Here is a 60,948-nt window from a genome sequence, read left to right on the forward strand (position 1 = left end):
GTTGCTGATGACTTAACATTTGGCCTTCCCGAGGACTGTACCTACCTTTTTAAATAACTTTCAGTTGGTCCCCCCCCCCCCCCCCTAAGACCTTTGATGCTGTCTTGTAATAACTGACATACAGAAAAGGGATTAGGCTCATAAGTTTGTTCTGCATGAGAGAAACTGGGAGGAAGGGGTGAGGTAGAGTTAGAGGGAGGCAGGCATACAGTTTTTTAGAGGAACTTATTGAAATGGGCCCACCCCTCAGTAGTGAGTAGGATGGAATGGAGATGGTTACCTGTTTGGAACTCATGAGAAATGGGCAGGGAGGAGGGGAAGCATAATTTTTATTGGTTGTGTGGGTAAAATAGATATTTTGAGATTCTTAAAATTCTCATCAGAACTAACCAGTAGAGAAGGTTGATTAAGAAAGAGAAGGATGATTTCAGTAGAGAATTAGACTTGAAGATTTGAAGGCTTGTCTCTTTTTTGGGGAGAGTTGGGGGTGGTGGATGTACGATCTACTAAAGAAAAATATATTAGAGGTATAAAGCACACCTGCATTCTATCCAGGACTGAATCAGACTAAAATGCAACTGGGAAATAGTTAACAAAAATAAAAATACAATAAAACATAGAAAAACATTACTTTTCCCCTCCTTAATTTATAAGAGACCTGCTTCCCCTCCTCCCTGCCCATTTCCATCCTGATTAAGTAAGCCCTCTTTTCTTCCTCTATTCAGTGAGGGCTGTTAGTGTTCATAGGTTCTGATTATAGAGATAGAGATAAGTAGCATCTTAAAAATTATATTCAACTGCCCCGTCTCTTAGATTTTATGTTTATAGGTAGAGAATTGAGGTAAAGAAAGGTAATAGTTACAAGGTCACCATGACTGCAGAATGTAGAACCTGTTAACTATTTTCAAAGGCAATAGTGGCCAGGAGGGCTGGGTTTCAAATCTTGGCTAGACCAAACCTTTTATACTTACTAGCCCGGGGACTTCTCTGGATGATGAAAGAGTGTCCTCTCCAAACCTCAGGTATCTATATCTTTAAAGTGTTAGAAATAATGCTTGCATGTGAGGAATGGTCTTGGCAAAATACAGCTGAAAGAACACTCTGTAATCATAGGACAATGGTTTAAAATTCAGCCTCTGTGCAAGCCACATCATCTCTTTGGGACCCAGTTTCTTTATCTGTAAAACAAAAGGTGGTTATGGAGTGGGATTGTACTAGATAAACTATGAGGTCTCAGAAATGTAGGCTTTTTTTGGGGGGTGGGGTGGTAATGCTACTAAGAACATCACAGGCCTCAGAGGAGAAATTTTGGAAGAAGTGTTTTTTGGCAAGCAGGGTGACTTTCCTGGCCATTTCTCAGTTGAAGAGAAAAAATATGGAAAGCTTCTGGACCTAGTGGGAGCAGGGCCTAGGCTTATAGAAGGCAGGGGCAGGCCTTGAAGCTCTTGGTAGAATTATTCCTCTGGTATGGGGATTGATCATAATTAAGTAAGGTTCTTCTAAATAGAACTTCAACAGCAATCTAGTTTCCTTTTTTAGTGCCTGGCACATAGTAGGCAATCAATAAATATTGACTGATACGGAAATGGACTTGGAGAAAAGAAAAGGACTTAATTGCCCGAAGTTACACCAGTGGTAAGTGGAAAACCTTGGTTGTGAAAACACATCTTTTGCTTCTCCAGATGGGAGTGCCATTTTAAATGGGCCAAACAATCACTTAAAACTCATTTTTCTTGTTGGTCCTTTGGTTATTGGACTTTCCTTGACCTATTTAGGGTTTTCTTGGTAATGATACTGGAGTGGCTTGCCATTTCCTTTTCCAGATCATTTTACACACATGAGGATAGTGAGGCAAACAGGGTGAAATGACTTGCCCAGGGTCACAGAGCTATTTATTTAGTGTCTGTGGCCAGATTTAAAGATGTCTTCTTGACTCCAAGCCCAGGGCTCTATCCACTGCGCCACCTAGCTGCTCAAATTAGTGCTTTCTTTTCCTCACTTTGCCAGCCAAGTGAATTTAACTTTCCTAGCCTATTTCCTCTGCAAAATGCAGATTAAAGTAACTCAAAGGAATTCCTCCCATCTTTGACTTGTGCTTCCATGTCCCTTCCAAACTAGACCTGCTTCCCTTTCCTCTTTGAACCTACTACCCTCTTTGAGGGTAAGGACTCTGCCTTTTTAATATTTACATTCCTAGTAATTAGGTTAGAGCCTGGATCTAAAGTTTTTTTATCCATTTGTTCACGGCTATGTGATCCAAACCCAGATGACCTCTTAGTGCCAGATTGCCTGGATCTATAAAACCAGAGACAAGTACAACAGAATATCTTGAGAATGGACTCAGAAGTATGCCATGTGATACTACCTTACAGTCAGAATAACCTGCATTATAGCTGGAATAAACTTTAAATTACTTTTCCCCTATCAGACCTCATCTTTTTAAATTTTTTTTTTTTTTTGTTATAAGACTTAAGTTCTGCCAGCTTTGGACAATAATTGCTTTTAGAAACTGTAGTTACAAGGAACAATTGCCCCAAGATTCAGAATTTTTTTAAAATTTTATTTTGAATATTTTCTCCTAGTCACATGTTTCATGTTCTCTCTCTCTCCCCCCAACCCCCCTAATCCCGCACAATTCCACTGGGTTTTACATGTATCATTAAGACCTAATTCCATATTATTGATATTTGGACTAGAGTTACCATTTAGTGTCTACATCCCCAATCATATCCCCATCAGCCCATGTGTTCAAGCAATTGTTTTTCTTCTGTGTTTTTCCTCCCACAGCTCTTCCTCAGATTCAGAATTTTTTTTTAATTTTTTTTATTTTATTTTTTAACCCTTAACTTCTGTGTATTGGCTCCTAGGTGGAAGAATGGTAAGGGTGGGCAATGGGGGTCAAGTGACTTGCCCAGGGTCACACAGCTGGGAAGTGTCTGAGGCCTGATTTGAACCTAGGACCTCCTGTCTCTAGGCCTGACTCTCAATCCACTGAGCTACCCAGCTGCCCCAGATTCAGAATTTTTTAACAAATGGAGCATGTGTATTCTGTGGCCAACGTCTTCACTCTTAACTTGGTTATGAGACTAAAACCCCTTTCCTCACTGCTCTAACAGATGCTAAGGGATTTAGTTCTTTAAATACTTTTTCTTTCAATCCTGTATTTGTCCAGCCCTAGTAATGCTTCATATTCTACTCTTGTCTTCCTTGTACTATCATAACTACTACTCACTTAACTTGTGCTGTGCCCCCAGGTATGAAAGCCTTGATTTTTCTTTTGTTTTCCTCCTAGTAAGAACTTCCTCATCCCATCCTCCACCCATATCCCCTCTCCCCCTTGTCTTCACCCCTCTAGAAATGTAGGTCCCTTGAGGGCAGGGGGCTCCTTTTTGTTTTGCATCCTCCACATTCCCCCTCTCTTTTTCATTCATTCTTTCTGGAGCTCAGATACAAAATTCACATCCTGGGACTTGTCTTTTCACCTAGCTTTGCCCCTCCCCCTTTAGTGATGGCTTCCTTAGGAAGTCCCCTTCCCCTTATATTGATGTCTTTCACTAAAGAACAACCCAAAACCACATTTTAAACTAGACATTTTCATAGCACCTCTTTCTGCATGCTGGTTGGTGGGTCTCTAGTTTTTCAAGGTATGGAAAACAAGGACTGGGATGAGGCTTGGAAGTTAGCAAGACAAGTAGAGAGGAGAAATGGATCAATGACTGCCTTCCACTGGAAAGTTCCAAGTCTGGGGTTGGGGTGGTATGAGAAGGGTTTTGCCTTATGCTAATGGGACACTGATTTGCAAATTAATCAATCCTAAGGTGCTGGCTTGGTGGATTGTTGATTGAAATCCTGGAGTAGATTTGTTGGAAAGGGTTAAAGTAGCCTTGGGGTTCAGTTGTGATTCATATTTAGATCAATAGTGTTTTAACAGCCCCTTTCCATCCTTACTTACTGTTCAGGCTTGGCATCCTTTGAGTTTTCTAGTTGGGTGCCCAATTATATTTAACCCTAACACTTGGAAATAGAATACACTATATCCTAGAAAGCTACTGAAAATTCTGAGGGAGGATATAAAGACTCAGAATTGGAAAAAAGGATTAGAGCATTCTAATTCATCCCAGTTTTGCTTAGGAGGAAACTGAGTTGCAGAAAAGTGAAGTGCTCAAGGTCATCAGTGTGTCATCAGTGCTTGAAACAACCAAACCAACTGGCTTTTGACCTTTAATCATCTTTTTGTTTTACCCTACGGACTTAACTATTTCCCAGGTCAAAGGGCAAAAGGGAAAGCTGATGTGCCTGGGAATGGTGCCCTCTGTCTTTATGACATGTGTTTAGGTTTTTGTTCAGGTATGATTGTGGACTTTGTAAATATTTAAAAAAGGGTTTAAATGTGGGCTATCCATTATCTGCAGGGACTAAGCAGGGTAATATTGTAGGAAGACTCTGTAAAATTTGGAATCTGGTGATCTGAGATCCAGATCTTAGTCTTGCTCAGCTTTTAGCATTGTTAGATGAGTAAGTTTAATCAACAAGTATTTATTAGATTTTTTTTTTTTGTGGGAGGCACTGTTTTAAGCGCTAGGGATAGAAATAGAAGCTGGAGGGATGAAAGAATGTAAAGACTCATTGGGGGCATGATGGTAAAGAGTGGGCTGCTCTGGGTCCTTTCTCAAAATGAAGGTTCTGGTAGAAACTGGCCACTTGGAGAGGTGGCCCCAAGGGTAGAGGGAAAAGGCAACTGACAAAGTGATATGAGTATTGGGGAAGAAACATTTATTAAGTACGTAGTAAGTGTCAGGCACTGTGCCTAAGCTTTACAAATTTTACTTCAGAGGATCAAGAAAACCTGAATTCAGATATGTCTCTGATAACTCCTGTGGAGATGAGTTATTTTGTATTCTAGTCAAATTTTTCATGGGCAGATCAGTGGATCGAATGGTCTGCATAGCTCTGGGCTGGAGTCTGTATGATCTAAGTTCAAATCCAACCTTAGATACTAGTTGAGTGTTCCTGGCTAAGTCACTTAACCTATTTGCCTTAGTTTCCTAATTTGTCAAATGAGCTGGAGAGGGAAATGGCAAACCATTCCAGGATCTTTGCCAAGAAAACCCCAAAGGGGATCACAAAGAGTCAGGTATGACTGAAAAACTACTAAACATTTTTTTACATTTTTAATCTAAAATGTTGAAAGGTATTATAGAGGCTATTGAGTCTAATCCTCTGATTTTGTGGAAGAGAAAATTGAATCTCTGATCTAAAGTGACCTGTGGGTTATTGTTAAGTTCTTTTTTCATTCTGGTCTGACTCTCCATGTCCCCATTGGGGGTTTTCTTGGCAGAGATCCTGGAGTGGTTTTTTCCACTTCCTTCTGCTCATTTTATGGATGGAGAAATTGAGGCAGTTAAGTGACTTGCCTAGAGCCACACAGAGGGGTAGTAGCATCTTAAGGGCAGATTTGAATGGGGGAAGATATGTCTTCTGACTCTTAAGACTAGCATTCTATCCATTATGCCACCTAGCTACCTCCACCTGTGGGTTAAGGGAATCTGACTTTAAAGTCCAGTACTCTCTGCCCACCAGATCATATTTTGCGTCTATCATTCACGGTTTTTAAAAGCCCATTTTCCAGTTCTATCCTACTTTTACATGTTTTGGGCAGATTACTTCTCTTCTCAGTCTCAAGGTTCTTCTCCCTCCAATATTGTGTTCTTAAGCATCTGTCTAGCTCTCAAATGTAAAAGATAAGTTTATATCATTTGCATTAAGTTTTGGGATTTCCTTAATCCATATTCCATCCTATGAAATGGCCTTTCAGCTCTACCAATTCTTTTTTTCCTTAAACCTTTACCTTCTGTTTTAGAATCAATACTTGTGTATTGGTTCCAAGGCAGAAGAGCAGTAAGGACTAGGCAATGGGGGTCAATTGACTTGTCCAGGTGTCACACAGCTAGGAAGTATCTGAGGCCAGATTTGAATCTAGACCTCCCATCTCTAAGCCTGGCTCTCAATCCATTGAGCCACCTAGCTGCCCCCAGCTCTGCCAATTCTTGAAATAATTTTTGATTACTTAATTCTTACATGGTCTTGGTTAGTGCTGTGGGTGGATAGGGATATGCAAAGAATAAGACATGGTCAAGGAATCATAGAATTAGGTTAGTTAGAATTATAGAGGTCTAGAAAGAAGAGAGTTTCATTGTGAGCTTGATAAGGACAAGAGAGATTTCACTGAGGTATTGAGAGTTGAACTGGGCTCTTGGCTGTCATGGATACAAGTGGGCAAAGATGCTATATAGTTAAGATAAGGGAACTGAATAGAAGTGGGAGCAATTGTGTGTTGACCAATCTAACTAGAATTGATTAGTTGGTTGGGCAGTTGAACATCACTTAGGTTAGTAAGTCTCTAAAAACCAGGAAATTGAAGCATGAAGAAAGAAAAGAGACTGGCCTAGGACTATAGTTATGCTTATTTTCCTTTGTACCAGTTCATGTAAACAAATTCTTATACATTTGGCCTCATTGTTCAGACAGCAATATTTTTCTTAAATTTTACAGTATTAATCCAATAAATGAATAAATGAGTATGGTAAAATCTGGCCAACTATGTTGCAAGGTACAGTAATTTTTCATTACATTTACAAGCTACAATTGGATTGGTCATTCCCTATTTAATTGATATCTACTTTGTTTTCAGCTGTTAGGGATTATAAAAAGTGCTTCTATTATGATTGTGAGGCCTTAAAAAAAAGTCAATGACCTCTTTGGACTAGCAGTACCAGGATCTCTGAGTCAGAGCATTTGGACACTTTGATAAGTCTTCCTTTCTTAAATAGTTGGTGCAATTCACTAGCTCTTTCAACAATTTGTTGATCAGTTGTGACTTTATTTATGACACCATTTGGGGTTTTCAGCAAGACAGATACTGGAATAGTTAGCCATTTCCTTCTCCATCTCCTCTTACAGATGAGGAAACTAGGCAAAGAGTGTTAAGTGACTTGCCTAGGGTCACATAGCTAGTAAGTGTCTGAGGTCATATTTGAAATCAGATCTTCCTGACTGCAGGTGAGCACTCTACCCACTGTGCCACTTAGCTGCCCTACCAACAATATGGTGATCTTTCTATGATCTAATGTTTATTTTACTTGCCATCTATTATAGGGAAGGGATATGGAAAAATTGTAGTAAATTGTAAAGAAGATAAGATAGCATTTGAACTAATAAGAGATGGTGGGACAGCTAAATAGGACATTTTGGATAGAACACTAGTTCTGGAGTTGGGAGTTCCCAGGATTCAAATCTGACCTCAAGACACTTAACTGTGTGGTGCTGGACAAGTAATTCACTCAAGCCTAACTGCCTAGCTCTTGCTCTTCTGTCTTAAGAGTGGATAATAAGGGGCAGCTGGGTACCTCAGTGGATGAGAGTCAGGCCTAGAGAAAGGAGGTCCTAGGTTCAAATCTGGCCTCAGACACTTCCCAGCTGTGTGACCCTGGGCAAGTCACTTGACTCCCATTGCCCACCCTTACCACTCTTCCACCTATGAGCCAGTGCACAGAAATTAAGGGTTTAAAAAAAGATATTAAAAAAAAGAAGAAAAAGAGTGGATAATAAGACAGAAGGTATGAGTTTAAAAAAATTAGTTCAAATCTGGTCCCAGATACTTCCTAACTGTGTTCTAGACAAGTCACTTAACTCTCATTGCCTAGCCCTTGCTGCTTTTCTGACTTGGAACCAAAACCTACTATCAATAAGACAGAAGGTAAGGGTTAAAAAAAAAGGATGGTGGAGGTGAGGAAGGAAATGCACTCAGCAATAGAGATGGCCTATGAGAAGACTCCAATAGAAGGTATAACAGTTAGATGTTTAGTCCACTTGGATCCATAATGGGTATGGGGTGTCTAGAAGGGCAGACAAACCTAAAGCCATGCTGTGTTTGAGAGTTTTAAATGATTTATTTTATCCTGGAGGCAGTGGGGAGCCACAGGTGAGCTTTCAGCAGAGTGGGGCATGGTTAATTTTGTGACAAGGTGATTTTGGACCCTTCTTTGAAAGAAAGATAGGACTGGGATGAGACTATAAAAGCAGGAATATTAGGCCATTGTACTAATCCATGGAAGGCAGTCCGGGACATAGCTTACTTGGCATTTGGCTGGGTATAGGTGAAAGAGTCTTCAAGATTGGGATCCTCTATGGTGACAGGGTCCTAACAGAAAAGAAGTTGGAAAGAGTTAGGTTGAGAAGACAAAGAAAACAAACATTAGACCTAATGAATTGAGATGCCCATGACATTCAGAAGATATCTCAACACATAGTTGTCCAAGAATTTAGAGGCTGTGCTATTTCAGTGACTTAGACAGAGAATATAGTTGAATGATGGTTTTGTATTTTTCTATCTCCCTAATTATCTAAAATATATGTTCTCTCTATATGACTACGAGGAAGTAGGTGGCAAAGTGATTAGGTAGCAGGGTATGGAGTGAGGAAGACCTGAGTTTATGTCCAACCTCAGACACTGTGATACCTAACAATTCATTTAACCTCTGTCTCAGTTTGCATCTGCAAAATGGGGTTAATAATAGCACCTACCTCCCAGGGCTATTGTGAGGTTCAAATGAGATTAATATTTGTAAAATAGTTTGCAAGCCTTAAGGTACAAAATAAATACTAGCCTTTAGGCATCATACATACAAGTTTTCCCTTTAAAATGTAAGTAAAATTTAATCAAGATTGCTTCAGTTTTTTTGTCTTCCTTCTCACATAGCAGGGTTACTTGACCCCTCTGGACTTAAAATGCTTATTAATCATTGAAAACAAAAAGACCACCAGATCTGGGGCCAGGAATCCTAGATTTTAATCTTAGTTCTGCCACAATGGCAGCTAATCTGAATCTTAAATGAATGTGAAAATCCTTCAGATACTTAGGATAATTCAATTTCATGATTTAATTGAGTATATGTGTGGGCTTCCTAAACTAATGTAGGTTGTAAGTCAGTCTTGCTTTTTTATATTGCTTAATTACTTATGTCCTGGAAATCCTATGGGAGATATCACCCATGGGCTTGAATTTTATTAGTGCCATTCGATATCCCCAATCCCATCCATTCTTATCCCTTGGTACATTCTCCTTTCAAAGGGGATACTAAAGTGGTTTTTCCCCAGTTTACATTTAGCTTCTGGAATTATAGCTGTAAGGGATCATTTGATCCAAATCACTTTATTGTAGAGAGCTGAAATAACTTGCCTACCCCCTTGTACATGTAAGCTAGTAATAGACAGAATGGAATGAATAAAAATATTACATTGGGCACTTTCTGTGTCCTAGAGATAGTGCTAAGTCTTGGGGATAAAAATACAGAAACTAATAAATTTCCCACCCTGGAGTTTGCTTTCTATAATAGGCTATAGGTAGTGTGGGAAGGTTAGTTTGTTCTTGGAAATCAAAGAATGGTAAATAAAGTCAGTTGATTGACATGCTCATTCCTGTAGGATTTATTTGATTTGTGAATCCAAAGATGGAAAATGGGAGGTGGCTAAACTCTGGTCCACAGGTTGTAACAGGGAGTAGGGCCAGGAAATGTTTGAATAGAGCTGCCTTCTGACTTAGCAGTCAGGACCCCAGGTTGGCAGTTATGGAGCTGACAGAGCCCCCCAGGAGGAATGGGTAAGGCCTGGTGCCCCTATTGTTGCTCTTCCTCCAGTGATGACTTTCCTTCTACTTTTCCTCCCAAGAGAATTTTTTATAATATGCTTTTGGGTTCTCCTTTGGGTCCACTTTCCATTCCTTTTTGGGATCAATTCGTTTTGTGATTTAATAAGGACACTTTTTTTTTTTTTTAACATTTACAGAATACTTTCCTCACAATCAACCTAGATGAAGAGATTAGTCCTTTGACTGAACCTTCAAATCTTTACATAAAGCTTTCTCTTAATCTTTCTGGTTTAAGTTATTTTTCAAGTAGTTATTGGTATCTTGGAAGGTAGACTGGAGTCTTGTTTCCCTGCCAGGGTTCAGAGGGGGCAGGTTACGGGTGCCTGCTTTTAGTTTAACCTCAAAGGCACTTTTTACAATAGACTTGGAAGGGCAAGGCTGTGGGGAAAGCAGCAAAATCAACTTGAGAATGATCTTTTTAAAAAAATTAATTTTACTAAGACTTTCACAATTTTTAATTTCTGTCTGGTACAAAGTAAAGCTTTATGGCAGCTGTTGGAAAGTGCATAGGTGAGTTGGATATTGAATTGGGGAAAGAAATATGATTTCTTGTCCTTATTTAGGCCAAAACCACTTCTACCTGTCTAATCTAAGGAGTTTAGTAGAAGGGGCAAGGGAGGGAAAAGGAGGGAAGAGGGGAGAGATGGACTGTGATGTCCAGCTGACTTCTGAAGCAAGGAGCAGCAGGGGGAAGGTATTAGGGCTGCTCATACAGAGGGCCCGGCATGCATTCCTGAGCCAGTTCACATAGGTGATGATGCCATGAGCAACTTAGAAAGTTCCTGAGTGTTGGAGATGCCAATATAGTTGTTATGGATGGATGACTTGACTTCCTGAAGAAAAATTTTGCTCATTAATGGTGTGATCTGATTTTGGAAGACCAGAATGTTGAAAGATAATTTCCTCAGGAATTGTCACTTAAAAGTTGAACCCAGATACCTTCTGTAGTAGACATAGTTGGCTACAAATGAATTACTGGACAGATTGCTGTTTATGCTTCTTGTGATGTTAAATCTTTAATGATTGCTTCCAAGTCAGTGGGAATGTTAGTGGGCTGAATCAGATGATCACAGATGTCCTGGTTCCTGTGAAAGGGTGACTCTAGGACACAGATGTGCAGAGATCTTGGAAACATTCTCCTTGACCATAGAAATTTTGAGTTCTTTGAGTTTTCTTAAGCATGGTTGTTGAATCTCCAGGTCCCTTTTAGCTTCTTTTTTCCTCTTTTTTTTGGTGGGGGTGCATATAGAGATGATTCATTGGAATTACAACAATGTCCTGGTGAAAGGTTTAAAAATTTGTTTTTTTAACATACAATCATTATTGATCCCTGATGTCCTTCAAAGCTAGGAAGATAGAAGTCTGGATTCTTTATACTCTGCTCAGAATATAAGTAATGCTATTTCTATGGCTCTGAGTCTGGTATGTGTGTGTGTGTGTGTGTGTATGTGTGTGTGTGTGTGTCTTATTGACTGTCTAATTTTCATTTATTGTTTCTTAGCCTAGGAACAGATGTATTGCTTCTCAGGATCTGTAGGGTTCTTAGAAACAGCTCAAGAAAGGTTTGTTTTTTTTTCCCCATGGTTGAAGACTTTTTTTTTTTTCCTTTTCCATTTTATTTACAAATTTTTCAAGTTCTAAGGCTCTCAAGAAAAGAACATGACATTGGTAGCCAGAGGCACTGGTCCAAATTCTAAATAAAATAATCATTAGTTTTGTAAAAAATAATACTTAGTTTTGTGAAGTTAGATAAGTTAATCTATTGGACCTCAATTTTTATGTCCGTAAAGAAATGGTCTTAAAGCAAACTTATTCATCCCATAGGCTGTGTACCTGGTAGAAGACTATCATTTGTCTGTTTAAGCCCAGTGAAGTTCCCCTTTGGAGGAAGAACTGGTTGTTTTGGAGAGAAAACCTTTGTCCTAAGAGAGCCATATTTTTGGATGGGAAATTCTCACATAAGAGTTAACTCTTCCCAGATAATCCCATCTACTTATTTATGCAGAGTTTGTTCACCTTGAACAAAACTCAGAGACTTTCCATTCTGTTGAGTCACAGAGTTCTACTAATGGACATTTATGTTACATTTTTAAAAGTTGTCTTTTATATATACATAATTTCATGAATTCCATTTACAGAGTTCAGAAATTCCAAATGGTTTAGCCATGGTCCACCTAGCTCTTAAGGATCTTCATGTCTTTGTCTATGATTTTATGAAAACCCAATTTATTTTTTCATTTTTTTATTGTCGTGCAAAGCACACTTTCATATTGGTCAACCAAAACCCCCAAATAAAACCCAAATACGATGATGTGAAAGATGACTCTTAACAGTTCTTTCTCTATAAGGTGGATAGCATTCCCCATCATAAGTTTTCACCGATAATCATCGTCCAATATTGCTGTTATTGTGTACATTGAAGAACCCAATTTATTATGATGGAAATTGTGCTGGATTTAGACATTCAAATAATTTAAATCCTATTATTTTAGTCATCACTTCTTCCTTCCTAAGTTTGTAGGTTTTTTTTGGATAAGGGAGAGAGATTTGTTCCAGTTAAGCTAGAGATCCAGCAATGAGAAGAAACATGTCATCCTTTATATATAGGGGGCTGCTGTCAAGGAGCATAAGTATTTTTCATTCCAGAGTTCCAGCGAGACCTTTCTGAAGTCATTTGCTTTCTCTATATCCCTTGACACATTCCCATTGCATTTATGTGGATCTTTTCCAGCTTCTGAAGCCAGCGTTTCTTAAAAGAACTTAGCTCTCCTGATAGCTCCTTTTCCCAGAATCATATTGTACTGCATACACACACACACACACACACACACACACACACACACACACAAATAAAACTCTTGCCTTCTCTTCTGTCTTAGAATAAATACTAAATATTGGCTTCAAGGCAGAAGAGTGACAAGGTCTAGGCAATTGTGGTTAAATGACTTGTCCAGTGTCAGACAGCTAGGGAGTGTCTGAGGTCAAATTTGAAGCTGGAACCTATTGTCTCCAGATCTGGCATTCTATCCACTGAGTCACCTAGCTTCCCTCATTATATACTTATTAATGCATCTGCTAACTTATTTGTATTTCACTTTTTACTCAAAATATTTGTTATATATTTTCAAATGTGGTGATTTTCAATCAATACTTCAAATTATTTCTTAGACCTGGAAGGACCATGTATCAATCCAGTTGCATCCAGTTTCCCTTGAAGATCTCTAGTGAGGAGAGAGTCAACTGTCTCTTGAAGTAGCCCTTTCTCCCTTTTTGATAAGGAAGTTATTTTACTTTCTGGAAATTTCACATACAGCTTTGCCATTTTTCATATTTCATCCTCCTTGAGCCAAGCAGAAGGAATAAAGTTTCTGTTTTTTAGGTTAATCGACATGTTATCAAGGGCTGCCACATTATCTTTTCCTCAACTGAGTCCTCACTGATGAGGGTCTAGATTCTTTTTCACTTAGACCCAGGGAAGTCAGGATTAATGGGTGAAAGTTGTAAAAGGAAAATTACATGTTTACTCTAATGAAAACATTCCTAAATAAAATTATCCCAAGGTGTTGCTAAATGTATGATTTCTCTTTCACTAAAGGTCATCTTTGAAACATTTGCTTTCTCCTATATGCCTTGAAGGCACATTGGATTGGATTATGGCAGAATCTCAAGGTCCTTCACTTTCCTTGATGTCCTTGATGTCCACCTGACTCAACTGAACAGAGAAGTCCAAATAGGTCACAGTTTAGCCATAATTTTGGACACTGCCTCAATACGCATCCTCATTTTATAGCTCTGGAAACCTAAACCAGAAGAGAGTAGTAAGTAGCAAAGCCAGACCTCTGAAGCAAGATCTAATAACTCTTATTTCTAAAGATCTTTTTGATAAAAACTGTCTAGTCTAAGACCTGTAGCACTGGTTTTTTTCTTCATACTATTAAGGTCTTGGAGTGATTTTTAGTCTCCTTAGAAGAGTCATTCTTCTGTTTCTTTTCTCTCCACCCCCTTCTCTCCACCTCCTCTCTCAGCCTTGCCTCCAGGATGTAAAACTCCCCATTAGAGATTGGTTATAGTGTGGATGGATTTGCTGTTTGTGATATCATTCTCTCCCTCTCTTCCCTCATGCTGAGCCATTATTTGGTATGGTATGCATTGATTTTGTGCATTTTGTATGGTGTGATTGTTCTATTAAAAATTAATTTATTGATCTACTTCAAGATGTATTCATTTAACCGATATAAGCAGAGTGGTTTTCCTTTTATGAATTTACCAACCTATTGCACTAGAACAGACATTATAGATAGTATAGGGGAAGAGAGCATTGACCTTATCTTTAAGACTTCCTGGAGTCCTGGCCCTTGTTTGCCTTATTGTGTGTGTTCTCTGGGTCAGTTACTTGACCTGAGATTCATAATAATATTTACCTTACCTACTGGCATTTTTTTTTTTTGAGGAAGGGGAGAGAAGGGAACAGTTTGTAAGGTGATTTGCTTTGGAATTCTTGCAATCTTCTAGAGTCAGGTAGCACTTTATACTGGGTGGGTGGGTGGGGGCGGGGAGAATCCTATATTTAGTAGCTCTGGCCTTGGACAAGTTCTCTGAAACTGCTTGCTTATCTGTCAAAAGGGCATAATAATATTTGCACTGTATTTCATAGGAGCATGAGCAAAATAATTCATATGAACCTTAAATATGCCAAGGGGAGCTAGTATATTGCTTGAACTCCTATTCCTTGATGCCTTCTGTAATCCCTGCTAGAGAGTAAGACTTCCTTCCTTCTGGATGTCCGTTCATCACACTCCCATCTTCTGGCCCTCTTTGGAAGTCTTGCCTTTGAAGATGCTACCTTGGTTCTATAAAAGGAGTTTACTTATAGTTCTTCCTGAAGGTTCCTCATTTACAAAATGGGGACATGGGCCCTTGCTATTTGACCTCATGCGGTTGCTGTAATCATGATGCTATAAAAACACTGTAAAGCTCACATAGCCTAGACAGTGTGTCTAGTAAAACTGCCCAGTAAAACTAGGTACTTCCTTCCCTCCCCTGGATTCTTAGCAGGGACATTCTTATTAACCCCAAGGGTCCATAGTAGGAATTCTGGACACTTCATTCTCTGGGAGCAAAGAACAAAGCCTTTCTTTCCCTTTCCTCTTGGTTGCTTCCTTCTGAAGTGATAGAGTGGCCTGCCTCTGGGCAGCAGGTTGAGGAAGAGCTCTGTTTTGTGGGTTAGGATACTTGGATGCTATTCTAGGAATCTTCTCAAACTCACCTGAGCCTTTGAGTCACAGAGTAACAGAATTTCCACTTCAGCTGGGATCTTGAGCCATCCGGAAGGCTGCAGAATAGGTCTATTGAACCAAGAATCACTTTTATTAATAGGCCAGACAAGTTGTCATTCAGCCCATTTCAATGTAGACTTTCAGTGAAAGAGAAAACCAACTTGGCAAAGTAGTTTGTTCTTTCCACTTTGGGTTAATTTTAATAATTAGGAATATTATCATACAAGTAAACTAAGATTTTCTTTTTGTAACTTCCAAGAGGGTCTTGAGGAGAAAAGATGTAGATATCCTGTAGTGGCCCTAATCTACATTACTTGCTACCTAGAAAGCTTAAGTGTAGAAAACAGGTGATATAGGCACCCAGAATTGGGGACTGGGGATGCCGCATGATACACGGCAAATGAGGATGAGGGATCACATAGGGTCAAGACTGCTAAGAGAAGTTGTCAGTGCAGGGGTAATTGGGAGAATGAAGAGTATATTCAGGTAAGTATACTCTGTAAAGGTCAGCTCTGTAAGGTTTACAAAGTGCTTTAATATCATTTCATTTTTTTTATTTATTTCTAATTTTTAAGTTTTCAATTGAGAGGCATATCACACTCTTGAGCTTTCCCTCCCCCCAACCCCCCCTCCCCCATGGGAAAAAGCCAAACCCTTCTAACAGATGAATAGCCAAACAAATCTCTTACATTGTTTATTTCCAAAAATAAGACTTATTCTTCGGCTTGAATTCATCACCTGCCAAGAGGTGGGTAGAGAGCATGTCTTCTGAAATTTGTGGTTGAGCATTGCATTAATTGGAGTTTCAAAGTTGTCTGTACAATTATTCATCATTAAAGCAGTCAGTCTTGTGAACCCGAGTACGGGATTATTTGTCCCCATTTTATAAATGAGGAAATTATGATAAATAACTTTATTTTTCAAGAAGTAATACTTAGTACTATTAAGTAATACTTAATACTATCTGGCCTGCTCTTGGTTTTGTGCTTGGGACAAGCAAGGCTGGGGTGTATGATAGGACCCCATGAAGGGTATAGACCAATGATTCCCAAAGTGGGCACTACTGCCCCCTGGTGGGTGCTGCAGCGATCCAGGGGGGGAGCTGTGATGGCCACAGGTGCATTTATCTTTCCTATTAATTGCTATTAAAATTTTTAAAAAAGTGGATTTCCAGGGAGCTAAGCAATATTTTTTCTGGAAAGGGGGTGGTAGGCCAAAAACATTTGGGAACCATTGGATAGACTGAATCAAGGCTGTAGAATCAGAAGATCACCCATTTCTCAGGCACTGAAGCTGTCCCTTAAAAGAATGGGGTATGATTTAGCTTTAGGAGTATGTTGGATTTTGACAGGGATTGATGGGTTTAATAAGACCAGGCCAAAGGCTACGCTTTTTTAGAGGAACAGATATTAGGTGAAATGGACAGGCTTTGAATATTGGCTTAAGGAATTCATATTTGATAATGTAGACTTTGGGGAACTGTTGAAGGTACTTACTCAATAAGTCAGTTTTAATAAAAGGCTTTTCTCATCACACTTGTGGAATAGGTAATGAATGCAATTAGTATTCTTTCCCTATTAAAGATAAAGAAACAACCTCAAGGGCCCAGCCACTTCTTAAATTGTTTCAGGGAATCTTGTGTGTTGATGGCAATTAGGGAACTTTAAACTATTACTTAAACTTTAAGTTATTATTGCCTTTTATAAGTTTGTATAAATGAGAAACTGACAGTTGGAGATGTTGGCTGACACATGATCACACTTCTAGTCAGAGTCTCATTCGAATCTATGTCATCTAGCTCCAAATTCAGCATGTGACTCTTGAAGAAACTTCTTGGACTAGACCTGGAAATGACCACAAATCTGATCTTAGGTTAGAACTATCTATAAAAACTTGGGAAATGAATGGATCCAATTCACTAGTTCACAAATTCAGGCTTTGAGGCCTAAGGTATCTCTCCACATCACAATTTTTCCCTTTGCAGTTTCAATATATTCACAGATCATCATAAGAAATTAAATGGGATTTCGCGGGGAGTTTTGAGGAAGCAATAGATGAAATGCGAAGGCCAACAGGTGACACAGAAAAGTTAAATTCAGAAATGCATAAAATATGTATAATGTACAATGTCAATGTATTTTATCTTTTACTACCTTAACTATACACAATTTCTTCTTTAAAGTTAAAGTAAGTAAAAAGTTGAGTTTGTGAAAAGAATGCAAAAGCCAGATGGAATACTCTGTGGTGATGAAACTGCCGTATTTTGGGAAAAGATGCCTCAGAGGATATAGCCAAGAAAAGTAAGTCCCAAGACATAAGGGTTAGGATAGGTTCCATAAATACCCCATATGAAAAAAAGAAAAAAATTCAGACTTCTTCCTTTGGCATGAAGGGAAGGCCAAAAAATTTTACATGGATTTCCAAGATCACTTGAAGGGAGGATACCTATAATCACATTGGTTTGCTGGAATTTTTGTAATAGTTGGGTTCACCAGGATTTTCATTCCTGTGTATAGGAAGTTAAAGATGGGGTTAGCACTAATCTACTGAGAAAATTCAGACATGGGAATTGATCTTGGTTTCTGTAACAAAGCTTTTCAGGCCTTAACCATCAAGGTGACAGGCCTTGGGTGTCTCATCAGGGTTTCCTGATTCCAGACTTGGCCAGCTAGGTGCCACCTTGCTGCCCATTACTACTATTGTAAAGTAAGTAAAAATAGTAAAAAGTAAGTAAAAAGTTAGTTTGTGAAAAGAACGCAAAAGTCAGCAGACAACAGAAATTGGAATAAATACTCTGGTGATGAAACTGCCCAATATTGGGGAAAAAATTGTAAATTGTAGGTCACAAAAGAAGTAGAGAATCTCATGATTGGAAAGGGATCTCAGACCATCTAATTTTTTTTTTTTTAAACCCTTGTACTTTTTAAACTCTTAACTTCTGTGTATTGTCTCATAGGTGGAAGAGTGGTAAGGGTGGGCAATGGGGGTCAAGTGACTTGCCCAGGGTCACACAGCTGGGAAGTGGCTGAGGTCGGGTTTGAACCTAGGACCTCCTGTCTCTAGGCCTGACTCTCACTCCACTGAGCTACCCAGCTGCCCCCCTCAGACCATCTAATTTAACCTTTATCTGAACCAGGATTCTTCCCTTCCACGGTGACAGCTCGCTCCCAACAAAGGCCAACACATTTTAGTGGTTCCAGTCTCCCTTTGAGCTACTTTCCAACTTAAATTTTAAAGTTAAAGTGTAGTTTAGTGGGAACAATTGGACTTGGGAGACTTGACTGGCTACTTGAATGCCCTTGGCCAAGTCTCTTCCCTTTTTTAATCTGCAGAGATGAACTCATTGAGTTCCATTTTACAGATAAGAAAACTAAGGCCCCTTAGTGCTCCTATTTTTATTTTTTTAAAAGATCCATGAAAAGAATACATTTTCTTATGATTATGGAACACCGTAAAGAAAGTAGGGCAGGCGATCTCCCCATTTCATTGGGGGAGCTAATGAAGTTCAGAGCTAAATTGTTTTTGTTTAGTTGTTTCAGTCACGTCCAACTCTTTGTGACACCATTTGGTAAGATACTGGCGTGGTTTACCATTTCCCTTCTCCATTTTATTTTACAGATAAGGAAACTGAGGCCGACAGGGCCTTTCTCTTCCCTTTTTTGTTGATGGAAATGCAATGGCCTTAAACTCGTGAGGGCCAAATTGTTGGGGGTACAGTCTCTAGTCTGGGTCTGCCTGAAGGTGGGTAGGTAGGATGAAAAGAGCGATGGATTTTGGAGCCTGGAGGCCTGGATTCCAGTCTTCAGTTTGCTCTTTACCTGTGTGACCAGACTTTTTGGGTAAGGAAATGTGGATGAAGCTTTGAGGCCTGAAGTTAGCTGCAGAAGAATGTAAGATGTTATTTATTGCAGGGTGGTGGTTAATCATTGTCAGGCTTCAGGAGGAGCTGGGATAACCTGGGCCCCCTGGGTGAGGAGTTAGAAAATGGAGGCTCTAATCCTGATTGCTTCATGGTGGAGAGGGGTGTGTGTGTGGTTTGATGGCAGCCCAGTTTCAGTCTTCTTTAAAAGGTACATCAGGGATCAGGCCTTCTGATGTAGAGAACCCATAGAGGAGAGAACCCTGAGCTAGGGGAGACCCGAGCTCCTGCTTCCTCCTGAGTGTATAGCAAGAGGATGAGGCCTGTCTGAGGGGGCTGAGGGAGGGATATGGAGCTTCAGTGCCTGGAGTAAGCTGTGGTCAGCTCTTCATTTTCCCTCCCTTCCCTCCCTCCCCGCCTTCCCCCGCCCCTCAGAGGAGGAAAAGGCAAAGTGGCCATGCTTCCTTCCTGTTGTGGACAGAGAATTAAAGCTGAGAATGAAAGCCACAGCCCGGGACCCAGGAGTTGTTGCGGCCCCGGGCCTGGGATGAGCTGGGTTAGCTCAGGGTCCCAGCAGGAAGGGAACCTTGCGTGAAATAAATGACTACTAACACCCCTGAAGGTAAGGCAGCACTGAAACCGGCCAAGGAGGAGCTGAGTGAGAGGCACCTGGGTGAGACCAGAGCTGGGTGGGAATCCCAGGGCCAACACTCACTATTTTGGTGGGTGACCTTAGTCAAGTCATATTTTTTTTTTGAGCTTCTGTTTCCTTCATCTATAAGTGATATTCTTTCTAGCTCTAAATTCTACTCATCTCTGACTAGTGTTTTTTCAGTCTGTAATTCAGGAGCACCTTGGAGAGGTTGTGTTGGTCAACTGGGTTTCCCTTGGGTAAGTGGCTCACTTGGATAAATAAGCACAGAAGAGGGAGGTTCACTCTCTAGGTAACAGGGATGAATTAGCCACCCAGTAAATGCTGGGCTTGGGGAGTGGTGGTGGTGAAATAATAAAGGAGAGCCACTGGTATGTGGTTCATGCCGTCCTGCTTAGACGTTTACTCCTTGTGTGACCTTATGAAGTGGAGAAGCAGGGTGGTAGAGGGAATAAAGAATATCGAGGAATTGAAGTGAAGATCTGTGTTTAAATTCTGTACTTCTGATCCTTGCCAGCTCTAGTCCTGGACAGCTGACATTTACTTATCCACTGAGATGTTTTACTTGATCCAACTACACCTGAATCATCTTGTTTGTCCTTGTGGAAATGATATTTATGCAAATGTGCAGACATTTCTCCCTTTACATATTTAACCTTGTATGCATGTATATGCAAATTCAACTAATAAGTAAAGAGTTCTGAATGAAATCTGCATTCCAAGAAAAATTATGTATGAAAATTCCTTATGCAAAGCAGACACTGATGAGGGCAGCATTTCAATTCCCCCCAAAATTGTGAAAATTTCCCATGTAAAGCACACACTGTATGATATGGGCAGTGTCCAAATTCCAAAAAAATTATGAAAATTCCTTATGAAAAGCAGACACTAGATATAAAGCAGGAGCATAAAAGGTAGTGGGAAGCTGAGAAGCATCTCTCAAGTTAGTTTCTGAATGATTGTAGGCAGTTGAGTTCTTCTCTCTGTTCAGTAGTAATCTTTTTATTCATTCCTCCATTCATTCATCCATTCATTCACTCATTTATTTATTTATTTAATCTGTTCTCTCACCCCTTCCTCTGTCTGTCTATCCATCTATCTATCTATCTATCTATCTATCTATCTATCTATCTGTCTGTCTGTCTGTCTGTCTGTCTGTCTATTGATAGTGAGTATGTGATTTCAAGGCAGAAGAGTGGTAAGAGAGCTCTTTTTGTTCAGTGGTGATCCTTACATTTTCTTTTCTTTTCTTTTTTTTTTTTTTAACCCTTACCTTCAATCTTAGAACTGATACTGAATATATGGTTCCAAGGCAGAAGAGTGGTAAGAGTGAGGCAATTGGTGTTAAGTGATTTGCCCAGGGTCTCAAAAGTAGGAATCCTCTGAGGCCATTTTTGAAACCCAGAACCTCCTGTCTTCCAGCCCTAACTCTGGCAGCAAAAATGCTCTTTAAGGTGGGGAAAAGTGAATCATCTCATAAGTATTAAGTCAATATACTTGGAAATTAAAACAAGTAATTAGAAAATATGAAGGACAAAAATGTCATCAGTAATACATAAACTTGGGCAGCTGGGTAGCTCAGTGGATTGAGAGCCAGGCCTAGAGACAGGAGGTCCTAGGTTCAAACCCAGCCTCAGACACTTACCAGCTGTGTGGCCCTGGGCAAGTCACTTGACCCCCATTGCCCACCCTTACCACTCTTCCACCTAGAAGCCAATACACAGAAGTTAAGGGTTTAAAAAAAAATAATAAATAAACTTGCTTTGTTGACTGGGAACACTAATGGTGAACACTCCTGGATAAAAGAGGAGCACACAAAAGGCAGTGTTTGTAAGAAGTCAAAGACTTCTATTGAAGTAAAGAGAAACTACTCTTTTAGAGCTAGAGAAACTATTAGCTATGTGCATAGAAGGCCAGAATCAGAAGAATATTCCTTCAAGCTTCATGACAATTCAAGCCAAGGCTTGAAGCCTCTTTGAAGATTTAAAGGTAAATTATTGTGAAGGAACACAGGTATTTATAGCAAGTTGTGGTTGATTTTCATGATTTAAAAGTTATACAGGATTTCACAGTAATGTGAAAGTGTCAGGAAAGGCTGCTAATACAGATATTGAGGCAGCAAAAAAGTTTCTGGGGGGGAAAAAAAGATGAGAGGCAGGAAGGTGGCTCAGTGGATAGAGAACCTAACCTGGAGACAGGAAGTCATGGGTTCAAATTTGTGCTGAAACATTTCTTAGTTATGTGACCCTGGGCAAGTCAATTAAGGTTAATTGCCTAGCCCTTATGGCTCTTCTGCTTTGAGACTGATCAATTCTAAGATAGAAGGTAAGGATGGTGTAAAAAGTAGTAGTAGCAGTAGCAGTAGCAATAATAATAAATGAAGTTCCCTATTTGTGGGAACAAATTTTAAATGCAGAAGGAAACCAGCCTGTTTCTTTTTGTTTTTTTATCAACAGAATAAAAGGTAGTGGGAAGCTGAGAAGTATCTCAAAGTTTTAGTTCCTGTGGGACTGTAGGTAGTGAGTACTTCTTTCTGTGTTCAGTAGTGATCATTATATTTTAAAAAAATCCTTACCTTCTGTCTTAGAATTGATACTTAGTATCAGTTCCAAGGCAGAGTTGTAAGAGTTAGGCATTTGGGGTTAAGTGACTTGCCCAGGGTCACACAGCTAGGAAGACAATACATCTCTGTGGAGGGAAGGAAACTATTCCAGGTCATAAGGCTTCAAAAAAATAGTTGTTCTGAGTGAAATGAGCAGAACCAGGAGAATATTAATACATAGTAACTGAAATGTTGTGGGACAATCAAATAATAGACTTTGCCACTAACAGCAATATAATGATCTAGAACAGTTCTGAGGAACTTATGAAAAAGAATGCTGTCTACTTCTAGAGGAAGAACTTTTGAAGTGTAAATGCAAATGAAAACATGATTTATTGTTTATTTTGGTATAAGTTTTGGGGTTTTGGTTTTTATAAGATTATTCACTTAGCAAAAATGCATAATATGGAAATATATTTTGCGTGATAATATATGTATAACCCAGACTGAATTGCTTGTCAACTCTGATAGCTGGGAGGGAAGAAAGGAGACAACATGAATCATATAACTTTGGAAAACTTATGTGGAAATTTGTTATTAAAATAAAGAAAAATTTAAAAAATAGTTGTTCTGCTTGAGGGAACACATCTGGGATTTGCAAATTAAAACTTGTTCTCAAGACATCACTTAGAACATTCCATAGTAGGGAGAAGATGGGGATAGCTCAGTGGATTAAGTTCAAATGTGGCTTGTCACTTCCCAGCTGTGTGACCCTGGGCAAGTGACTGCTCTTCTGTGTTGGAGCCAGTACTTAGTATTGATTCTATTTTTTTTTAACCCCTTCCCTTCCATCTTGGAGTAAATACTGTGTATTGGCTCCAAGGCAGAAGAGTGGTAAGGGTAGGCAATGGGAGTCAAGTGACTTGCCCAGGGTCACACAGTGAGGAAGTATCTGAGGCCAGATTTGAACCTAGGATCTCCCATTTCTAGGCCTGGCTCTCAATCCACTGAGCTACCCAGCTGCCTCCCTTAGTATTGATTCTTAGGTGGAAGATAAGGATTGTTTGTTTTGTTTTTTAAACAAGAAAATCCTAGAGTATTGAAAGGAATCCCCAGGCAGCACTGGCTGTTCATTATTCCTTGCGGTTCATTATTCTGCTCTCACTTGGGTATTATTTTGTGTTTGCCTTTGTTATTTAGTCTGCTTGAATTGGGCTGGGAAGGGCAAGTTTTCATTTTGTAAAAAATTTCTTGATCATAGAGGTCTGTGCAAAGATCCATTTATAGAAAACAAAATCCAAAAAACTGCGCTGTGGGGGTGTGTGTGGTGTATTCTTGAATTCTAATTGGAAATCTGGAGCTCTGTTATGGGTTTGGGAGGCTGGGCCTAGAGAGACAAAATGAAATCTGACAGAGGAGGCCTCCTTGTAAATTTCCTTCAGGGGGCGCTCTGGCTCTCCTGCTGCGTGTGCTACACAGCGCCCCCTTGTGAACTTCACCATTAATGCAACCTGATCCTTCACCTCCCCGCCCCCACCCCACTCCTGCCCCCAACCCCTACCCTTTGCAGAGGGTTGGGAGGGAAGGCCACTCCCTAACTCAAACAGAACCTTCTATTGCAGTGGGTCAAAGACCCTGGAAGACCCTGGAAGGTTGGTTGGCTTGGGCTTATTTAGAGACTCACATTCGTCCCTTTTCTCACCTAATCTTTCCCCTGCACAGGGTGGAAAGAGAGTTCTTTGGGGAACATTAAGCTCCCTTAGCCCAAGGTGGACATTCATCCCAGAGGCCGGGGGAGGGGGCTGGAGCCCAGGGAAGGGCAGGGGAGCCACCCAACCTCCCCTGGGGAAGGAGGATTCCTGTCAGCCAGGAGGGGAACCCCAGATGTACATCTCATTTGCAAATGAGGTCAGAAAGGTAAAGTAATTGGGAATATTAGTGGTAACTGAGCACACTTAATTGCCAAATGCAATTGAAGCTAGTCTTTGGTGTAAAATGAAGGAGGCCGTGATTCTGAACATTACTAATCTTTAACTTTTGAGGTGTGGGGGGAGAGGTATGGAAAAGAACTTCCCTTTAGGTCCCCAGGATTTCCTGAAGAAAGCAGGACCAAAGGAGTGAATTAGATAAGTGAGGTAGATAAAGGAAGCTAGTTTAGTGGAAAGAGCACCCTGCACTGGAGGTCTCGAGATGTGGCTTTGGGCAAAACCTACCCTTACTTTTTCTCTTTGGTCACATGGGGATTATAGGCATATTTGAAGTCAGAAGTCTCTGCGATTGGGTTGTTTTGGGTAAAATTCTAGGTAAAATTTGAGTTGAAGTATCACCTGGAAATCTGGAGCTGAGAGAAAGTAAGTGCACTTACTGTTTTGGGTTGAATAGTATCCTGACCATAAAAGGCTTTTGTATTGTATGTAAATTTGAAGAGTGACCATCTGGAAGAGAAGGCACTTACCAGAGGAAAAATAGTCTTGGGTAGGCTTGAGAAAAAGGAGGAGTTAGTTAAAATAGAAAAAAAATTATGGATGGACTTATACCTTATACTCACAGCTTGTGTGTGTGTGTGTGTGTGTGTATATATATATATATATATATATACTCACAGCTTGTCCAGGCATAGTAGAGTGTGTGAGAGAAACACCAAAGCAAAGGAAAAGCAGGAAGGAGAAAAGTTTGGGTAGCTGAATGGGAGAAGAGTTGTGAAGGGCCTTGAATGTCATGAGAATTTTTTTTTCTTTTTGACGTTGAAGGTTGTTGAGTAGTGATCTGGACTCCACAACATAGTGAGGTTGTAGTGTCTAGAGCATAGGGCCCATTTTAATATGACTGGGCCTGGAAAAGGGAACCAGGAGTGTTTGGTTATTCAATTTGAGGTGTTTCAGGGCAGGGGAAAAAGGTCCTGTTACTCCAGTCACTGAAGGGGTGGTTGATAATTTTAAGGTCTTTTACTTCTTCCCACTTTAAATTCTTCTCCTGGCCATTTGCCCATTAGTGACTCCCTTTTCCCTTCTTGGAATGTGAATTCTGAGAGCCTCAGCTGGGGAAAACTGGTAAGGAAGGAGGGAGAATGATAGACAAAAATCTTAGCCAATTGGGCCCAGAAGACTGGACTAAGGCAGGGCTTTTTCCATCACGAGGAGAAAAAAAGCAGTTCTTTGGGGGAAGAGAAAGGAGAGAAGAGGACCCTGGAGAATGAGGGGGAGAGGAGAAAGGAAACAAAGGGGTCAGGAAAGAAAATTCACTGGAGCCAAAAGGAAGGTTTTGAAACTTAAGTTCAAAGAAGAGGAAAGTAATAGGATTGAATCTTTCTCATGGTTGAGAGGGAAAAGCTAGTGTCTGGCCCATATACACAGAGGGGCACTACAGCATTAGTTTGTTGAACTCAAGCTTCCACCACTTTTTCTTCCTTAATCTCAGTTTCTCCTGGGCATTCTTGTGGTAGGGGTTTGGCAGTTCAATGGACTTGGATCTGGAGCCTCTGAGTTGGAGGTACTTGGCCTTATGGGTCAAGTATAAATGATACATGGAGGACAGGTCTCCTTTGGGACCAGTGAGTGATACCAGTTTCTCCATCAGATGCTTTCAGGTGTGGAGGTATGGTTTATTGCTCTTGCCCAGTTGTTTTATCCTAGCCTTAGCCTCATATTCTCTGTTTCTCCTTTCTACCCTATCCCCCATAGGGCACAATGAAAGGAGACACAAGAAGATACAATGGTGAGGAGGCTAATAAAGAAGACTTCAGTTTGGTCAATGGCAGTGATGACGAAACACTCTCTCCTCCTGTCTTGGAAGCAGTGGGGAGCCTGGAGATCAAAGGTAATTTCTTTTTTGTGCTGATGAGGGAAGATTATCTGAATGTATCCTTGTTTATGATAGCAAGGAGTCTCACAGATGGATTGTGACTTCTACTATCTGGCCATACTCAATTTATATAAAAAATGTTTCCTGTGAGGATCACTTTAGGATGAGAGGCTTCAGAGAATGTCAGATCTTGTGGTATGTTGAGGGGGTCTTTCTGAATTTATTAAGTAGCTACGTAGTCTTTAAAATGTTAATCAGTTTCTATGAAAAATTCAGGATGTTAACAGGCAAGCTTAAAAAGTGAATGAAATCCCAAACTGGACAGAAGTTTTGATGAAGAAGGCATCTTTCCTCTGTTCTGCTTGGACTTTTTCTGGAGTATTGTCTCTTGTCATAGGTATTATCCTATGTGTCAAAGGAAGTGAGGAGTCTCTTAGTTAAGTCTAAGCAAGTTAGTCTTTAGTGTTGAGGCTCCCATGGTAGAGGGTGAACATTGTGTACCACCTCCCCATGACACCTCATCCTTTATATGATGTAGGCTAAAGGTTTGGGGGCCCTTATTAGGGACTATGGATCATCATAGGAATTAAGTTGATTTGTTAATTGACAATTACATATACCAAAGTAGATGGTAATATGAGGAATAGAAGAGACTACAGGAGTATTATGCCTTTGGATTCAGAGGATAAAGGTTCAAAATTAACACTTAATTAAAATTAACTATTTGTATGATATCGGACAAATCCCTTATGCTGACCTCCCTGGGCTAGATGAAGGAACCTTTCCTTTTTTTTTTTTTTCCAATTACATGTGGAAACAATATTTGACAATTATCTGACATTTTAAAATTCAGATTCTCATCCCTCCCTGCCTACTCTCCCCAAGGTATATAGGTTGTATCAGTGCTTTCATGCAATATATGTTTCCATTTTGCAGAGGACCTCTTTAAAGCTAAGCTCCATAAATATAGTTAAGCAAAATTTTATTTAGTATTATTAAAAAACCATAAGATTGGAATTATAGAGAAGGCAAGTGAGGGCTCACAGAGGGTGAAGATTTTCTTGAAGTCATATATATACATACATACAGTTAGTGAATGGAAGGCCTGATTTAGGAACTTGATGAGCCATATTATAGACAAGTATTATTTCTACTGTACCATTTTTCCTCCATGCTTATATTATAGCTCTCTTACTTAACCCTTGGTAGAGGAACCATTTTATTTCATTGTGAACATCTTGAACTATTGTTTGTTTATAGAACCAATATCTACCTACTACCATCTTTATTGTTCCCTTTTTTGCAAATGTTGCAAGAGAGAAAGAAAGATGAAGTAAGGGGCAAAACCAATCCCCACTCATCTATTTATTTATTTTTTGATACAGGATGCAACTTTGGGGCACAAGACCTAGGGGTGGAACTCTAGGGTCTTTTGGGAAAAGATGAGATAAATCTTAGTTTGTCAAAAAAAAGATTCATATGCCATAGCTATTCTTGCCAAGGTGACCATTTTATTACTTCCACAGGTCGTAGGGTAAGCCGACGGGGAGTGTCGAAAAGGGAACTCTATCATATGATCACCTTCGATGAGGTACCCATCTAATGAGCCCTTTATCCCATTATCCCTTTGCTCTTCTCCTGAGGGGCTCAGGGGCCTGGATCAGTATACAGGTGCTTTCTTGATCATGAGGTAGGAGACCATAATTCCTGGAGAAGCTTCAAGGGGAAGCTTCTCTCCCCATTCACTGAGTTTCCAGCTATACTCTTTGAACCAGGGAGGTTATAAGAGCTGGCTGTGATTCTTCTTCCCTCCTTCCCTTTCTGCCTTTTACTCATACACTTTGAGAATGACATTAATATTCTCTGGACCCCAAGAAACCAACGTAGTGAGATGGTTTTTCAAGAGCCTTCCCAGCCCCATCAATAAAACCCAGTTCCTCCAATCCCTTTCCATGTGTATTGTCTATCACATCTTTTTACCCCCTTTAAAGAATGTCTAGGTTGGTGAGGGTGTTTGAAAAATTCCTTTCAATGTTCGAAAGAGCTTGTCCAGTAGTGGAGAAAGTAGACTTATTTTTCTTGGCCTCAAAAGGGAGAGAAACAGGAGTATTAGAGAGGCACATTAAGGTTTCTTAACAGTGAGAGCTCTCCAAGTATGGTTGGGACTTTGCTGTAAGATACTGACGTTATTCCCATCACTGGAGGATTATAAACTCAGACTGGGTAACTCTTGACAAGGATGTTGTTGGATAAGTTAGATGAGGTGACCTTCCAATTCCAACTCTCATAATTTCTGACCTTAGAGAAGAAGAGAGTAGACAGAGCAATGGGTTTCAGGGGTCTTAGAGGACCTGGATTCATTCAGTTCTATACCCTGACGTGACACTAAGGATAGGATGATTATATGAGTACTAGACCTTCATAGAAAAAGGCTTGTTACTTAATTACAAATTGGCCTAATGATTTGAGGCTGTGTTTCATATTTAATAATTAACATTTTAAATAGTAAATGGCTTTAAAGCACTTGATCTATAATTTTCTAATTTGAGTCTCCTCACAAATATAGTGAGGTAGATATAACTGATATTACTATTCCTATTTTATAGATGAGGAAATTGAGAATTAGAAGTTCTGCTATTTGCCTTTGATCACATACTTAGTTAAGTGTCAGGTTATATGGTAGCATTTGAATCCTAAGATTTGTTGAATCCTAAGTCCCAAACCCTTTTCATTGGATTTATCTTTCCTGATGTCATACTGGAGTCTGATAAGACTTGCTAACCTTTCCTGATTGCCTCTTTATCCAGATTTTTTTTCCTTTTTATCTTTTTTTCCTGATGACATGTAGATACAATTTTTAATAACCATATTTTGAAATTTTCCATCCATGTTCTCACCCCCTTTATCCAGATTTTAATGCCTTTTCTCATGGCATCTAAGTTTGGACATAGAGTACTAAGGAAATGTCAGTTTAGTTCTTAATATGTCACTTTTTAAATCACTTCATTGGGAGTGTCAGTGGTGAGTTTTGGGTCTTATTTCTTTAAAAAATGAAAATATACAAATTTGCTCTCTGTAATAGGACTTGACTGATGACTCGGAGGTATCAGAAATTCCTGTGATGCCAAAGCTGTATCGTGAAGCCAAGTTTCAACCAGAAAATTCAAATGTAAGTCATCCTTGAACCTAAGCAGAGAGAACTGTGTGTTGCAAAAAAAAATCTTGAGTTAATCAGTAAATCTCTGCAACATTTTCTATGAATTTACTTGCATCCATGGGCAGTTAGATGAGCATATATGAACTGAAAAATGACTATAAAGATTGAGGTACCCAGGGCACAACTTCCAAATTTGTAATACATGCATTCTTGGCATTACTTTTATTGTACTAAGTAATAACAATCCATATAGGATTTATTCAGAAAGGATGAGGTAGAAGGTACAAATAGTATTGTTCCCTTTATACCAATGAAAATATATAAAGACTTGATGAAGTGACTTGTTATGAGTCTCAACCTCAGGGTATAAACCTAGTTTTCTTGATTTCTAAGACCATTCCTACCCACTTGTTTTACTTTATGTGGGGGGTGTCTACGTGTGTCTTGTATTCTCTGGATGGAAAGGGGTTTGTTATATGGGAGTCTTGTTTAAAAATTGGTATGATTAAAAAATGCCAATTATAGCCAACTTAGCTTCACTTTACCATTGATTTAGGGGGAAAATTATATGGGACAGTTCTTTTTAAAAGAGTTGTTGAATGTGACCTCAGGTTCTTGCAGCCTTGATTTTTTTTTTTTTTTTCTCTTTAGAAAAAGTTTAACTTCTTATAGAGAATACTTTAACAAGACTGCTGGTATTCCTAAGGTTGTGATTACCAATCAGCTTGAAAAGTAACTATTGCTTTTTGTGATTGCTCCCACAATTGGACTCCCCTCAAACCCCACAAAGAATTCTTAGTATCTGAGTATGGAGTGGATGGGTAATCAGCAGTTTTGACACTGATAACATCTCTTGATAAGCCACCACTGTGCAGGCCTGGCAACTTAAAACTGGGGAATTAAGTTTGTTCTAGGAAATAGGACATTTTTTATGGGAAGGTAGTTGTTAGGGAAGGAGGGAGTGGAAGAATCTAATGTTTATTAGAGAGTATAGGGGAGTCTTTCGGAAAACCTACTTAGAAGATATGGAATATAATAAAAATGTGGTATGATTCCTAGCACCTTGCACTCTTGTTATTGATTTAATAGCAGAATTCTATTTTCCCTTGGTCCAGCCAGATCTTTTACTGAGACCCCGTCCATGTACTCTCTTGGTTCCAGGTCCGGTCCCGAAGTGATGGTAGCACTACTGATTGGGGAAGACGCAGACCTCCCCCACGCCTGGCCTCACAGAATAAACCTAGCAGGAAAGAAAATGAAGATACCAGTTTAGATTTCAAGGATACCCCAGTGACCAGGGTTGGTTCTGTCAAAAGATATACATAGTCCCCTGTCCTAACCCCCCTTCTATTTGATTTCTAAGTTGGAAACAGTAAATAGAGCATGGGGAGAGAGATTCATACCTGTTTTCTTCCATTTGAAAATTCCTCTCTTGCCATTGCCATTTTTTCTTGGTCTCCAGGTGGGCATGTGAATTCAGTGCTAGAAATGAGCAAACATGGATAATTCTTCTAGTTCTTTTGGGCTACAGAGCATTCTACCTGATTAGTGCCTCCCCTATCTGTCCCCTGTGCCATTGGGGAGGAGTCACTTTCCTTTATTTATGCCTTCTCATTTGACTTTTCTATCTTCTACTTCTTCAAAACAATGGGTATTATATTGGAGGTTGTCAGTAAATCCTGTTACCTTTGGTGGTCTTTATATAGCAGCTACTCAGCTCTATGCTGCTAGGAGTTCAGGGTTTGAGACTACATGCAAAATAATCTTGAAAAGTAGCCAGCTCTATTTATCTCACAAGACTAGTGCCTCTTCACCTATCTGCTCCCCTTTGGGATGAGAGAGTCTTATTTGCTCTCAAGGCACCTAAGGAGCCTTCAATTTGTCTTGCTGGTCATAGCTTTTACATACACCCAATTTCTTTCACTCTTTTTGTCAACATTTTATCTAACCTTTAGTCCATGGATTTTTCGTCACCTCTTTCCTTTATCTCTAACCATGAGAGAAAGTATGGTTTATTGTTAGAAAAAAAATGACCTGAAAGTCAAGAAGGTTTGGTTTCCAGTCCTACAGTTAGGTCTGAATTAGTTTCCTTAAGTGAAAATTTTCTCTATTAATATATTTCTGGCCTTATTCTGTATTTCTGAGTTTTGTGTGTGTGCACATGCACCTGTGTATGCACATGCACATGTTTATCTTTTGGAATTTTTCTACAAAAACAATTTTCTTTTGGGGTCCACTACCTTTAGCTTGGCATTAATTGTTGTCTGATGATGATATTGTTCTACTGGATCCCTTAATTCTCATGTTGATTTATCTCATTCTAGAGCAATAGGCGACGGTCCACTGGCACACTGTCAACTAGTCTCCAGTGTCTCACCATTGATCTCACTGATGATATTGGGGGCATCACAACCACCAGGCGTAGTGCTAGAGAAAGACGTCGCCATTCTCTGGGTTCCCAAAGTGTGTTTTCAGAGAACCTTGATCAGATGGAATACCAGGTATGGAAACTTGACAGGAAATGGGCATATCCGTATCACATACTGATAGAGGTGAAGTACACCACTGGTCACCGAGGGCAACCCTTTTATTTGATCTCCAGTGAGCCAACAAACATTTATCATATGTCAGGTACTGTCTTAGGCCTAAGTAAAAAATCCAAGTATCCTGAGCTCAAGGAAATGGCCTTTAATGTCGGAGACAACATGTACAGAGCTCTGTGCAATGTAGATACAATGCAGATACAACAGATATTGGGTAACATTGGGAGGAAGATTAGCTATAGCCAGATAAAACCCCATGGAAGAGCTGAATCATGAGTTAAGCTAAGCACTTGGAAGAGGTTAAGAGGAAAGAATGAATTCCTGGCATATAATAGCCAGGGGAAAGATATAGATATAAGAGGGAGGTTATAAAGAAAAGTAAGTGGCCAGTTTCACTAAACCTCAGAGTATCTGAGGCACTGTACATAGGATGGGGCTGGGCAATGGTTTGGAAAAGGAGGATCCAGAAGGGTTATCCAGAGTTAGTACTCAAAAAACTCAGGTCTCCTAATTATTCTTATTCTTTCTTTATTTTATTTTTTAGGGTATTTTTCCATGGTTACATGATTCATGTTCTTTCCCTCTCCCCCAATCCCCCATCCTCAGTACCCTATGTATAATTCCACTGGGACTCTCCTAATTATTCTTAGCCTTAGGTTGCTTTTCTTATCTATGGAAAGATGATGTCTCTTGCTCTGTGTAAGACTTCAGGGTATAATGGGAACAAATGAGTTTCAAAGTCGGTATTCTTTTTCTAAAAGTTCATATTTATGTGACCTGGGGGAAATCTTTTTCACCATAACCCCCTCTCCCCCCAAATAATGAGAAGCAGTAGTGGTTATTATAACACAAGTTCCAAAAGAAGTGGGATTCATATTGAGTCAGAAAATCACAAATTAACATCATATTGTAATATATTTGTATTTATTTTGCTAAATATTTCATTTTTAAAAAGTTTTAACTTCAATTTTAACTCACATCTTGTTGCACTGAAGAGTTTTGGCCACAAGTAGGACACATGAACTAGAAGTTCTTGAAATGATGACCTTGAATGTCTTACAGGCTGGTGGGAGTAGGAAGGAACCTATCCTGGGGTTTTGCTTTTCTTTGTTCACTATTCCTCTGATTTTGTGTAATTAATTTTCAGGATGGAAAAGAGTTTCACATTGGTGACCTTGTCTGGGGGAAGATTAAAGGTTTTTCCTGGTGGCCTGCTATTGTGGTTTCCTGGAAATCCAACACAAAGCGCCAGGCTATCCCTGGCATGAGATGGGTACAGTGGTTTGGCGATGGCAAATACTCTGAGGTAAGTCCCTGATTTTGAAAGTGCCAATTGACTTGGTGCCAGAGAGACTCTTAGAGTCATTGCATGGACAAGGGTGAGAGTTTAACTCAAAGTTCCATTACTTTGGGCATTTCCTTTACTCTCTGGGCCTCATCTTTTAAATGAGGACCATACCTCAAACACAGTATTTGTAAGGTCCAAAATAAAATGATGAAAATTGCTTTACAAATTTAAAAAACATGATAAAAACATTCAGCTTAGTAGCTGGTATGGGACAAAGATGTTGTAAGTTGGGGTTTTTTCCAAAGTCACGAGGATAAAATCCTTTTTTATCTTCCCTCCCCAAGTCAGTCCCATGGTGGAATAACAAAAGTCTTTTATTACTTCCTAATTTATTGCCCATGTCAACTGTCCAAGCATGAAAAGTCATGACAGATAGTTTCTGCCCTCCAAGGAACTTGTATTCTAGTTCTGATGAGGGGAGACAAAAAGAAGCCAGGAAGGTGTTTGATTTGGAAAGTCATAAAGGATAATAAGGTACACAATCGACAAAGCCCTTTCCAGAAACAGTGATTTGATTCCTGTTTTCCATGGAGAGATGGCAATTGGGGTGGGCCCAATATTGTGATATAGCAGGAGGATAGTTACTGAAGTGTGTGTAGCCTTTGAGCTGTGTGAGTGTTTACCAGTCAGCCTGCGCACCAGATAAGAATTCTAACTATAAGTTAGAACTATAAGTTAGGCTGGAAGGTGCTAGGGAAGGTGTAGCAGCAGCAGCAGCAGCAGCAGAGGGACCAGATTAGAGGGCTGTCAAGAGTATGAGCAGGGGCAGCTGGGTAGCTCAGTGGAGTGAGAGTCAGGCCTAGAGACAGGAGGTCCTAGGTTCAAACCGGGCATCAGCCACTTCCCAGCTGTGTGACCCTGGGCAAGTCACTTGACCCCCATTGCCCACCCTTACCACTCTTCCACCTATGAGACAATACACAGAAGTACAAGGGTTTGAAAAAAAAAAAGAGTATGAGCATTTTTGGAGAATTGTGTGCTAAAAGAAAGATTCCCCACAGAATATCTGGGAAGCATTTCATATCAAATCTCCAGGGGCAATAAAGTAGAAATTAGTCATGGTTTTAGTTTTGGGGACCACCAGAGGGAGCTCTGGGCCAAAGAATCATGAGCAAGTAAAGATTATAGAGAACAGACATTTCAAGAGTTAAGGGATCTAGATTTCTAGTTTGTAGCTGTACCTCTAATGTGAAAAGAATTTGTCAAGATACTCCTAACTCCAAATCCTCTATGCTTTATACACATAGAGCCATATGGCTTCAAATGGACATGTTTAGAGAGAAACACTGCCGGGAACAAATGTATTAAGTCATTAAGAACAGCTCAAAGGGGGCAGCTGGTTGGCTCAGTGGATTGAGAGCCAGGCCTAGAGCAGGAGATCCTGGGTTCAAATCTGGCCTCAGATACTTTCAGCTGTGTGACCCTGGGCAAGTCTCTTAATCCCCATTGCCTAGCTCTTACCACTCTTCTGCCTTGGAACCAATATCTAATATAGATTCCAAGATGGAAGGAAAAGGTTAAAAAAAACAAACAGCTCCAAGTATTACTTGCTCAGAGATGGTTGTTCCCTCTTACCCTCAGTAATATCTTGAGCAGAAGGCATTTTGAGCTTACATATTCAGAAATCTTGAATGAGGAACAGGGCACAATATTTTAAAATACGGTTTTAGGTTAATATTTTCTTCCATTTATTAAAGCAGTTACTTAATTTTCTTGGATCCTTCCCCTCCAGGATTAATTCCTCCTTGTCTGTCATCAATCAATTTTTCCCAGAATATTTTTCATTGAATATTTTCAGTTGAATTAAAAAGGAAGTTTTTAATATGTACATATTGGTCTATTTTTTGTCCATAGAAATCAAATATGTATTGCCCCATGAAAGATGTAGTTGAAGAATAATCTACCACAAACTAGATATAAGTGGAGATTCCAGAAATGGAACTTTCCCAAACTAAGGTACCTAGTTAAATTAAAAAGAAGGCTCAGGTCTTTGATCATTCAATTTCCTGTATACCCCACCCTCATTCCATTGTTGAGATCATCCAAAAGGAGCAGATCCTGGAGGTGATAATGGATTTCCTCATTTCAGATAGCAACCACCATATAACTAATTCTTGAGCCTCTGGAACCAGCCAGAATTGGTATTAACATTAATGTGTTCCCTTCCCTTAATCTCTGCTCATATGCCCATGGTGCTCACTCTTCTCTCTGTTTAAGGTAAGTAATATGGGTTTAAGTTATTTGAGAGCTGCTGGAGTTAAAAAGATGTTTTCCTAGTGTATGGGACTTAACCTTTATTCACTGAATCTCTGTGTATTGGCCCCTTCACATAATCTTTTAACTACTCTTGTTTAAGTAGATCAGATTCAAAGGGACCTGAAGTCTTAGGTCAGGATCACAGATGAAAGAAGAGACGACCTGAGGTTATATCCTCCTAAATATAGATTCCTTTTCTTTTATGGGGGCAAATGTTTGTGAGTGGGCTAAGGCAAAGCTCAGGGTTTACAGTGCATTATTTCCACTCAATGCATATGTTTATAATGTGTTTTTTTCTCTTTTTAGGTCCCCTCGGACAAGTTAGTCAGCCTTGCATTATTTACTCAACACTTTAATTTACCTACCTTTAACAAGCTGGTATCTTACAGGAAGGCTTTATTCCAAGCCCTGGAGGTAACTATGGGAGAGTGTTGTGGGAGGGTTGAGTATATACAAACATTTGGTTGAACTCACTTAGGAAGATCTAATTCCCTTCCTCAGAGAGATTGTTTTTGAGTTTGTAACTTGGGAAATTTTGGGGTATGTGGACAGTAATGAGTTTTCCATGACTGAGCCTGATATTTAGGGGGTGCTTAACTTAGAGAAATCATACAATTATAGGCAGTCACCACTGGATTCAGAACTGGGGGATCATTTAGTCCACCTTCCATTTCAATAGGGGGAAAGTTGAGTCCCAGGAGGGAGAATTGATGTGTTAAAAGGTAGAAAGTAGCAAAGTTACTTCAAAGCTTTTGTTTGTTCTCTTCACTGTCAAACTGAGGAATCTCAAGATCTTCACTTGTCCTGGCTGCTTCTAACTTATCTATACTATTTTTTTTAAAGCCCTTACCATTTACTTTAGAATCAATACTGTGTATTGGTTCCAAGGCAGAAGAGTAGTGAGGGCTAGACAATGGGACTTACCCAGGGACACACAGCTAAGACATGTCTGAGGCCAGATTTGAACCTAGAACCTTCTGTCTCTAGGACTGGCTCTCAATCCACTGAACTACCCAGCTGTCCCCCTCTCTATGCTATTGATGGGAACTCAAGGCATTGCTGTCCTGACTGCTTGCTGAGTGTACATTCATGTAATGTTAGAAATGGGAGGGACCTTAAGCCACAGATAGAAAAGACCTTAGGAAAGAACTTTTCTCATAGTAACCCATGACTTTTGGTGTTATTTATCCCCATTTATGTATTGGTAAAATAATTCTCACTGACATTAAATAACTGTCTTCTGTCACCAACCAACTGATTTTTAGCTGGTTGGTACTGCTAAGCAGCCACACCCCCTTGTGGAATCCTCAAACTTACATGTTGCTTTTCCACTTTGCCCAATAGCCCCCCTCACCCCTACATACTTCCCCTGCAGCTGTCCTTGCAAGACACTCCTATCAATGAAGTCAGTGTTCAAATGAGAGTGTGGGGTGAGAACTTGATTCCAAGTTGAGGCATACCAACAAGGACTGTGACTGGTGAGGCAACATCCATTGTGGGAAGTAGCATGACTAAAGATAGTGCTGGAAAGACCTCACAGACCATCTGATTGAAGATCTTCAGGGATTGATATCTTCAATTAAAAAAAAATCCTTACCTTCTGTCTTAGACTGGATACTAAATATTAGTTCAAAGGCAGAAGAATAGTAAGGTCTAGGCTTTCAGGGTTTAGTGACACCTAGGAAGTATATGAGGTCATATTTAAACCCAGCACTTGGTGTCTTCAGGTCTGACTATCCACTGAGCCACCTTGCTACCCCATAATTTAAATTTTTTTTTCAAACCCTTGTACTTCGGTGTATTGTCTCATAGGTGGAAGATTGGTAAGGGTGGACAATGGGGGTCAAGTGACTTGCCCAGGGTCACACAGCTGGGAAGTGGCTGAGGTCGGGTTTGAACCTAGGACCTCCTGTCTCTAGGCCTGACTCTCACTCCACTGAGTACCCAGCCGTCCCCCCCCCCCCCCCCCCCATAATTTAATTTTGAGATAGGTTTGTTAAGAAGGTTTCCCTTATGTTGAACCAATATTTGCTTCTCTGCTAGTCACTCACTTCTGTCCTGGGGCCAAGTAGAACAAGTTGACACCTCCCGAACTTTAGCTAGTGATCAGTCATGTCTTCTATTTCCCTCTTTTCCCCAACCTGCTCTCCCCATTCTCCCCTGCCAAATGACTAATCTTACTCAGATGAAAGTTCCTCTTTCCACTTTTTTTAAAGCTCATGCTTTAAAATATGGTCTCCCAAGCTGTCTTTCTGGGTACACTTTACATCTTGTCAACTTCCCTTCTAAAATGTGGCGCCTAGAACTTCAGTATATTCTGGGGCAATATTACAAAACACTTTTCTAAGTTTTGAGATTACTCTAGCTTTGGGCACCCTAGGATTGGGGCACAACTAGGATTGCATTATTGAATTCGTGCAATTTATTTGAACTTCTTTCTGAATCTAAGAGTTTCCCTATAGTCATTTAGTAATATTTTTGTGATAATATCTCTGATCTTATTCTTTAGAGAGCCATCTTTTATAACAAAGAATGGTTTTTAAGGGAAATAAGGACAAAAAGAAATTGCATCAAAATTCTCAAATTATATTCAGTGTTCAATATGCTGATTACCTTGACATCTATAATCAAGGGGCCACTGAGGAGTCTTCTATTTCTTCTTTTGACCCATGCATGTTCTGTGATCATTTTGCAATATTCACTTTAAAATGAAATAGTTGTTCTTTCTTGGAACTGGTTCTTTTTTAGCCCCAGGTATCAATTTTTAAAAATTTTGCCTTGCAGATGGCCAAGAGTAGAGCGGGAAAGACTTTTCCAGTCATTCCTGGTGCCTCATGGGATGAAAAACTCAAGCCCCTTCTAGAATGGGCTCACGAAGGCTTCCAGCCAATGGGGGAAGAGGGACTCAAACCAAAAAAGAAACCAGATGGACGTGTCATACCAGGTAAGAACTATGGTTTAGGCCATGATCATCTGACATTATTTGCAATGGGGTCTGATAGCTGGATAGGATTTGTCAAGAGTTGAGTAGAAGTCCAGGGATTCTGGAACACTTGGATTTGTGTGGTCTCCGTCATCAAACTTATAGGGCCATTTGTGTATAGAACACTGTTTTATGTATAGAAGAAAGGTTCTTTGACTAAGTAACTCTACTATGATATGCAGCAGACATAGAGGAACCTTCTTTGAAAATGCGTTATAAACAGAAATGTGTAATGAAGGGCTGTGGATATCTCAGTACAGTCGCACAAAAAACTTGTTAGGAGATCTTATAGAAGTTCATGCTATTATCACAACCAATGAGTTCCATGGCATTGGTGGTCACAGTTAACAGTTTTGCCCTGCTTACCCTTTCTTATGGGAGTAATATTTTGATGTCTGTCATTGTCAAAGGAAAATATGATGATTATGCTACAATCTCAAAGGAAAAATTTAAGTGTTTAAACCTAGGTTTGGGGAAGAGTTGATATAAGATTGCTACACACTCTTGCAGAGAATGTCAATATGGTTTATGGCTTGACTTTTTATATTTATTTTTTATTTATTTATTTTGAGTTTATTTTTTTCCTAAGAATTTACTCTACCTATAGGTAGATTTAGAGATGTGTTCGATGCCACGTTGCATTTTACTGAGGATGACCTAGCCATGGGTATGAATGTCTTTAGGAATATTGGGGACTAACCAATTAAGTCCCCAATTAAGCTTCCAGTCCTGGTTCCCAGGTTCAATGAATTATCTTTTATAGAGCCTAAACAAAGAAGAAGGACTCTGGAGGAAGTCACTGTCCAAGATAGCCTACCTCCTCCTAAACGCCTGAAGCCCAGCTGCTTGAATAACAACAAAGAGAGGGTAGAGGAAGACCAAAGCCGAGGTGATGGTTGTTGGCATTCACCTTCTGGGCTGAGTTAATTTTGGGCTAGTGTGGTGAGAGAAACCTGACTTTTACCTCTCTGGGTATCTTTCTTCTGTGTGTTTTGGTGGGTGAGAGGAGGGGGCAGGAGGGAGAGGGATAGCAGCAACTTTAAGCCAAAATATGTGTATTAGAGTTTGACAGGTTTATTATTATATTTGCTTTGATGACCTACTACTGCCTAAAATAAGTTAAATATCACAAAACTTTGTAAGATGCTATAAGCAAACATTTCTTAACCTCCCCTATCCAAATTTCTTGTTTATTTAGAAAAAATGGTTTCTGACATCAGGAACAACAAAAGCAACCCTGAAGGTAAGACTTGTCTTCTTCATATGCATCCAGTGCTACTGTGTGTATATGTGTGTGTGTAAAACAAACTTTTTCCCCCCTATTCTGTGCTAAACTTTTATTTTATCTTGTTCCTCATAACAATTCAGGGAGGTAGATGCTGTTATTCTTATTTTATAGGTCAGGAAATTGAGGCAAATGAAAGTTAATTTACTTGGGCAGGGTCACCCAACTAGGAAATGTTAAGTACATCAATTGACTGCATATAGTAGCATACGGTATGAGGTGGCCTGCTCTGGAAAAATCATGTCTTTTAACATCTGAATTCAATTGATCAAGACTTCCATTTCTAGTTTGTTATAGAATGTGTGCTAGCTTTTGGGACCATAAATATTCGAGTAAGTTTCTGCCTTTGCTTCAAAGGTAAATTTTAGATGACTTGAGCAGCTCATTTTCTGTGCTTAGGCAGTATAGTTTGATGAGAGTCAGCCAGAGAGATCTGGTCATGGGACTCAAGTGACACTGAACAAATCACTTCATATTTGAGTCTCAGTTTGTTCATATGTGAAGTTGATGTAATCCCTGCTATCATTTGTTTAACCTTTGTAAATCTTTTTTTTTTTACCCTTACCTCCCATTTTAGAGTCAATACTTTGCATTGGTTCTAAATCAGAAGAGAGGAGTAAGGGCTAGTCAAAAAGGAATTAAATGACTTGCCCAAGGTCACACAGTTAGGAAGTGTCTTCAATCAAATTTGAACTAGGACCTCCCATCAGCCAACTTCAAACCACTGAGTCACCTAGCTAGCCCTAATCTTAGTAAATCTTAATAGTGCCACAGAAATGTCAGTTATTTGATATTAATATAAGAAATAATATCAAAAGGGGTATGCATTCTTAAAACATGTCTTAGATTCCATGTCTTTAAGTGTTTTTTTCCTTTACCCTAATTTAGGACTATATCTGTATCTTGAAGGATGGTACTTTTGAAATCTTTCTCCTTTTTAATCAGCCCATTCTCATTTAAGTTACAAAGTTAAAGGAAGGAAAAGCAGCTTAGGATTTAAAATGCAAAGAAGTGATTGCCCATAGTGGTTTGTTTTGCTCAAGGTACAAATAAATGTGTGATTGGAAGTACTAGTTTGGTTCTCCTCTCCCCCTTTGCCCATATCCCTTTTTAGTTAGGCACATAAAAACGTGTAAATTAAAAAAAACAAACAAATTGCTCAAGTCTTCTGCACCTAGTTATCCTACTGTATGCATTCCTTTGAGCTGGTAGACTCATACCTTATAACAGTGTATTTATAGTATATCCATGCTTCTTCCCTCTCTCCCCTTACTCACCATTGAATAGATGGACGGGATGATTTTTTTCTCTTCCCTTGGTCATTTTGATTTCCTGGTGTTCATTTTCATCTACATTATTATCATGGTTTATATTCTTTTCTTAGCTCTGCTTCCTTCACTTGGCATCAGTTCATATAATTGTCTTTGAATTTCCTTTTTTGTGTCTGGGCTTTTACTTTTTCGGGAGATCATATTTTTCTGAGCTAAAGATTTCTATTTTCGGGGGATCTACTTCTGGTAAGAAGTGCCTGGAATTATTATATGCCAAGAAATGAAGATCAGGGCCCCTTTTTTCAAGGAACATAGCATCCTGCTATGGAGAAGCAGTCCATATTAGGAAGTATTATAGGAGAGTGTTCTCTTGGCTATGGAGTTTGGGTGTGGTGAATCAGGGACAGCCAGGTGATACCTGAAGCAGTCAAGTGATAGTTCTGTTTCCAGAACATAAAGTATAAAAAGGGATAAGATGAGCAGTTATGGCAGACTGATTAACAGGGAAGCCCTGTCTTGGGCTAGAATAGGTAAGTTTGCACTCTTACCAATTGATAACTAAGACCCATGGCATGAGTTCCAAAGCTGAATGGATTAATTCTTCCTCTTTCTCCCTCCACAACATCAGGGGAGATTGTTTCTTCTAATCTTAGAATTTGGGGTTCTGCAGGTTTAAATTTTTGCATTGGGGAGTTTATAAGTGCATTTCAAATAGCTGTGGTTATCATTCCTGTTGATGTATTAGCTTCATTTTACCTCTCCCCTCTCTTCTGTGTTACAGATAGCTGCATAGCCTGTGGCAGAAGAAACCCACCCTCCTTTCATCCCCTCTTTGAGGGGGGGCTTTGTCATACATGTAGAGTAAGTCTTGGAAAACATGGGTTTTGCCATCCTGTAGCTGACCTCTTCCCTTCCATATAGATTCCCAGGTTGTTTTAATTTGCTCTATTCCTTGGTGGTCATGAGTTTTTTCCTTTTCCTTCCCTGTTCTTCTTAAGGGATGAGTGGATTCCCTGTATACAAACCAATCCCTTATCCCTATCCAGATATTTAAGGGGGCAGGTTGAGAGTGAGTATTCTGGTATCTAAAGGCACTTCTTCCCAGACACAGGTTTCTCTGTTTCCATTTTCTCTAACCAGGATAGATTTCTAGAGTTGTTCTACATGTATGATGATGATGGATATCAGTCATACTGTACTGTGTGCTGTGAGGGACGTGAACTCTTGCTTTGCAGCAATACAAGCTGTTGCCGGTAAGCTTTTTGCTAGTGTCTTATCTCTTTATATTCTGAAAAGCAGTCTGAATCTATTGGAGTTTGATTAGATGGCCATGGAGAAGTTCCTTCAACTCAAAATTCTGTTGACTCTTAATGACATCACTACTACATTAGCTTTTTTGCATATTACAAAGAAGAGAATAAATTTTGAAAAGTATTAAACATTTACCGTTTATAAAAATTCATACTCACTAAACACTTAGTGTACAAAGAGAAAAATAAGATGGCTCCTCTTTATAGAGCTTACGTTGTAGGAAGAAAAAACATACAGGGGTAGGGTAGTGCTGTGGAAATGTTACTGACAAGTCCTGGGAGGCTCAAAGGGTTCCTTTCACAAGGCAACATCAGAAATGAATTTCCAATAATATGTATACAATGTTTACCCCCTGCTCTTTGAGTGGAAGCAGGGTTATTGTGTCAAAGGTATGTTTATGTGCAAAGATCAAGCCTAGTTATATCATTATAACTTTTTAAATTGCTACTTGATTGCTATTCTCTAAATTGATATTATTCCTTGCGTTGTTTCTTCTTGCTTCACTCTGAACCATTTTATGCCCAGTATTCTCAGTTTTTCTCTATAAATTCCTTGTTCTTGATTTCTTAATATTTGACTATGTCACAATTTGTTTAGCTATTTCCTATTTGGATGACTAGGGAGTTTCTTTCTAATTTGCTGTTCACTTGAATATTAGATGTTCCTAGAGTTGATAAGTTAATAAACATTTAATAAGCATTTACAGTATGTGTGCCAGGCCTAATGCTTACCACTGTAAATACAAACATGAAAAAGAAAATAATCCTTGTCCTTAATTATATGGGAAGAAAACCACTTACAAAAAAAGGTGGGGTGTAGGAACAGTGCAGTGAAGTTAGAAATTAGATTTTCTGAGCTGAAATGTCTCTTGAAAATAGAGGTTTTGGAAGTCATGACTCCACCCTTCAAAGGTAGTAATAAGGAGTACCAAAGCTAATGGGATTTTGCAGGATATGGAAGTTTTCCCAATAATGGGCTACCTGGGAAAAGATGGAAAAGTCAGAGGAGTCCGATAGTGGTATAGGTAATTAAGAGATGTCATATCAAAGGATTTGGACAATGAAACACTTTAGTCACGTTCTTTCTAAATTGTTTTTCAGAAAGGTTTAACCAGTTAATAAATAACTTGCTTTAAATAATTAGGATATCTACAAAGAGCCTTTTCATTTTAGCCAGGTATTTACACCTTAAAAAGTTCCTTGTAGTTAAATATCTTCTTGGCAAAATTGAGATGAGAGCTAAGATTACAAAGGCAGTAACTTTCCCCAAACCTAGTAGTTAAAATGGAACTTTCCTTCTAAAAATTACTGGAGACCATAGGATGATACTTTCCAATCTTGTGTCTAGAGTAGATGCTCTCCATGGTCTTTCCAGTTATCTCTCCTGGATTTATTTATGGCTTTTCCTTTGGTCCTACCTGTGTTTTAACACAGCTCATTTTAGTAAAACTCACTTTTAAACCTATTTTTTTCCTAATAATTTGTTGTTTAAAAGGGAAAATTACTTCCTTCCCCCCCCACTTTCTTCTCTACCATCACTGGAGTTCTTCACATTTATTTAACCTTGCTTGAAAAATCAGGAAGAATTGTGGGGGTTTGCATTTTGGGATTTTTAGCTGAAAATATGAGTGGATTGAGCAATAAGGTACAAATCCCCTTTAGCAGACAAATAAAAAAGTGGAAGTTCTGACAATGAACTGTCTAGTTTTATTGATAAGACCTGGCTGGAGGAAGGGTGAGGGGTAGTTGGTTAGGTAGAGATAGTAGCCTGGCCCAAGTGGTGCTTAAGAGCTGTTGACTAACTGGAATACTAGGGGCAATAACCCTTTTCTCTCCTTGCTCCTGGGCATAGGTGTTTTTGTGTGGAATGCCTGGATGTGCTAGTTGGGGCAGGCACCTCAGCCAGTGCCAAAGCCCAAGAACCTTGGAGCTGTTACATGTGCCTTCCTCAGCGGTGCTATGGAATCTTACAACGTCGAAAGGACTGGAACATTCGCCTTCAGGAATTTTTTACCAATGACATAGCTCAGGAATATGTAAGGCATTTGTGGGTTTTTTTTTTTTTATCCATGTACCTGTCACACAGACAAGACAGACAGACAGACAGACAGACAGACAGACAGACAGACAGACAGACAGACAGACACACACACACACACACACACTCCCCAAGGCAGCTATTGTCATATGTTTGGTTGTGTATGATCTTTGAATCCTCAAATCCTAGCCTTGACATTGAAGCATGCATGGGAGAAAGTAATCCAATCAACTGAATGTAACTCAAGTCTTTTAATTTTTTTAATGAATATAGTTTCAAAGGACAAAGTGTATTGTAGTTTGTAGAAAGGGAATGACTATTAACTGTTATAGGATTTAGGAGAGACTGATAAAAAGAGACCTTGGAGGTATAACAATCTCTCCATTTATAGTAGTGGCTTAGGGATTAGTTGATTTGTCTAAGGCTATCTGTTAAGTAATACTGGTTGTCATTTCAATCCCCTTAGCCTAGCCCTTACCACTCTTTTGCCTTGGTAACAATTCACATTATTGATTCTAAAATGGAAGATGAGGATTTAAAAAAAATAGCATTGGTTTTCAGGGCAGCTTTATGGTTCAATGGGTGGAGAGTCATGCCTAGAGACCATAAAAATCCTGGATTTAAATCTGTCCTCAGACTCTTCCTAGATGTGTTACTCTAGGAAAGACATTTGGCCCTTAACTGCTCTTCTGTCTTGGAACTGATAACTTAGTATTGATTCTAAGATGGAAGGCAAGGCTTAAAAAAAAAAATAGTACTGGTTTCTTCATGAAGTTTAGAGATTTTTTTTTTTAATCACTTCTGCTCTATGCACTCAGTTTCATTCTCTGTATGTAAATAGAGATAAATGTCATGAAGAAACTGAACTATTCTACATGAATGAAAATGATATCTTGAGAGAAATGACAATGACAGACATTGCTTTCCTCTGACAAAATGAATCCACGGGAAGGATGAATTTTTGTAAGAAAGGGACTTTATTCATGTAAATACTGTGAGGCAGTCTGGAACACTGAAAAAGACTGGCTTTCTTCAGCAAGCTGTACTATATGCCCTTTTATTGGATTCTTTCTCTGAAACCCATTGGGATGGAGATGGTGGGAGGAAGAGTATGGATTTTTGTTGAGGAAAAACCCCCAAACAAATGATTCAAGCTCTCTGGTCTTCCAAGATCTGCATCCTTTCCAGCTCTTTAAGTCTTGTACTTTGGGATAGATCCAGGGTTTTCTCTAGATAGGATTCCATTCTGAAGAGTTTGGGGAACAATAATGATTACATTTTAAAGTGGAAAAAATGATCTCTACAAGATTTCTTTCTCAGTATTTTTCTTTGCTGGGACATAATCAAGGGGGCAGCTTTTGTATTGAACCCCTATCCTTTTACTTTTCTTTGAGTGAAACTTACTTCCTTGGGAAACTTCAAATCCCTCAGAAAACTGAGAAGTACTAGTTCTTATATGGACATTTCCTGGCATGTTTCACTTTGATATTGCATTGACTTCTAACAATAAACAAATCAAGAGTGGTCCCTATTTGTCATTCTAGAAAACATAATAGTGATATACTTCAGTTATATCAGAATGCACCCCACAGACTGGAAAAAGGTAATAACCACAAACTCAGGAAAGTAATAGGTATACGAGGTTTGCCTGCCACACCCAATTTCAGGAAAATGTAGTTCTTTCCGCAGTGATGCTACCTCATACTATCAATCAGTAAACATTCATTTAATTCTGATGGTGTGCCAGACACTGCTCAGCAATGAGAATACAAAAAGAGGCATAAGACAGTCTCTGCCCTCATAAACAAAGCGGAGTCAAGCATCATAAACTCACATCCTTGTCTGAAAAATATTTCACACTTTGTACGTCACTCTTTGTTGGAGGAGAGAAGTGTCTTTTCTCATGATCCTAGAGGATAAAGGCAATAGGGCACTTACTTAACTTTTAGGGCAGAGTTACAAGTGGTTTTGCTTAAATGATTGGACCAAATCCCAGGTCCACCAACACTGGTTAGTCATTAAAACTGGCTATCTGAGGAAAAGAGGGAAAAACTTCTCCAAAGTTCATTTACACTAGTTTATTTACAGGTATTTATTTGTTCAGGAGATTAAGTATGTGGATACTCTTGTACCAGAACTTTTTAGTTGATTAATCAACTATTAGAAGTATCATCTGAGAGTGTTTCCTTACATACAAGTAATTGAATAATAGACTAGAAATCTGGTTGAGAATATGATCAAGAAACTGAGATCTTGTCATTCAGAATGTAGCTTGTTTCCATCAGAGAAATACATCCCAATGGTTTCTCTGTACCTGCTTAATTATTTTGCTACTCTTTTGTTGGACAGGCAGTTCCAAAACTGTATCCAGCAGTCCCTGCATCCAGGAGACGACCAATTCGAGTCCTGTCCCTTTTTGATGGCATAGCCACAGGTGAGTCTTCTGAAAATGCTTCTGACCTTTTTCCTTTTGATATAGAGATGATGTTGAGGATGATTGTCTATTCATCTCTATCCCCATGGTAGGAAGGCTAGTTGCTTTCTCACAATCCCAGTGTACAATTAGTGGGCATAGGAGAACTAATTGGAAAAAAAAGTTAATTTTGAGACTTCCTTTGTCAAAATGAGGGAAACATCTGAACCTATTTAGAATTTTGTGCATTAAGTTAGGGATGTGTAATAAAAAGCCATTCTATTTTCAAAGAAATTACATTAGTGAGTCCTTAAGAGATGGTACCTCTTTTAGTTTGCCTGCCAGAGGAGGCTTGACAGAGTTAGTGGACTCCTTAGATAGTCCTGAAGGAAAGAATTAGATCTTTAATTGCATTTTAAAGAGTTTTAACAATGATTAAACATTGTACTATAGGTAAAGAATCCCTGCTTAAAATTTACTGGATGATTATTTGCAATGATGTAAAAGCCCTTCAAATGACAGGGGATGATATTTAAATAGATTCTGTTATGTGGTACACATAAGCTTAGTCTTCAAACAGTTAGTCTTTCTAGGCAGACATAGGGAAAACATATCATGTAAAGCATGATAGGAGTTGGAATGCTTGGGGATTAACTAATAGGCAGGAAACATTTGTCCAGGTTACAAGTAATGACAGGGTGACCTAGGCCTTTTGAGTTAAGAGGAGACAAATATAGATCCCTTATGTAACTGGAATATTTGACAAAAGCAAGAATTCTACCTTTGGACAAATGAAGAGTTGCACATTCTGTTGGAGGACATATTTGTGCTTATTTGATATCCCCTTACCCCAAATTTATTCCTCTTTTATCTTAATTGCACACCAAACAAGGTTACTCTTGTTTCGACCTTGATCTGAACTCTCATAGTCTCTTCCATGAGGGTGACCCTTGGCTCCTGCTATGCTAATGGAACATTTGTTCTTCCAGACCCTCCCAAACTGCAGGCTTAGAATTCTTGGAATTTAGTAGAGTAAATGCTCCTATCTTTCAAGAAGAAGCTTAGATAAATGAGAAAAGTATTAGCACAAGAGGTTTCATGGTCACCCAAGCCCAGTATCAATGTATTTGACCTCCAAGGAACCAGAGGTCAAGTTTTCCTATTTAAAAATTGCCACAAGTCACAAGTTTCTCAGTTCTCTTTGGATGAGATGGCATATACTATGTACATATAGCTATGAGCCCTTATAGCTTCCCCAATTAGTTCATAGTCAAACCATGGAAGAAAAAGTTCATATCCTTACAGTTTCAGGCTACATTTACTTTGTTTTTATGGATTGTTTATTTTACTTCTCCTACCATGTCATGTCCTAGTATATAATTTTCTAAGTTGGCAGTTCATTAGTTGAATCTGTCCCTCAGATTGCCACTTGGTCATTTGCCTCACAGGGAAATACTTTGCATTTGGAACTTATTCTTTTCTTGGACTTCTATCTTTTCTCTCCTCTGTAGCAAGCCTCTTGTCGCTTCTGTTTCCAGTGAGGCATTCAGGTGTAGATAAACTTACTAGCCCTACTATTATATTATCCCACAAAGGTCTATTTGATTACCTTAGTTATATGTAATACCATTTTCTAGTAGGACAGGAATAGAAATTGAGTCTTCCCTGTTTTCTTCTGCCTTTGACAGGCTACTTAGTGCTAAAAGAGTTAGGCATCAAGGTAGACAAGTATATTGCTTCAGAGATCTGTGAGGATTCCATTGCTGTTGGAACAGTCAAGCATGAAGGCAACATCAAATATGTTCATGATGTCAGAAACATCACAAAGCGTCAGGTGAGTGAATTCTCCTTCCCCATCCCGCCCAACATAACTTTAGGTTAAGGTTAACTTAGTATCTGTAGGACTATTTGGAGGATCTTTTGATTTAATCCTTAGACCATTTTCATTTGGATGTAGAAACTGACCAGCTTTCTTTCTTCCCTTTCTGCAAGGATGTGTTTTGGTATTCCATCCTTCTTGGTGTATTTGTGGTATATATAGTTAGAGACATCTTTTCTTGTCACTCAAGTGGGAATCTAGTAGGAATAATGTCTCATATACATCCCTTGTTATATAAACCCCCTTGTATCATGACATTACCCTCAAGATCTTCATTACCTTATTCTTTCATTTTTGAAGTGGCCTGCTGGTAGGTCTGCCTACCTACCTCAAGACTCTTGCCACTCCAGAATTCAGTCTCCATTCTGCCACTAAAAGTGAGTTTCCTAAGGCATAGGTGTCACTGCTTCACCCTCTTTCTCCCCTGCCTCTGTTCCTCTCAGTAAACTTAAGTATTTTCCTGTTATTTTTAGGGTCAAGTTAAAAATGCTTCCTTTGGCATTTAAAACTCTTTATAACCTATCCCTTTACCCCTATGCCACTTTAGTTTCCTTATACTTTATTCCCTAACATGTGCTCCTAAATTCAATTACAATGACTTGCTATTCCTTGAATAAGACATTCCATCTCATCTCTGGGCATATTCTTAGGGTATTCCCCATACCTTGAATGCTTTCTTTCACTGAATAATGACCTTCCTTGCTTCAGTTAAAACCCCAGCTTCTACAAGAATAGCATAGTATCTGACACATAGTAGGCACTTATTTAATGTTAATTAATTGATTTATCATATTGGGCAGTATCTTAGAAGAAAGAATTCTATCTTTCTGAAATGGAATGTAGCAGGGAAAACCCAGTTTGCCTATTGTATTCCAGGGTTTATAGTCTTCCCAGTTTCTGGGATATATATAGTCTGATACAATTGTACTATATGACTTATTTGTTTTGCAGATTGATGAATGGGGACCATTTGATTTGCTTATTGGTGGAAGTCCATGCAATGATCTTTCCAATGTGAATCCTGCCAGGAAGGGCTTGTATGGTGAGATCCTGTATTTTTGGCTTTTCTGAGTGGGTTTGGTAGGTTTCCCAAGGAAGTGAGTTTAATTCAAAAAAAAGTTTGGGGTTCATTATGAAGATTGCTCTCTTGAATCTGTATTGGCAAAGATACTGAAAGCTGATTCATAGGGTTCGTCTTTTAGTTTTTTTTTTCAAATTCCTCTCTCCTTACATGTAAAAACATTTCCCAATTTTTTTTCTTTTAATTTTTTCCAATATTTTCCAAAGAATATTGAGTCAGAGTCTCTCCTTCCTTCTTCCTACCAAATTCCCCATTACCCCTAGTAGAGATGGTAAGGAATTTCATAGATAAGTAAATAAATTTTAAAAAATCAGAAAAAGTTAAAAATAGTTTTCATTTTGGTCTGGATTTAGACCATCAGTTCTTTTTCTTTTTATCATAAGTTCTTTGAGATAGTTTTGCATCATTGTGTTGCTGAGAATTGCTAACTTATTCACAGTGTTCATTGTATAGTATTCCTGTTACTGTGTATTATGTTCTTCTGTTTCTGCTTTTTTCATTCTGCTTCAGTTTGTGTAAGTCTTTCCAGGTTTTTCTGACCTGCTTGTCCTTTCTTAGAGCATAATATTATTCTGTAAAAATCATATACCACAACTTACTCAGCCATTCCCCAGTTGATGGGTATCCCCTCACTTTCCAGTTCTTTACCTTCACAAAAAGAGCTACTTTAAAACATCTTTGTACATATAGGAACCTACTTTTTGTTTTTTATCTCTTTGGGATACAAACCTAGTAACAGTATTCCTGGTTACTTTTTTATGCTTCTCTTGAGTCTTGCATTTGAGAAGTTAAATTTCCCATTCAGCGCTGATATTTTTATCTGGAATGTATGGAAATCTCTATTTCATTAAGTACCCATTTTTTCCCCTTGTGGGATTAGGCTCAATTTTGCTGGATTAAGTGATTCTTGGTTGAAGTCATCCTAGTTTTTTGTCTTCTAGAATATCATATTCCAGGACCTCTGAATCTTTGTAGTAGCTGCTAAATCTTGTATTATCCTGATTGTGGCTCCATGATATTTAAATTGGTTCTTTTTGGCTGCTTACATATAATATTTTCTCTTTGACCTTAGAATTTTAAAATTTGGTTCTAATATTCCTGGGAGTAATCTATTGTTTTAGGCTCCCTTTCAGGAGATGATTGGTACATTCTTTTAAATTCTATTTTGCCCTCTGCTTCTAAAATAACGATTTTACATGATAAATTCTTGTAAAATCAGGTCTAAGGTCCTTTTGATCATGAATTTAGGTTGTCCAATAACTTTTTGACTATCTCTTCTGGATTTAGTTTCCAGCTCAATTGTTTTTCTAGTGAGATAGTTCACATTTTCTTTTATTTTTTCATTCTTTTGACTTTTGATATATCATGGAATCATTAATTTCCCATTGTCTGATTCTGATTTTTCAGGCTTGATTTTTTTTGAATGACCTTTGGCCTCTTTTCCATTTGGCCAATTCTACTTTTAAGGAATTCTTCGCTTCTTTTGAGAAGTTTTCCTCACCAGGGCATTTTTGTTTATCTTTTTCAATTTGGCCAATTCTACTTTTTTAAGGAGTTCTTCTCTTCGATTTTTGTGACTTTTCCAATTGGCTTATATGTTTTTTTAAGGTATTAATTTCTTTTGTTTCTCTTAATTTACCTAGCCATTAACTCTTCATGATTTTCCTATATCACTCAATTCTTTTTCTAATTTTTCTTCTACCTTTCTCATTTAGTTTTTTAAATCCTTTTTGAGCTTTTATTTTAATTCTTTTTGGACTTGAGCAGTTCATATTTTTCTTGAAGGCTTTGCATATAGCAGTATTGTCTTCTTCTGAGTTTGTGCTTTTGTCTTCCTTGTCACCAAAATAATTGTTTTGTTTTTGTTTTTGCTTATTTTGTTGTTTGCTCATTTTCCCAGTCATTTCTTTTAATTTCAAAAACTGTTAAAGGTTGCATTCTGTAACTGAGATGAAATTTGCACTCCTCATTCTAGGCCATCCTCCAGATGCTAAAGTAACCTTCTTAAAGCCCAGGTCTGAGCATGTCACCTGCTTACTAGCAAACTCTAGATCAGTGGTTCTCAAACTTTTTGGCCTACCGCCCCCTTTCCAGAAAAATTATTACTTAGCCCCCTGGAAACTAGTTTTTAAAATTTTTTAATAGCAATTAATAAGAAAGATAAATGCACCTATGGCCATCACTGCAGCCCCCACCGGGGGCAGTAGTGCCCACTTTGGGAATCACTGCTCTAAACTTTTGGTCTGGACTGTAAGTAACCACAAACAATCATTTCCATCTTGTAACTGTGACCTTGGATCCCCTGCTCCCCTGTGCCCACAAATGCTGATGTGTTTCTGGTATTACTCCTTCCTCTAAGACTGTGACCCAGGATTCTTTACTGGATCTGTGTATTGGCAGTGCAATAAGAATATTGCCCCCAGAGCCAACAAGGTGAATCCTGTCATATCTTTGTGAATAGTTGGCTGACCCCCTCTTACTGCCTGTGGCTAAGAGTTCTGGAAGTCATTGCTGCTGCTTTAGCTGCTAGCTGCATCCAGGGCCTGTTGCTGTGGTGGACCCTGTCCTGGCACTCTACTTTGTGCTCCCCTTCCATCCTGGTGGGCTACATGCCTCCTCTGTGTCTTTTTAAGGTTTTTTGGCTGAAAAATTACTTTACCTTTTTTAAGATGCTCCAGAATTCATTCTGAGTCCTCATTTTTGGAGCCTAATTTGGAAAACATCAACTGTGGCTGTGTGTTTTCTCCATCATTTTGACTCTGCTCTTTTTTCTATTTAAAAAAAAAATTGTTGTTGTCCCTAATAGATTTAGCACCCTTTTCTTACCTGGGTCAAAGTTTCTTTAAAAAGAATAATAAGTTTTTATTATATTTAGTTTTTATATTGCTTAAATTTCTTCCATATCTTTCTTCCTTTACCCTTTCAAAGCCATTGCATCTGACAATTAAAGTTGTTTGAAAAATTTATTGATCCTTTCTGTCCCCCAAATTTCTCTCTGTATTCCCACCTTCCCAGGTAGCTAATCCATATAATATGTTTAAAGAAAAAAAACCAGTATAATTTATATAAATATATATTACATATGTGAATATATATATATACACACACACACACACACATATATATTATGTATGTGAATATATATATGTGAAAATATGTACAATGTACCATAGCCAGGGATTTCTGTAACACATCAGGTCATAAATGTATAATGTCTTACTAGGAGCCATGCATATTCTCTGTAGCTTTAAGCTTGTGATTGTTTTATGATTTGTTCAGTTTACATTATCATAGTCATATTGTGTTACTGGTTTCTTTCCTGTATTTGCCTCATTTACTCACTTTTGTGATAATAAACAATTGGAAAGTAGAGGCTCATTGATAGAGGAGGGGAGATGGTTAAATAAAATATGATACTTGATTTAAAGGACTAATACATAAAAAAAAAATCTAAAAATTTATCAAATGTCCCACATCAGTGGACTGCATACAAATATATACTCCCAAGTGCTATAGGTAACATCTTAAATTCCTTACAACAAAATGACTATTATAAGAAGGCAGACAGTGTAATAATTTTGATGTTACTTTCTCATATTTGGATGAATCTGACAAGAAGAGAAAATACAAAATTGAAGAAATTCTTGTCGCATATTGCAAGTTCCTCAAGTAGGCGTTAAGTTATTTCTATATAGAATTTTTGAAATGGAAGAAACCATGTATTTTCTTTTTTCATTTGGTTTTTGAAGAAAATTTTTCCCTAGGAAAGAGGTGAAAGCTCACTTAGTGAAATCAATGAAAAGCTCGGCCAAAGGTTATTCTATCTTTTTGATTTTGTTTGCTTTCTTCCTGGCCAGAACTTGATTTATATTTGTATTGCTTAGAGCAATGGAAAGTTCCTAGAAATGAAAAAAAGTCAGGAGTCAAAGGGTCTTTTCTTAGCCAAAGGAAGTTAGAAAAGATAACTTTTAATTTTCCTTTTGTTTCTAAATTTTATAATTTTTAATTAAAATACTTCCAATTAATGTCTATTGCTAAGGGAAAGAGATAACATAAAAAGACTTGTTATATTAGTATTCAATTATAGGTTTATAAGAATGGAGAGTATAGGAGCTTTGGGTGGCTCAGTGGATAGAGATCCTGTAGATAGGAAGTCCTTGGTTCAAATATGGCCTAAGAAGCTTTCTAGTTTTATGAATTGTGATGAGTTATTTACCCTCCTATTGCCTAGCCCTTAATGTTCTTCTGCCTTGGAACCAATACTTAGTATTCATACTAAGACAGATAGTCAACATTAAATAAAAAAGTATGGCGAGTATTTCACTGAGTCTACCACATACAAAAGAATGGTGTAACTGAATTGAATTGAAAGGCCTGCCATTCAGGGATCTTCTCCGTCCTTTTTTCCAATCTTCTTTCTCTTCTATCCACAACAGAGGGCACAGGAAGGCTCTTCTTTGAATTCTACCATTTACTCAATTATACCCGTCCCAAAGAGGGGGATGAACGCCCTTTCTTCTGGATGTTTGAGAATGTTGTGGCCATGAGGGTCAATGATAAGAGGGACATTTCAAGGTTTTTAGAGGTGAGTAATCTAGTTAGCTAGGAGAAAGTATTGTGGGATTGGATTTTAAACTATCTTCAGATGTTGGGCAGTGATACAAAGGGATGACATAATTTTTAAATTGCCACAGGTTAGATTCTCATCAAAGATGTGTCTGTCCTAATAGGCTTTTATTTTTGGAGATAAATTTATAAGCTCTTTGAATATACCTTATTTTGTCCCCCTCTTCACCTACCGATAATTTTTTAGGCGAAATAGTACAGGACATAAACTGTTTTTCAAGATCTCTTCTGAGATCTCTCCAACCCTATACTGTTCTTCCAAGACAAATAGTTTAGTTGCTTTATTTTATTGCCTTATATCTCCCTGGCTGTTCCCTGATATACTTTTAAGATTTAAATCTTTAGAACTCATTGTGACAATATTGTCCATGCCCTGTCCCGTGCAGTGCTATGATTGATAATAATTATTAACATTTCCTTGTTGGAAAATACTTGTTTATACAACCCCCTAGAGTCAGCAATAGAGGCCCTAGTATCTGCCTCTTAAGGCTTTTCTAGGTCTGATCCAAATTTACCCAATTTATGTTTATTTTCTTTTGATGTTTGTTTATTTGTTTTTATTATTATTTTTTTTACATCTACCATTGGCCTACAGTGTAACCCAGTAATGATTGATGCCATCAAAGTTTCAGCTGCCCATCGAGCCCGCTATTACTGGGGCAACCTGCCTGGGATGAACAGGTAACTAATCTCCTACCTTCTCAGGTTTTATATATCTACTCCTTGGGGGCTGGATAATGAACTTTTTTACTTGGGTTCCCCATTTAGTAAGGCTCCTGAAGAAGATAAATACATAAATATGTTTCTCCCACTCCTTGTCCCCTGCTCCCTATTTTAGGTTATCTTGAGAGTATTTCAGCTTTCTAATGAGTAAACTTGTGGCAGGAGTGACATGGGACAGACCACATCACCTCCTTGGTGTTCTTGATTTTTATAGGGGTGGGAAAGATGGTTATTCCCCAGTCCACTTGAAATAAAGCTAGAGTTTCTTTTTGGTGGCAGTCTACCACCTTTTATCTGTTATCCATTTAATTTATCTGTTTACTATAAGACTGTTGGCTCTTAATGATGCAGCAATAGAAGTCTTTATCATTGGAAAATTTCCTATAGCACTATGTTACTGTTATGTATGGATTACCAAGACTTTTTGTCATATTCCATGGATGGGAGTTTCATATTTTTTTGTTTGGTTAATTTCCCCTGAATTGATTCTAATATACCATTTTCCCTTATTTTCAATTAGTCAGCTTCCTATACCTAATTTTATTAGTGATTTAAAATGGCTATATCTGGTAATATCGGGAAAATTTCTCTGTACCTTTTTAATATGACAATAAACTCTCAAGTGAACTGGCAAGGTAAGGGCTTAAGGATGGAATTAATCAAATAGGATTTTTTTTTTCTGGGTTTGACCCTCTGTAAGGGGCTTTGACTCAAAGGGATGCATTTGCAGCTTGATATTTCTTCACCTTTATATATTACATAGCTCTTTATGGGCAGCATAGAAAGAATAGTGATGTGAGCTTAAATATGACTTATTCAAATCTGACTTCTCTCCTTCACGCATTTTAGAAAATATTTTTAGGGAAGATGAGGAGAGAATTCCTTACTTGATTGATCAGATGAGTATTTTTCATCAAGCCATTATGGTCCAAGATGAATGAATATATTTAGAAGTTAATTAGTTTTTTTTAGCAATCCATAGAGCTTTGTCCTGTTTACTATTAATGACTATTATATCATCCTTATTCTCAGTGGATTATATGATTAGTGTAGTGAAAGATCAAAGTTCACAGTCACTTGAATTTGAATTGCGATAATGTCCTGGGCTAATGGCCATTTTGTTGCTGATTTTCAAATATCTTCTGCTCACAGGGCAATATGATGTTGCTGAGTGTAAAACATGGTATTTGTGATGATTACAGTGATTATTTTGCAGAGAAAGAATGAGTACCTAGTACCTATCTCATTATTATAATTTGTCATGATAAAATAACTTTCGATATTTATAAGCAATGGTGTGTTATTTATTGAGATTTAACAAAAAAAGTTCCTATTATGTGCCAAGTACTGGGCCTAAGGAAAATGAGCCCTTCTGTTAATGCAGCTTTAATTTCTGGGGTATATTAAATTTATTACTTCTAGCTCTAGAAGATTATTAGTAGAGTTTTGCAAATGTAAGATAAATTCTAATTTTTTTACTCCACTGTATGATATCTGAGCTATTGATTCTGGAGATTGTGATCTGCTTGTCACTTTTAATAGTCAACACTGAACTATGCATGTCATCCTATTACTGAGAATTCTGAAGGCTTGATAATGCCAAAGGCCCCTTTTTGGTCCTTTTGTTGTTTAAGAATTTCAGAGGAAGAACATCGTATGAATGTTCATCTTCTCTAATCACAAAAAAAAGGGAAGTATGTTCTATGAACTTTTATTTATTTTTTTTTTTTTTTGAGTTTCGTAGACTTCTATTGTTATCCTTCAATAGGAAGGAGCATGTCTTTGATAAATGTTTAATGCTATTTACCTAAAATGGTAGGATATTCTTTCTAAGACCTAAATCTGTGTTTTCTGTAATTTCTTAGTGTTAAATCTAGTTTGAATTAGCATCTTTTTTTATATTACAATTTTGGATAATCAGTAGATGGTCATAGAACCCTAGTATGTATAAATAGTGGCTAATTTTGGTGGTTGGCTCTAATACTCAGCCTATTGTTGAAAAATATTCTGAAAGTTAATCATTTCAACATAGTTTGATTTGGATTATGTAAATTGCCTTCCATGCTTCTTGGATGTCATTTTTTATAACCTTTATATAAGCTTTTAAGTGAAGTAACTGAGGCCTTGAGTAAGGAGAATGATTTATTGAGAAGAGAACCAGGATTTCATCTTTCCTCTTATGCCAAGTTAGTTCCTGTGGCATTGGGTTTTATTAAGAACTCTTGGGGTGTGTGTGTGTGTGTGTGTACATCAGTAGTACCTTCTCCTGCATTCTTCTGGGGACAAAGGTGCTTCCCTTCTCCATAATTTGTTTCATGAATTATAGAGTGTAATTCCTTTTTACTTTAAATCCTCAGTTCCTTTTCCTGCATCACATTTATTCAGAAGTTCCTTCTAGTTCAGACCTTTGGCCCAGACCTTTTCTCTGTTCCAATATGTTCTCCCTAACAAGTGAACGTGGAATCTCCTCTTGAAGACCTTCAGTTTAGTTGAGACTGAGGTAGTCCAATATATCAGCTCTTGTTTTTTAACCTTTCAAGTAATTGAACAAAACCAGCACTTACCTATGACCTCCACTCTTTTCTCTTCCCCAAAGTCCTTTTTCCAGCCCTCATTTCTCTAGTTTTTCTCTCATCATGTGTCTTCTAAAAACTGCTATTAAGACTCATCCTTGATGTGTGTTTCCATCTTTTTATGGAGCCTATTCTTTTATTGATGTGGCTTTTGGGCTGCCTTAACAAATTGTTTCCTAGCTTGCTACTCTTAACACCATAAAGGGATCAGTGGCTTAGAAAGCAATTGGAAGCAGAGTAGATTCATTTGTGGGTTGTAGAACATAATGAGTTTTGGCTGTTCCCAGGCCGGTGATAGCATCAAAGACCGATAAACTCGAGCTTCAGGACTGCCTGGAGTACAATAGGATAGCGAAGGTAAGCTTTTCTGAAACAATATCCTCTTCATTATGAATATCTGTGTGCCCTTTTACAAGGGCCCAAGCATTTGATGTTGAAGGGTCCTTTCCCTTAGGAAAGGGATATCCCTTTGGACTCCTTAATGTGAGTTCCTTGTCTTTTTCTCATCCATGTCTTTCCCCCCCCTCCCCCTTTTTGTATGCCCTCTAGAAGTTTGGCCAGACTAATAAGGCATATTTCACATTAACTCCTTTGTTGGCTTCTAGCTGAATGATTTCTAGAGCTGAATTTTGACTTTTGAATGGTCACATAGAACCTTCTTGAATATCAGAAACCCTGAGTTGCTTTTTCTTTCTCTTCTATCTTAGAAGATAAAGGAAATGGCTTAACTTAGCCTAGGGTCTTGACTGTTCCAGTAAATTGGGTCAGTTTAGAATTCTATTGATCGTGACTGACTTGCCTGGCTTTCATCCTTTTTTTCCCTCCCTGACCTGGAATTGTCCAGACAATGCTTTCTGACTTTCCTCACTGTTAACTGAATAAAGCTTTGTCTTCTACTTGGATCATACCTTCTTTTGCCCCCATGCTTACTCTGTAGTCTTCTTTGTTCATTACCTGATGTTTTTGTTCTCCAGTTAAAGAAAGTACAGACAATAACAACTAAGTCGAACTCGATCAAACAGGGGAAAAATCAACAATTCCCTGTAATCATGAATGGCAAAGAAGATATATTATGGTGCACAGAGCTAGAAAGGTGAGCAGATTTGTGGTAGAAGGCCCAGACAGAAACAGAGAAGGTGGGTTGGAATGGGGTCAAGTGTAGATGAAATGATAGAATTGATTTCCTAACCTACCCACTTGTGAAATGTATGCAAGAAAATCCAGTTGCTTGACATTTTCTTGAATATCTGTTCCTGGGTTTCCCTTTTGTCATTTTCTCATCCTGTTTTTCATTAAATTTTTTTTTTTCCTGTGACTGTGCTTGATTCTGGGCTGGTCTCTGTTCTTGGGGCCAACTTAGCCTATTTGGGAAGACAAAGCTTCTATGCCTATCACTAGTACATATTTGGACTTGTGTTTAATTAGATCACTACTTTCGAGGAGCCTGGGTGACCAGGAAAAAGCCTCATTTAAGATAGGTAGACTGAAGGTTTGAAGTATAATGTGGGAATATTACAATAGTTAAGTTAGAGTAATGGATGGCTAGTTTTGTTTGAAGTATATTAAAGGGAGAATAATAGGGAGACCTATTTCTTCTCTATTTGAGCTTATGAAAGATATGATCAAGGATGAAATGGGAATGATACAATAATCAAGATATGGTGATGTCTAATTTTGTTTGAAGTATATAAAGATAGAATATCAAGTATCATTAAGCCCTATTATTTTCCCCTTTGAGCTTCTGGAAAATATGGTCAATCTATTTGTTACCTTCCCATTTTTTTAGGGACCAGATACAGATTTTCAAGATACCAGCAGTTTTGTGTCTTTGACTGCTGATTTCTTGATGACTATTCTCTGTGTTTAGATACCAGGGCAGGTGCATATTATTTTTATGCTCTCTTCATTACTGCATCAAAGCTAGGTTGGATCTGGGTCAGAGGAGTGTGTGATCTCTCCTCATCTCTGGTGGTAGTGACCTTATAGAAATGTTTATTCCAATAAAGAAGTTTATAGTCTCAGAGGGGAATTGATGTACTTAATAACATAGACATCTCTCTTTTTTTAAAAAATTTGCCCACTCTAAATTCTCTCACTCCTCTTTTCATTCCTACATTGAGAAAGTGGAAAAAAAAAAAAAGAAAAACCATTAAAAATATGTATAGTCAAGCAAAACTTTCATTATTAGCCATTGTTCTCCCAATAAAATGCCTTAATCTATAATGAGCCCACTTCTTTATCTAGAGTAAATGGCATCTTTCATACAATATATATTTCTTAAGTGGAGCCCAGAAACCCTGACTTTGTGTGCCACTTTCTTATCTTTAATGTCATGAAAAAGACAATTACAAATAGTCATGTAACTTAATGTGTTACTTTTGTGGTGGGCAGTATATATAGTAAATCTGAACACTGGACCCAGAATCCGGAAGACCTGAGCCGAAATACAGCCTCAGGCAATTACTCTTTCTGTGGCCCTGGGCAAGTCACTTAATTTGTGTGTTCCTCAGTTTTCTCTTCTGTAAACCCAGCATGATAATCTACCTCCTAGGGTTGTTGTGAGGATTAAATGAGATAATATCTAAAGGGCTTAGCAGGGTGTTTGGCACATAGTAAGCGTTGATATTATTTGTTACCATCATCAGAGTCATTAATGCTATTTGTATAATGCTTTGTAAATATTATAAGGGATATATAAATGTTAGTTATTAGCTCTTACTAATATAGGATATGATGCCTAATGGTATGACTGGGTATTAGTTGCAGCACCAAATTGAATTGTCTTATCAAATTGAGCTAACTTACAATTCATATTCCAAACTTGTGTTTTACATGTTAAGATTGGGGAAGATCAATTTTGGGAATTTTAGTATAGATACATCTTTAGGGGATCCTTAACTTTGCCTTAACCATGCTCTTAACCCAGGAAAATTTGGCACCCGTCACAGGGGAATAAATTTTGTTGCCTCTCACATCCCCATGTTTTGCCTTGTTCCTGCTCCCAGAATTTTTGGCTTTCCTGTCCATTACACCGACGTGTCAAACATGGGTCGAGGTGCTCGCCAGAAGTTGCTGGGCAGATCCTGGAGCGTCCCTGTTATCCGGCATCTTTTTGCCCCACTGAAGGACTACTTTGCCTGTGAATAACATGGGCTGGAACTTACAGGTGGAAGGGGATTTTGACCATTGGTGGAGGGTTGACATTGGGGAAGAACCAGTATCAGGGATGGTAGAACTTCTCATCATCCCCTCCCAAGTTCTAGTCTTTGCTATTCTTCGATTTTGTTGCTGTGATGAATAAGGTCAGACTAAGACCCAAACCATCAGTGATTACATGTACCTCAAACTTTTCCCCTTTTGCTCAGTGGGACTCTTTTATTTGAGGCTCACTCCTTCTGAAGACCTGTGCAAACTATTTCTCTGAAACCTACAGACAAGTCCTACCACTTGATTGTGGCTGCTGAGAGGGGCAAGATCATGTTTCTATCTTTTTTTTTTTTAACTACACTTGAAATATAGATTTTTAGTGTTATTCTTTTTTTTCCTCACAAAATGATGGCTAAAGTATGTGTCCAAGTCTTGTTAGGTCATATTTTGAAGCAATAAGACAATATAGGTGTCTAAGA

General features: G+C 38.5%; 1 protein-coding gene across 1 annotated transcript; it reads left to right on the plus strand.

The window, feature by feature from the left end:
* The first annotated feature begins 25,721 nt into the window (after positions 1 to 25,721).
* DNMT3B (DNA methyltransferase 3 beta) lies at positions 25,722 to 60,469 on the plus strand. The gene is made up of 21 exons (XM_044659786.1): positions 25,722 to 25,851; positions 27,363 to 27,427; positions 28,919 to 29,005; positions 30,155 to 30,292; positions 31,318 to 31,494; positions 32,684 to 32,842; positions 35,447 to 35,554; positions 37,925 to 38,084; positions 38,887 to 39,012; positions 39,322 to 39,366; positions 41,461 to 41,540; positions 41,820 to 41,932; positions 43,842 to 44,025; positions 46,377 to 46,461; positions 48,129 to 48,274; positions 49,271 to 49,361; positions 53,837 to 53,985; positions 54,622 to 54,707; positions 57,610 to 57,679; positions 58,297 to 58,415; positions 60,328 to 60,469. Exons 1-21 carry the CDS (start codon positions 25,722 to 25,724, stop codon positions 60,467 to 60,469), a joined length of 2,460 nt encoding a protein of 819 aa, XP_044515721.1.
* Positions 60,470 to 60,948: the final 479 nt, after the last annotated feature.

The sequence above is a fragment of the Gracilinanus agilis genome, chromosome 2 (assembly GCF_016433145.1).
Source record: "Gracilinanus agilis isolate LMUSP501 chromosome 2, AgileGrace, whole genome shotgun sequence".
Lineage (NCBI taxonomy): Eukaryota > Metazoa > Chordata > Mammalia > Didelphimorphia > Didelphidae > Gracilinanus > Gracilinanus agilis.

Bases quoted from the DNA above. Each gene is read 5' to 3' on its own strand.
- DNMT3B (XM_044659786.1), top strand. From the start codon at position 25,722: ATGAAAGGAGACACAAGAAGATACAATGGTGAGGAGGCTAATAAAGAA. The intron at 38,085-38,886 runs GTAAGAACTATG...TATCTTTTATAG, and splicing joins AGATGGACGTGTCATACCAG to AGCCTAAACAAAGAAGAAGG. The intron at 54,708-57,609 runs GTAACTAATCTC...GGCTGTTCCCAG, and splicing joins AACCTGCCTGGGATGAACAG to GCCGGTGATAGCATCAAAGA.